The sequence below is a fragment of the Arvicanthis niloticus genome, chromosome 9 (genome assembly GCF_011762505.2).
Source record: "Arvicanthis niloticus isolate mArvNil1 chromosome 9, mArvNil1.pat.X, whole genome shotgun sequence".
NCBI classification, from domain to species: Eukaryota; Metazoa; Chordata; class Mammalia; order Rodentia; family Muridae; genus Arvicanthis; species Arvicanthis niloticus.
The window spans coordinates 26,192,125-26,262,587 of record NC_047666.1 but is presented as its reverse complement, the minus strand read 5'-3'; the positions used below and the strand labels follow the sequence as shown (position 1 = coordinate 26,262,587).

At 44.4% G+C, this 70,463-nt stretch overlaps 3 protein-coding genes across 3 annotated transcripts in view; all 3 read left to right on the top strand.

The window, feature by feature from the left end:
• Window positions 1-26,388, top strand: part of Gmcl1 (germ cell-less 1, spermatogenesis associated) — a 42,966-nt gene extending 16,578 nt beyond the window's left edge. The window contains exons 5-14 of the mRNA XM_034512096.2: window positions 1-104; window positions 659-724; window positions 3,261-3,345; window positions 5,732-5,822; window positions 6,782-6,919; window positions 9,304-9,373; window positions 12,337-12,412; window positions 16,401-16,546; window positions 19,522-19,609; window positions 25,105-26,388. The exon at window positions 1-104 is cut by the window's left edge and continues 9 nt beyond it. Of these exons, the coding sequence (XP_034367987.1) occupies window positions 1-104; window positions 659-724; window positions 3,261-3,345; window positions 5,732-5,822; window positions 6,782-6,919; window positions 9,304-9,373; window positions 12,337-12,412; window positions 16,401-16,546; window positions 19,522-19,609; window positions 25,105-25,233 (993 nt within the window). The 3' untranslated portion in view covers window positions 25,234-26,388. The remainder of the gene's footprint in view (window positions 105-658; window positions 725-3,260; window positions 3,346-5,731; window positions 5,823-6,781; window positions 6,920-9,303; window positions 9,374-12,336; window positions 12,413-16,400; window positions 16,547-19,521; window positions 19,610-25,104) is intronic.
• Window positions 26,389-34,790: 8,402 nt separating this feature from the next.
• Window positions 34,791-45,361, top strand: Snrnp27 (small nuclear ribonucleoprotein U4/U6.U5 subunit 27). Its single transcript, XM_034511227.2, has 6 exons — window positions 34,791-34,942; window positions 36,318-36,438; window positions 37,637-37,749; window positions 38,357-38,436; window positions 43,749-43,813; window positions 44,530-45,361. The coding sequence occupies exons 1-6, from the start codon at window positions 34,909-34,911 to the stop codon at window positions 44,582-44,584; spliced, it is 468 nt and encodes a 155-aa protein (XP_034367118.1). The 5' UTR covers window positions 34,791-34,908; the 3' UTR covers window positions 44,585-45,361.
• A 5,427-nt stretch (window positions 45,362-50,788) lies between these two features.
• On the top strand, window positions 50,789-69,943 carry Mxd1 (MAX dimerization protein 1). The gene is made up of 6 exons (XM_034511880.2): window positions 50,789-51,327; window positions 51,630-51,729; window positions 57,273-57,302; window positions 66,971-67,085; window positions 68,533-68,692; window positions 69,057-69,943. The coding sequence occupies exons 1-6, from the start codon at window positions 51,255-51,257 to the stop codon at window positions 69,263-69,265; spliced, it is 687 nt and encodes a 228-aa protein (XP_034367771.1). The 5' UTR covers window positions 50,789-51,254; the 3' UTR covers window positions 69,266-69,943.
• The last annotated feature ends 520 nt before the right edge of the window (window positions 69,944-70,463 follow it).

Below are 70,463 nucleotides of genomic sequence, written 5' to 3'. Positions count from 1 at the left end.
ATACAGCAGTGCGGTGAGACAATGAAGGAGACCATCTCTGTGAGAACTGTGTGTGGCTATTACACATCGGCAGGGACCTATGGACTAGACTCTGTAAAGAAAAAGTGAGCCACCTTTCCTGTTTGCCACTCCACTTCTGGGAGTTTGGTTGTTTTGGAGTCTTACTAGAATGTGATATAGAGTCACTCAGGGAAAGAATAGAGTAATAGACTTTGTTACTTTAAAGAAAAGCCCTGCTTTTCTTCTGGACTAAGCATTACATTGCTCAGAGTTGCCCTTGCTTTGACTACGGTGGGCCTGAAATGTGCTTATATGATTGTGGCCACCACTTACGGAGTAGGCACCACAGATGGTACACCAATGCAAACATGGGCAGTTTGACTCTTGAGAGTTGCAGAACTCATTTTCAGATTGTATGGAAGGTAATGTCTTACAAAGTATTTAACACAAATATGAAGTTTTCTTAATGAGAAATGATACTACTGATAAGGGAATTTCCTGTAATAACTACTGACAAAAACAATACTAAATTTCAGATCACTAAGGTAAAGACTTTGAGCATGGCCTAGCATGACTAATCCTCTTTTCACTAAGTTATAAGGAAGACCTTAGTGGTTACCAGTTTCAGACACATCAGCTAACCCTGCTTTAACCCCAGGTGCCTGGAGTGGCTGCTGAACAACCTCATGACTCACCAGAGTGTGGAGCTTTTCAAAGAACTCAGGTATTTGGACTCTTAGGTAACTTCACAGCAAACCATCCTAAAGTGACACTTTTTGTTTGCTCAGGTATTCCAGGGTTTTTTTTGTTTGTTTGTTTGTTTTTTTTTTTTTTTTTTTTTTTTTTTTTACATACAAAGAATATTGTGAGAACCAGGCCTGATGTGTACACCTTTAATCCTAGGACTTGAAAGGCAGAAGCAGGTGGGTCTTTGTGAGTTCAAGGTTGGTCTGGTCTACACAGTGAGTTTTAGGACAGCCAGGAGTATCTATTGAGTGTCTCCAAAAAACAGAAGAAAAAGCAAACAGTTTAATGAAAGGCATCCTGACTTATACACAAACTTAGTAAGCTTGGCACTTACCTCTCTGTTGTAAATGATAAAATATACATGTATTATTTTAACAATTGTAATAAAAATGTACTACTCCTCTAAGACTGTAAAGACCTCTAAGTGCCACCTCACTTCTGCAAGCCTACAGCTTCAAAGGGCATCGTTTGAAAACCTTTTCTGTCATAGAACATGATGTTTGGAAACAAATCAAAATGCATTTTAGGAAAAAAATATTTTTAAAAGATTTATTGTAGTGTGTGTTTGCATGCATGCATGCATGTATGTATGTATGTGCACTCCTGTGTCCAGGAGTCCTTAGAGATCAGAAGAGGGTGTAGGATCCACTAGAACTGAAGTTATAGATAGTTGTGAGCTGCCATGTGGGTCCTGGGAAGCAGTCAACACTCTTAATTACTGAGACCCCTTTCCAGACCCTGTTTTAAAGTGTTTATGGGGCAGTAGATGGCTCAGAGGGTAGAGGCACTTAATGCAAAAGGCCTGCTGACCTGAATTCTATTCCAGGATCCACAAGGTAGCAAGAGAGAACCAGTCCCTAAGATTTGTCCTATGACTTCCACACATGCCATGACCCTCCCCTTCCCCCTCCCTCCTTCTTTCTCTCCTTCCCTCCCCCACCTCCCCCTTTTCCTCCCTCTCTCTCTCCCCACCCCCCTCAGACACACTCCTTGATTGAAGTCACACTCACAGTTAGCTTGGCCCTTTGACCTGCATGCATTTATCCTCCACTCTCCTTCCATGCTTCTTATGGATGTCCTGGAGCGTTGATGACGCACAGCTCAGGGCGGCGAATGGTACGGTGTAGTTGTGTCTGCCACTGTCCATAAGACCAAGACATCATGACAGGTCTGGAAAATGCTGGATGGACATGATGTTTTGAAGGCTCTAGGTTATAAATGGCATGTGTGTGGTTTTTTAGTTTTGTTTTGGGGGGTTTTGTTTGTTTTTGAAACAAGGTCTCTCTGAATAGCTCTAGCTGCACTGTAGCTCACTATGTAGACCAGGCTGGCCTTGAAGTCACAGAGATCCACCTATTCTGCCTCTGGAGTGCTGGGACTAAAGGTGTTTTGAAGAAAATGGATTTTTCAAAGGGTCTAGTGTGTCATGGCTTCCAAGAGAGGAGAGAGAAGTATTAGAGATCTCACTGGTCTTTTTCAAAAAGGCTGTCATAGAGAAGTTGTCTTAGAAACCTGAATACTTTTTGGCTTAAAGGAAAGGGAAAGAAAAAGAAACAGATTGAGCAGCCAATGACAACATTTCCATTCTAAATTTAAACTACTGAGCTTCTTTATCTTGCTCTGAAGAGTAGTAAAGATGTTTGGTTTTTGAGACAAGGTCTCACTGTGGTCCTGGCTGCCCTGGGACTTACTGAGTTGATCAGGTTGGCCTAGAACTCACAGAGACCCACACTCATCTCCAGGGTTATAGGCATAAGCTACCATGCCTGACTTAAAATGTACTTTCTGACTAAAAGTTCTTTTAAGCATAGTTGTTACAGGTCATTTTGAGTGGAATGTGGGGGCAAGCTGATGATCTTTGCACTGAGATTGCTGAGACCAGAGGATGGCAAGTTTGAGGACACCCTGGTCTGTATAGAAATTTCCTGCTTCAGGAAAAGAAAAATATTACTTTGAAAATGTGGCTATTTTAGTGATTTTTAAGTGTTTTCTATTTTTACATAAGACTATGGGGAGGAAAAAGAGGGGCTGCTGTTTAGTCACGTCCTGCAGTGTTTTCCCAGTGTCAGTGAATAAATGCAGGCCCTCGCAGAGCCCTCACAACCTGTCAAGGTTAAAAGACTGCAGTTGAGATGCAGTGTTAGCTCAGGAGCTTTGTCTTGTTCAATTAAGACTGTTAGCATTTTTAACTCCATATTTTATTTGACAGAGGTTTAAAGTTTTAGAGCCAGTGAAACAGCTCAACAGGTAAAAGCAATCAATCTCTACATAGTGAAGCTAATTCAAGCCCTAGACCTGTGGTAAAGGGAGAGAACCAAGTCCTGAAAGTTGTCCTCTGACTTCCACATGCACACTGGGGCACGTGTGTGCCTGCGCTCGCACCTACCCCTCCCCTGAGCGAGAGCGCGCACACACACACAAATAACTTTTTTAGAATCTTTTTTAGTTCACCAGAGTCCTTCAGCTGGGTTGAAAACAAGCTTACTCCTGTTTTGTTTTGTTTTGTTTTTCAGTATAAATGTCATGAAACAGCTCATTGGTTCATCTAACTTATTTGTGATGCAAGTGGAGATGGATGTATATACAGCTCTTAAAAAGGTATTGATGTATGAATACAAGAATATTACTTCAGATTGCTTCTGTGCTGAAAAGCTGGAAATACTGCTTCTGGGTGCTCAGTAAGGCACAGAACTACACATGCTGCTTGGCTTATACTGGGCTTGTATCTGAGTAAATACATCATATACTGAATATACCTGACCTACTGAACACCACAGCTCAGCTCCATACTCCTTGAATGTGCTCAAAATGCTTGTTTAGGCTACAGTGGCCACATCACCTAACCCAGGAGACTTACATCATTAAATGTCATGTGACTCCAGTAATTTGTTCAGTTTTGTCCTGAAGTGAAAGCAGGTGGTCCCAGAATTGAACATGCTAAGTCATTCCACCAAGCCATCTCAAGCTTGGTGACACGTACCAAAACCTAAGTCTTTATTTGGATTTAGAGATTCATGCCTATCTTAGTTACTATTTTATTGTTGTGAAGAGATACCATGATCAAGGCAGCTTATAAAAGAAAGCATTGAATTGAGGGCTTGTATGTGGTTTCAGAGTGTTCGTCCATTATCGTCATGGCAGGAAGCTTGATGACTGGTAGGCATGGCACGGGAGTAGTAGCTGAGAGTTTATATCATTATCAGCAAGATGAAGGCAGAGAGACCAAGAGACTGAACCTCTTCTGGACATTTAAAATCTCAAATCTCACCCAAATGTCACCCCCTCAAAAGGACACACCTCCTAATTCGTCTCAACCAGTTCCACCCACTGAGGACCAAGTATTCAAATAAATGAGCCTACTGGGGCTGTTCTCTTTCAGACCACCGCAGTGCTTTTTGTTTTGTTTTCTGGAGGCAGGGCCTCATTCTGCATCTCATGCCTGCACTAATCCTGCCCCAGCCTCCTGTGTGCTGTGGTTACACTGTGAGCACCAAGCCCAGCTTTTTTCATCCTTGTGACAGATTTAGGTCCAGTTTTGTTTCACAGTTGCAAAGACATCAGCTATTACTCTGACTGTTGGTGAGGGTTGGCGCCACTACTCCTGTACTTGAGGCAGAGGCTACTGCTTTTGTCCCACCGTGTGTCATTTGTAGTCTGTTGTCCCTGTGGGAAATGTGTGCACTTCATGCAGTTGTGAAACCTTCTGTCAGAGCATCTTGGTGGTCAAGATGGGACTGGTTTTGACAGTTTTCTTCAAGGAAACAGCATTTGGGCTCTGGGAAAATTGTGTGTGTTTTGGAGGGCCTTGCACTTTGACCTGTAAGCTGCATTGCCAGTCCTTCTGTCTCTCCATGTAGCTGCTCTGATCTTCAAGGTGCTGACCTCTGATAGTGGTCTCTGCCAACATAATAGACACTCAGCCTGCAAGGGACACACTCCATGACACTTTGGTTGCCAATGAAGAAATTAAAATCTAGAGAAATGAGATGACGTGTTCATCTCCTACATGACAGCTAGAACATTGACCTCCACACTTGTCACTGTGTGCATGCTGTCTCAACAGCAGAGTCAGTAATTCCTGTGTTCACTCTTACTTTGCAGTCTTATAGTCTTACATCATATTTAGTATGGTTGCTTTGTTAGTGATTAGAATATGTTAGTACAGAATTATCAGTGTTACATGTTAAAACTCTAGCTGTTTGATTCACTAAGGTGTGTTAGCAACAATTAATATGCACATGGAGTTTTTATGACTCTATTTCTTGACATGATGACTTAAAAGCTTTAATAATGATACTTTCAGGGCTGGAGAGATGGCTCAGTGGTTTAAGAGCTCTTCCAAAGGACCTAGGCTTAATTCCCAGCACCCACATGGCAGCTCACAACTGTCTGTAATTCCAGTTCCAAGGGATCTGACATCTTCATACCAATGCACATAAAACAAAGTTAGATCATTTTTTAAAATAGTTATACTTTCTTCCAGTTGCTTGTAAGGTGGAAATTTTAGCTATTATCTTAGGCTACAGACCGAGCTCAGTGGGTAGAGTGCTTTCCTGACGTGTACAAAGCCTTAGGTTCAGTTCCCAGCACCAGTTAAACCAGTGCTTCTCAACCTCCCTAATGCTGTGACCCTTTCATACAGTAACTTGTGTTGTGGTGACGCCCAATCATAAAGTTATTTTCATTGCTACTTAATTGTTATTTCATTGTTATTTAATTGTAATTTTGCTAGTGTTAAGAATTATAATGTAAATATCTTTAGAGATAGTGGTTTGCTGAAGGAGTCCTGACCCACAGGTTGAGAACCGCTGACTTAAAAACTGAGTATGGTGGCACAGGCCTGTAGTTAGCACCTCACAGGTTGGTCAAGTTTGTCCTCAGCTACATACTAAGTTCAAGGCCAGCCTGGCTACATGAGACCCCATAAATAAAGCAATGAAGTCTTAAAACACTTTTCTTTTTTGTTTTTTGTTTTTTTAACTAGTGGATGTTCCTTCAGCTGGTGCCTTCCTGGAATGGGTCTTTAAAGCAGCTTTTGACTGAAACAGATGTCTGGTTTTCAAAGTGGAAAAAAGGTACATTGAAACTTTTTTATTGAGACTCTTCGCCCCTCCCCGCCCCCCCCCCCCCCCCCCCCACACACACACCTTCTTTTAATGATGTTTCTTACAGTCAGGCCTTGGCCTGATTTTAGAGCTGAAAAACAGCTGAGCAATTTGCTACTTCAGCCTTTTACAGCAGGAAAGTAAGTGCTGGAGAAGGAAATGCTCCTGGCCTGTTAACATATTCTAACCCTCAGAACTATGGTTCTGTTTTGTCACAAGTTCTTGGGAATTATACTTGTTTGTTTGGTCAGACTAACTATCCTCTGGTAAGCTATGCCCCATCTCTCAGCCAGTGACTCTTGATGGGGTCTGCAGTCTTCTGTGCATCACTAACTGGAAAGTAGATGCCAAGGTCACATGTGATATGCACTGCATGGTGTTTAAGGAGCCCTTCCAGGGGCTAGAGACTCCTCAGAAGGAGTTGGGAGTCAAGAGTTGTGTACTGTATTTGCAGAGGATGTAAGTTCAGTTTCCAGCACCTACATCAGGCAGCTCAAACCTACATGTAATGTCTATCACTGATGTAAGTTAGAAGGCTGAGTAGCTGCCCCTGTCCTGGCCATCATGTGAAGACCCTCACATGCCCTTCTGGGTTCCTTGGGAAGGGATTCTAGAGACAGAGTCTCATACAAGTCACTTCCTCAAGTACACCTCTCCTACCATGCTGTCCTGTAAGAGCAACCACAAAAAATAGAAGGACAGCCAAAGTCCCAACCTAAGGACCTAATTAGTACCAAAATTTATTTGAGGGATTTGTCAAAGTTCCTCCTAAGTTTGCTCAAATCTTAGATTTGTTCTAAGACTGTTGAAATCCTTGGAAATGGCTTACTTACATTCTAGCAGACTCTGTGTCTATGACTGTCCATAGAAGCATTTAGTAAAACAGCACATTTGACAAGAATGCTGTTTAATTAAAACTTTCTTAATAGACTTTGAAGGGACGACTTTCCTTGAAACTGAACAGGGAAAACCATTTGCGCCCGTGTTCAGACATTTAAGGCTACAGTACATTATCAGTGATCTGGCTTCTGCAAGGATCATTGAGCAGGATTCTCTGGTACCTTCAGGTAAGAAAACTTGATGTGTTTTGTGATTTAAAGTCATGTTTTTCTGATTGTAGCATTTCATACTTGCATAGGGAAGAACAGTAAAGAAACCAGGAAGTCATCTTTGATCCTGTAAGGTATGTGTCTTTATGTCCAGGAGATGAACATGCAAATAACCTTCCTATGCTCACTCTCACATTTCCCTTATCATATTTCAGTACTAAAGTGCCTGCCGCAATGTTTAAGTGGCTAAGAAGCATTTTGCAAAAGGGTGTTTGTTTTTGTTTTCTGTATGACTCAAACTCGGCCAAGCTGCATGCTAGGACCTGGTAATAAGCTATAGTCAGCCCCAGCTTGAAGCATTGCATCTCCTATTTCTTCTTCCCACATGCCCCATGAGGGCTCTGCAGCTACACTTGGCTCTGGGTATTTTCAAGGTGGTTAACCAGTGCGCTGTTTTGGATAACAGCCTGACAAATGAGTTTTGATGTTTTTTAAAAATTATAGATGCTTTTTCTGTTAGTTTTCCTTAAATTTGCTTAGTTTCTGGTTTTTTTTACTCTGAATTCTTAAACATGTTCGATCAAATACATCTGCTCAATATAATTCAAGTTTCTTGAACAAGTACTAATTGATTTTTATAAATCTGTTGTATTTGTGACAAGTTGCACTTAGTAGTCTATAAGCTCGTTAGTGCATTTGCCTAGCATGTTCAAGACCCTGAGTTTGATGCAAAGTGCAGCAAAAAGCAAGCGAGCCTGTAGTTGTTTTAGTGTGTGGTAAACAGCAGGCACTATTATTAGACATTATGTAAATCAGATGCCAAAGGACATGTGTCCTTCCTGTCAGACTTTGGTTGAAGCTCTCTAAAGATTTTGTTTAATTACGTATAGGATGTGTCTGTGTGCATTTGAGTGCAAGTGCTGCACGTCCATGGGCGTTGGGTTCTCTAGAACTGAGGTCACAGACAGGTGGTTATGAGCTGTCTGATGTGGCCAGGGAACCAAACTTGGGTCCTCTGGAGTAGCAGCAAGTGCTCTTACACAGAGCCAACTCCCCAGCCCCATCTGTAAGGACTGAAAGTTTGGAAGAAACAATCTGTTCTGTACAATCGGTACATGTGGACAAGTTTTGTGTCCCTGGAAGGCAAAATTGTATTAACATCTGAAGTCTAAAGAATTTTATTTAGTATAAAAAAAACTTTTTTTTTTTTAAATTCTGGCCAGATTTCAGGGTTTGTTTTTTTCTTTGTGATTTGAAATGATATGATATGAGAAGACTTGAAACAAATTAATTTCATCTTATAAATATAGACAATTTTCTGTATATTCAAAAATTTTAGCTTAAAAAGCAAAATATAAATTAAAAGTTAAAATTAAATGTCACACTTTTGTGAGGAGGCAGAAAGTGCCACATGGCTCACCTTATAGATACAGATTGGTGTATGCTCTCAGAAGGAAACTGAAGACTAGAGATGTAAGTCCCAGGCAGAGCCCCTGAGTGCCATTCAGAGAGCCCAGGCAGCAGGGCAGGGGCTGTCTTCATTTTAGGCACAGGTGAGGTTCACTATTTCATGAGATTAGATTTATCCTAGGTCCTCTCATCATATGTCTCATTCCACACCTTCCCTTACTCCTCCTCCACTTGCATCCCAGCTTACCACCACGCCTTTCTAACCTTGGCTGGTTTGATTTTTTTTTCTTTTTCTTTCTGGAGTCAGAGTCAACAAAATCTCAAATTCTGTCTCTTCTGTGTATTTATTTAACTGTACTGAAAGATACTCTAAAGAGAACCTAGCTTTTCACCCTGCTGTCCTAGACAAGAAGTCAAGATAGTCCTAGTGCTAGCCTCCCAGGGTCCTTTCCAATATTGCTTGTGGCCTAACCGTCGATCCTTCCTCCATATCATAGGAATAAGTGAAAATTCATTGTTTCCCAGTACAGAACTTTATTAAACACTGCAAACAGCCAGGGTGGCACACTCCTTGGAGGCAAAGGCAGGTCTGTGAGTTCAAGGCCAGCCTGGTCTACAAAATTCTAGGACAGCCTGATCTACAGAGACAGTTCTAGGACAGCTAGGGATATACAGAGAAACCCTGTCTCAAGCAAAAGAAGACAAAACAAAAACTGAAAACACTCTTAGAAGTGATGTTCACAAATGGAAATCACTGTGAGCTGTGAGGAGAGAATGGAAGTGCCAGCATAGGCTTTTTTTTCTCTTTTGGAAAGGAGGTCATCTTCAGTCTGAGAGAAAACTCAAAGGCCTTTACCATGGTAAAGAGCTGAGAATCACATTGTTACAGTGTGTTTATAAAGCAAACAACTTGCTTTGTAAACTGCTGTTTTTAAATATAAATTTCGAAATAACTTTTGTTAACTAGTTATCAATTGACGTTTATGTTCTAGAATGGCTGGCAGCAGTGTATAAACAGCAGTGGCTGGCTATGCTCCGGGCTGAACAAGACAGTGAAGTGGGGTGAGTATGTTACATCATAGTACTGGTTTGATAGTGGGGGTGCTTGAACCTACCGGCCTAGCTTGTGCTAGGCTGACTCCTCTACCAGAGTCTCCAATCCAAGATAAATAAGTAAACCTTGCTAAGAATGTTTCTATTTATGTTTATTATAAATTATATTTACATTGTATTTAGTGGAGCTACTTAGGAATAGTTGTCTAACAAAACAGGAAAGAGGACTGGAGGGAAAAGCTGCAAAATACTGGACAGTTTTAAGAAAGCATGTGAGCATGAACCCTGGGACTCAGGAGACTTACAGACGGGCAGTGTTTTCACCTCATGTGATTGCCGTGACTTTTTTGTTGTTGTTGTTTTGGTTTTTGTTTGTTTGTTTTTGTTTTTTTCGAGACAGGGTTTCTCTGTGTAGCCCTGGCTGTCCTGGAGCTCACTCTGTAGACCAGGCTGGCCTCGAACTCAGAAATCTGCCTGCCTCTGCCTCCCAAATGCTGGGATTAAAGGCGTGCGCCACCACCACCCGGCTTGCCGTGGCTTTTTAATTGATACTTTTTGAAGGTATGATTTTTATATTTATGCATGATAAAGCTCATTTTCATATTGTGGTATGTTGAAATATCATGATTAATACATAGATTATGAAGGTATTTCCATTGCACTTATAGCTGCACAAAAGAAGCTTAAGAAAAAGGCTTGGATGGGTTTGTGTCTTTGTTTTCCCCACTTTCTTTTAACTCATTTTGTTTTTTTTTTTTTTTTTTTTTTGAGACATTGTTTCTCTGTATAGCCCTGGCTGTCCTGGAACTCACTCTGTAGACCAGGCTGGCCTCGAACTCAGAAATCCGCCTACCTCTGCCTCCAAAGTGGGATTAAAGGCGTGCTCCACCACTGCCCAGCTCTTTTAACTCATTTTTATACACTAAGGAATTCTCTGAAAATAATAACCTGGTTGTAAGTTTCTGTTCAAACAGCAAATATATGAAAGTGTCCTAGAAATTCACAAGACTTTTTTTTCTTTTGGTTTCGGTTTAGTTTTTTTGAGATGGGGTCTCTCAGCAAGGTGATGGTAGCTCACACCTTTAATCCCAGCACTTGGGAGGCAGAGGCAGGCAGATTTCTGAGTTCAAGGCCAGCCTGGTCTACAGAGTGAGTTCCAGGACAGCCAGGGCTACACACAGAATTCCTAAGCTCCCCTCCCCACAAAACAGACTGGGTCTCTCTGTCTAGCTCTGGCTAAAGACTGGCCTCAATTTCACAGACAAATAAAGAACTGGAAAATGAGTCCGTTAATTTAGTGGAAATGGGATCTGAAGTGCTGGGAGATCAGGTAGTTGACGCTGTGACACTGAATATTGGCTTTAAGTCTAGGATGTTCTTTGTTGAGGTTTTCTTTTCTTACTTTGTCCTTTCTCACTTAGCTGAGAGGCAGCTTCTATAAGTCTCTTGTTTGCTTGAGGTGGGGAATATGTGTGCCAGCTGGGGCATAGCTGAGGGTCAAATGCTGCCCTGTCTGCAGGATGTCCTAGGCCTTAGCACTACAGTAACAGAGTGAGGAAGGCAAGCCGATTATACCATGTGCCTGCATAGTTGTGTTCTTCCTGCCCAGTATCTGCTTCAGTTGCAGGGCTGCCAAAGTGTAAGGACTTTGTCTTATGACCCTGTAAAGCCTCCTACAAGGGCTTCTCACAAACTGAAGAGGATTATTTTTCTAAAGCAGAAATGCAGTGTGTCACTTCTCCCTGAAGGCAAAGACCGACAGTACCATCTGATAGTGTTGAGTTGTTCTTCCCAGATACAGAAGCTTGATAATGAGATTGTTTGCCTCATTGCAGCTTTCTTTCATATGTCTGCAAAATATCATACTAAAAAGTTAAATAGTCACAGGACACATGCCTGGGAAACCAGGAAAACTTCAGGAGAAACTCATGAGCAAGGCCTCTGGAAGCCTTCATCCCGCCTACCTCAGATGCCTCTAATGCCATCTCATATTCCCCTTAGCTCAGCTGACCAAGTCCTGGAAGATAGACCGTGCTGCATGTATCCCTTCCCCTGCAGAGAACACACTCTACCTAACCCAAACAAGCACCCACTGAGGCACCAGTGACACTTGTCCTATGGTGGCCCAGCCTCCCCTTGAGTGCACTACTATCTTCTCTGTTTTGTACCACACGTCTTCCACAGGTCGCAGCTACTGTGTCTAGCTTCCATTAATCTGAGCCCTCAGATACTAAGGCATAATTTGTTTACATTACTCATTCTATATTGTATCTTCAGTTTTTTATTAGAAATTTTAAAGTAAGGGACCAACTGAAGGAAAATTTTAAAAAACTATATGGATTTTTTTTTTCTATGAAATACTGGTCTTAAATAATTACATGCCATGAAAAACAGTTTGCATTTGAAATAAGTGACATCAAGTGCTTGATGCTGAGCTGTGCTGGTACAAACCTGTGATTCCAGCACCCAAGAAGCTGAAGCAGCAGGGAGTACAAATTAGAGGCTAGCCTGGGCTACACCATGAGACCTTGTATGGAGGAGGTGACACCAAACTATGTCTCATAGAAATAATAGATTTAATAGTTATACTTTTTGAGTATTATGTTTTCTGGGTAGGAAAAATTTCTCAGATTTTTTTCTCTTTTTCTGGTTTGACTGAGCTTCATGAAAGTAATCTAGAAGTCAAATCAGTGAGACATTGACATTTAGGTCTGATTTAATCAGTATATTCTTTTTTTTTTTTTTTCTTTGTTGGTGCTGAGTGTGAATGTAGGGTCTGATGCTTACAAGGTGAGTCCTTAGTCACTGAGCTACACCGAGGGTCTAAGAGATTACTTTACCCCAGTAAGAGAGTGCTGTCTAGCCAGTAGAAAGACTTTCTGTCCTTTTAAACTCAGTTTTGTTTTGTTTTGTTTTTTCAATTACTAGTTGCCTGTTTTCTGTGAAAGCTCATGGCTCTTGTATCATTTTAGGCCTCAAGAAATCAATAAAGAAGAACTTGAGGGAAATAGCATGAGATGCGGTAGAAAGCTTGCCAAAGATGGTGAAGTAAGTCCGGCTCTTGTCTGTGTGGTCTCAGAAGGAAATTCTCTCAAGCTCTTTACTTTCGTGTGTTTGCAATTTTTCCTAGTTCTCAAAAGTCAATAACTATATGTTCTTTTTAAGCATAAAGAGCAGATGTCTGGGGCTCCTGATCACTAGACTGTGCTTACGACCAGGTGTGGATTGAGAAGAGCTTGTTTATCTTCTCTGCAGCTTGGTGTCCTGAACAAGGGTTAGAGCCATGCTGCTCAGTAGTCCCTCAGTCTTTCTTCAGACCTGAGTCTAGAGTCCAGATGAGAGGCTTGAGAGGGTCCTTCTGCAGCACAGAAATGGAGATAGATTGTGTAGGAGGTGTTGCATAGTCTAATAAGTTCTGTTTGACAGTTATCCTAAATCAAAGTCATCTGTCCCCTTGGAATGCTCACCACACCAAAGAACTGCCTTTGTTCCTTACATGGAACAAGTGTGCAGGCGGTAGGGAAAGAAGGACTGTTTACCCTGCTGTCGCAGAGAAGCTGCTTGGTCTTGCCTTCAAAGCTGGCTGTGGTCCATTAAATTGACAGTGCAGCCTACTGTCATCATTTCCACTTTCAAGTTCCAGCCTTGTTTTCACCTGCTTCTATTCGTCCCAAATTTACCTCCACTTTGACTTTCAAAGGTTATTTCATGCCTTCAGGGTTGTAGTAGGACAGAGAAGAGGTTGTCTTCTCCATCTTGCATCTTGTTGCTTCATCCCTCAGTGGACTGCAGCTCCTTCAAAGCAGATGCGTCACCCCTACTAGCTCTCCTGTCACCGTCACACACAGGGCTCAGTCTCTCCTCCTCACTGCTCTTGTTCACAGTCCCAGCAGCTTCAACATCTGCATCTCCTTCAGAAATCTCCATCTCAAATGTCCTGTTTACAATGCCCACTTCTCTTTCTCCTTCTAGCCCTCTCTTCTAGGACTTGAACATGGTTTCTACATCATGAGTTGTACAGTCTTCCCTTCTTTCTTTGCTCTCACTTCTTTTTGTCAGCTCACTAATTTTTTTGTTCCATCTTAAAACTATTCCTTGTGTATATTCAATTGCCTTTCCTTTTCCAGCTTTGAGTGCTGTCAGACTCATCACCCCAGCACAGCAGGTTCCAATTTCCTCTAGACTCTGAGTGAGTATTTCAAGTAGGCTGACATTTTTTTAGCGGTCTACCTTAGTTAGGCTTTCTGGTGTTGTGATAAACACCACGACTAAAAGCAACTTGGAGAGGAAAGAGTTTATTATTGTTGTAGATTATTATTGATTATAGTCCCATCACTGAAGGAAGGCAGGGCAGGAACTCAAGCAGAGCAGGAACCTGGATGCAGAGACCATGGAAGGGTGCTGCTTACTGGCTTACTTCCCAATGCTTTCTCAGCCTTGTCACTTAAAGAACCTAGGACCACCAGCCCAGGGATGGCACCACCCTCAGTGGCCTGTAACTTCCCACATCAGTCATTAACCAAAAAACAAAAAAGAAAAAAAGAAAAATTTCCTACAGGCCAGTTTGATGTGGGCATTTTCTCAATTGAGTTTCCTTCTCAAATGATTGTAATTCGTGTCAAGTTATTGTAAAACTAGCCAGAGAAAGGTCAGAGACAAGCGCTTTCCCGCTGGGTTTTCCTTCAGTATTGTAACATGAACATCACCTGGTCTGTGGTACTTGATGACAGGTCTCCTATCTTTCTGTCTGTGTGAAGTGACTCTGCCTTCTCACTGTGTGAGGGCCACGCTGCTCATGACACTTAGATGGCACCTTGTCTTTCCCTGTGGTGAGCCTGTGCACCCTCCTTCCACCACTCCACCAGCCTTGTGATACAGTGCTGTGCTGAGCTTTCTGTCTTGTCTCTGTTTACCATCATGGTTCCATCTCATTTGGTTTTTTGAGACAGGGTTTCTCTGTAGCCCTGGCTGTCCTGGAACTCACTCTGTAGACTAGGCTGGGCTTAAACTCAATGATCCACCTGCCTCCTAAGTGCTGAGATTAAATTTGTGTTCCATCAGCGCCACTGACTGACATTAATTCTTGTTTCCATTTTAACATTGAAGCTTGCCGTCCCTGTCTCCCTCTCACGCACCACCCACACTGCTGTTCTGTGGCACCTACTCTCAGCCTGCAGCATGGGCCCTTAGAGCTGTCCCTTGGCTGCACACACCCTTGCAGTTCTTGCTCAGTATTTCTTCTGAGACCCCTCCAGTCATTCTCAGCACTCCACTGGAACTGCTGCAGCTATGTCGGTAAAGACCCATGTGCAAGTGGAGCTCTGTTCTTGTTGCTCTTGGCAACCAGAGAAGACCTTTTTCACTTATTCCCTGTTGGAGAGGGATTTTGGGTTTTTTTGTTGTTGTTTGTTTTGTTTTGTTTTTTTCCATTTTGCTCCAGTTGTCATCTTGCTTCATTGGCTGCTCCTTGTAAAGTCTGCTTGATTCTTCTCTTCCTTAGCAATACTGTTGTGACTGGGGTTCAGTTCGCAGTCCCTGTCTACATGCTCACATGTATTCCCTTGACATTACCGCTTGTCTGCAACAAGGACTCTTGACTCCCACTGTGCATCTTTCTCAGATACCTAGAGCTGGAGCATCCGTCAGATACCTAGAGCTGATGCATCCGTCAGATACCTAGAGCTGATGCATCCGTCAGATACCTAGAGCTGATGCATCCATTAGATACCTAGAGTTGATGCATCCGTCAGATACCTAGAGCTGATGCATCCGTCAGATACCTAGAGCTGATGCATCCGTCAGATACCTAGAGCTGATGCATCCATCAGATACCTAGAGCTGGAGCATCCGTCAGTTTCCCTCAGATTCTCTGTCTGGAGCAGAGTCTTTGTTCATCTGTCATATATGCTTCAAACTGCGTTTATGTGGCTACTGAGTTCCTTCCTTACATTCTTGGTGTCCATGAGAAATCCCTCAAGGGTCACTCGTTAATCATGTCTGTATTGATGACACTCAGCCCAGGTCACCATCTGTCCTGCCTGGGCTACTGGAGGACCCCACAGTGCATCATGTTCAAACACAGTATACACACCAGTGTTCAGACTGATCCCAGTTGCACCTTTACTTTTTGCATCGTGTCTCCCACACAACATCCAAAGTAGTCTTTGAAAATATAAGCTAGATCATGTTGCTTCCTTTTCTAGAATCTTCTCTTAGCCTCCCACACTCTCCCTTATCAAGGACTAGAACCTTTAGGTCCCTGACTGCCTCTGGGAACCCATCTCCAGTTCCTGTCCTGGCCTAGCCTTAGAGCCCTTCTCACCATCTCTGATAAGCCAAGCATGTTTTCACCGACAGAGCTTTGGACTTGTTATCTTCCCTCCCCAGAAAGATCCCAGTCTGTTCACTGGCCCAACCTCCTCCCAAAAGCGCCTTGAGCTTCTCTATACAGTGCTCACCAGGCCTGCTAGCTGCAAGTCCTTGCTCTCCACTGTCAACTCTCCTGACCTTCCATCCTCTTCCACACACCCATCCTCTGTCTACCATGTAATTTGTATCTCAAGAGTGTAATACAAATTCTACTCAGGTAGAAGTCTACTGACTGGTATGCCTCCACTTCCTGGAGTTGAGCTTAGTGTATAACAGATGCTCGGTTATCAGTGAATACTAAGTTACTGTTTAATTCAAGGTGTACCTGCCCTTCCCACACTGCCTGCCTTCTCTGGTTAACTAGTATTTGAAGTGGCCTTCATGTGTCTGAAGCATTTTAAAGAACTTCTGAGCCCAGTAACCTGGTTCCCTGGGATGGGACTGCAATGTAAAGGGGCATATAGGATGAAGATTGAGGAATCAGGTCATAGAGGCCATCTCTCTGTTTCCATCAGAGCACTGTGGAAGCAGCAGTGACAGAAGGTGTTTACCCTTGCAGATATTTGAAGTGAAGGAAAGAAGAAAAAAACATACAAACAAAAACTTGAACTTTTAATTTATGACTTGCTGATGTGATGAACTAAAACAAATCTTTTGTATCTCTTAGTACTGCTGGCGGTGGACAGGTTTTAATTTCGGCTTTGACCTCCTTGTGACTTACACCAATCGATACATCATTTTCAAACGCAATACACTGAACCAGCCATGTAGTGGATCTGTCAGCTTACAGCCTCGAAGGAGCATAGCATTTAGGTAGGATGGCACCCCCCACTTCCTACATGCAGAGGGGTAAGAAATGAGGTGAAACCTTGACCACCAGTAAGATAGATGTAGGACTTGGTAAGATGGAGGATATGAGAAAGTACTGGGAGTTGGGAGAACGCCATTGCTTGAAACATGTCTCAGTAAACAAGAGCGGAAGGTCTTCAGTGTCAAGCAGCTAGAGCAAGAATGATGGACAACCTAGTTCTAGGCTTGAACCTGTCACTGTGTTATATTTCTAGCAAATAACCTGTGCAGTGGGAGACGGGTGTTCTTGGAAAGCACCTGTTGGACGTGCTGTGTCCAGCTGTGCCTGAAAGCTAAGTGCACATTCACTTCCTGGATGTGGTGCTCTGGACTGATAGGAGCAAGTAGTTGAGCTGTGCTATTAGGAAAAATCAACTCAGAGGGAGCCAAGCATGGTGGTGATGCCTGTAAACCTAGGAGACAGGCACAGGCAGGAGTCCATGACTTTGGGGCTAGCCTTCTGTACATATGTGAGTTCCATGAGAGCCAGAGCTGCACAATGAGACTTTCTCCAAAACAGAACCTCTAAGGGGTAAGACCTACAATGGTCAACACAGTTAAAAGATGATACAAGGCAAAGGCTTTGCAACATTTGATTTGGTGTGGACTTCTTTGATCTGATGCCAAATGCACAGGCATCAGTAGACTTCATCCAGATTTTAAGTGTGTGTGTCAGAGAACAGCAGCAAGAAGGTAGGTGCAGAACAGGAGAGCATCTGCAAGCAGACCATGGCCCTGAGAGGATTAGCATTCAGAGTACACAGCCAACTGAAATGACAACAGAACTGCCAGGTGTGGAGCAAAGGCTTGTGGTTCCAGTGAAGTTTGAGACTTATTACATAGTTCCTGCTAAAAAGGGTGGGGTAGGAGGAGAGATGGGTAGGTTCCCTTGAGAAGACCCAGGTTCAGTTCAAAGATTCCCTCATTGTGGCTCACAACCACCATAACTCCTGTTCCAGAGGACCCAGCACCGTCTTTTGACATTTGTAGGCACTAGGCATGTACATAGAACACTTACATATAAGCAGGCATGGAAAAAAAAAAAAAAAAAAAACAAACAAACAAAAAAAAAAAAACAGCTGGAGGCTGGAGAGATGGCTCAGTGGTTAAGAACACTGGCACACTGGCTGCTCCTTCAGAGGTCCTGAGTTCAGTTCCCAGCAACCACATGGTGGCTCACAACCATCTGTAACGGGATCTGATGCCCTTTTCTGGTGTGTCTGAAGACAGCGACAGTGTACTCATATACATACATAAAATAAATAAAGAAATCTTTAAAAACCCTAGTACACACAAATTACATTTTTATGATTAAAAACATGCAGATTAAAAGTGGCCAAGGCTGTGCTAGAGTAGCTGTGGAGCATGCACAAGACTCTGAGTTTAGTCCAGCAAAACAAAGCACCAAAGAACCTGCATAAAATTTCTCCAAAGGGCTGAGAAGATGGCTCAGCCAATATAGTGCTTGCCGGGCAAGCATAAGGACCTGAGATCACTCCACAGCAGCCCCCCAAGGAGCTGGACTCAGCAGTCTGCACTGGGGAGCAAGACCTGAGGATCCATGGAGCCTGCTGTTCAGTCTGCTTAGCCAAATGGATAAGCTCCAGAGTCTCGAAAAATAAGGTAGAGAGTGATAGAGGAAAACCCATGTTGGCATCAAGCCTTTGTATATACTCATATGTACATACACCCCTACAAACACCAGATACATGAATTCCCCAAAGAAGATGTATAAATGTCTAGTGAACAAAAAGATGCTTAACATCACTAATCACTAGGAAAAGTAAATAAAAACCACAATAAAATCCTGTGTCTAATCTTTTTCTCCAAAGCAATAACAAGAATGGAAAAGGCTGTAGAACAATCAGGTCTTTGTCCCCTGCTAATAACCTTGTATAAAATGTAGTTACAGTATAAAACAGTTTTCAAAAAAATAATGCTTTATGGCCCTCCAGTTGTGTTTCCAGGTCAAAGAATCAGACTTAAATATTTATTCTCCCAAGCTTGTAGCAGCACTGCTGGAGGTAGCTGGAAGGTAGAAGCAACCTGTGTGACCCTTGACAGATAACTGGATAAACATAGGTAGTAATCCTCACACAGCAAAACACTGGTCATCCTTAAAAAGGAAAGTCCAGCAAAGACCCTGTGAAGTAAGTTAAGTGTGCCACAGAAGGACAGCAATCCTGCCCGCACTCATGCCTAGAACAGAAAAGGGTTTGGGGACAAAAAATAAGCTGGTGGATGCCAGTTCTGGGGGAAGAGAAGTGAAGACTTGCTCCCTAATGGGGATGGTGTCAGCTGGAGAAGGTGGACATGCTCTGAGGATGGGTGTGGTGACACCATTGCGAAGAACTCACGTGGGAAGCATCAGTGCTGAGATGAAAGGTCACTTTGAAGCTCTTATTTGGGTTTGGGCTTTGTTTGTTTTTGAGGCAGGGTTACTTTGTGGCTGTCCTGAAACTCACTCTGTAGACCAGGCTGGCCCGGAACTCAGAGATTTGCCTGCTTCTGCCTCCCCAGTGCTGTGATTAAAGGCATGTGCCAGCACTGCCCGGCTTTGAAATTATATTTATATAAGAATAACACAAATTAGAGATCTGAATGGTGCTGATTTACTTCTTGAAAATACCTTTAAAATCCTTTATAAAGGATTCACCTTTTGTGGGGGCAGATTCCTATAACACCATCGCTCATAAGTTGGAAGCAAGAAGATCATGATTCAAGGCCAGTCTGAGCTACATGAGACCTGTTCCTAAAAACCACTCATTGGGGCTGTATCTGTAGTAGCATGTTTGCCTCGCACTTGCAGAGCCATGAGCCTGGCCTCAGTCCGCAGGAAGGAAGACTTCCAGGGAATAGTGAGGGGAAGAGGGATGAGTGAGGAAGACCTTGTTTGCATTAGTCTTCACTTTTAAAAATTTGTATTTTTTTAATTCCAGATTGCGCTTGGCTTCTTTTGACAGTAGTGGGAAACTCATATGCAGTAGAGCAACTGGCTACCAAATACTGACACTTGAAAAAGACCAGGTACGTGTGTGTGTGTGTGTGTGTGTGTGTGTGTGTGTGTGTGTGCTTGCCACTGCACTACATCTTATGTGTTTGCAGTTTCTGAAGCTCTTACATTAAAATGACAATATTTCGATGTGAAGATTTGTTGAAAATTTTGAAGTGAAGGTGAACAATCCCCTGGTCACCTCTGCAGAGCCTGCTGGTCTGGCACTGTACCTGGTCACCTCTGCAGAGCCTGCTGGTCTGGCACTGTACCTGGTCACCTCTGCAGAGCCTGCTGGTCTGGCACTGTACCTGGTTACCTCTGCAGAGCCTGCTGGTCTGGCACTGTACCTGGTCACCTCTGCAAAGCCTGCTGGTCTGGCACTGTACCTGGTCACCTCTGCGGAGCCTGCTGGTCTGGCACTGTAGATCTGTTGTCCTTGAACCAAAAATGTGAGACCCAAACTATTGTATTAAATTTGAGTATCACATGGGGGAGTTCTATCATAAAACAATATTTTCAATAAATATTACATACAATTTCCTTGAGTCTGTTTGTATGAATGTATGTATAAAATACAAATGTATCCATGTTTAGACTTAAGATATTCTAAAGTCTGGAAAAATACAAAATCTGACACTCTGGTCTCAAGCTTTTCAGATGAAGTTTTTAGATGAGGGCTACTCTACCTCCTGAAACACAGAATTAGTCCACAGAAACAAAAAGATTATCTGGGGGGAGGGGGGGGGTAGGGGAGAGTTGGTGGTAAGGAAATAATTACTTTAAATATCATCTTCACAGAACTATGGGCTTTTTCTATCCTGTACATGTGAGTATCTATTCAGTACTCACAGTAGATACCCTGAAGATGGCTGACAGCCTTGCAGTGCTCCTGAGAAGGGTGTTTTCTGAAAGCACATTAGATCTGTAGATGGTCAACATCCATAGTATTCACCATCTTGTCTCTGAAGTCACTTGTCATATCTCCAAATGCACATATAAAACATGAAATGTGAGCATGAGGAGGTGAGCACTGCTCAGAAGTGAAAAGTAGAGCGCTCGGTGGGGAGGGAGGGGTTCCTTTTAAAAGCCTGTGTCAGCAAAGGACTTACAGCCATCTTCCTCAGATGGAGGAGCCTGTACTGAGGGAATGTGGAGAATCAGTAGCTGTGACCTCACATGCCCTAGGAAACCTCTCAGCATAGGTCCCACAGTGTGAAGGGGACAGCTGAGGGCAGTGCTTGGCTTGTGGGAGAGAGGCCCTGAGCTCTGCTGTAGATCCACAGAAGTGTGCGTGACAGGTAGTGCATGAGAATGTCCATTTCAACAGAAATTGAATGGTGTCCTTCAAATCCCCATCTTCCTGCGTTGAAATTCCCTGTTGACTCTGAGACTACCTGGAACTTCATAACCAACAGCCACAGCTCAAAGCAGCTGGAAAGCTAAAAGACTACCCATTTTATTCATGTAACACTTGAGCCTACTGTATGCTGAGTTGTATTTCTGTGGCACAGGGAATCCACACTAGCCTGTGTTAGTGTAGCCCAGTATGAGAAGCTATGGCATGACCCCTGCATACTGTGGTGCTGAGGGAGAAGCCCTAATCCGGGTTGCAGGATTGAGAATGAGGGGATGACGGACAGCTTAGGAGAAGCCTTCACTCATAAAGCTTGTGCTGAAAACAGGCATGTGAAGCCTCAGGTGAGCAGGAGCTACTGGTCACTGTAGAACTGGAAAGGAAGAATTGGAGAGAGTCCAGTACAGGGAGAGCTGGTGTGATGGAGCAGGTGAAGGCTGAAGGCTTTGGGTTGATCACTTAAGGTATTTGTTTTCCATGTGTTACAGGTGTTTGTACTAGAAAAAAATAAAAATACCATAATTTAGATAATAATAATTCATGTTTACTGGATAAAAATCGTCTCAATGTTTTTTACTATAAGAAATACACACATATCCATACATAGTTTTCTTTTATTTATTTGTATGCTTCTTTGTTTTAGTGCAGACTGGCTCTAACTGCTCATTCTCCTGCCTCAGCCTTCTGAATACTGGTATAACAAGTGTGTACCACTACTCCTGGCAGCATATGCATTTTCTTTTTTTCTTTTTATTTTATTTTTTTACTTTTGTTATGGTTTTTTAAATTAATTTTTATTGGGTATTTTATTTACATTTATTGGGTATTTTATTATATTTCAGATGTTTTCTCCATCCCCCCCCTAGAAAAATCCCTATCTCATCCCCTCTCCTCCTGCTTCTAAGAGGATGTGCCCCCACCCACCCACCCACTCCCACCTCCCCGCCCTCAAATATTCTCCCACACTGGGACATCCAGCCTTCACAGGACCAAGGATGGCTCAGCTGTTAAAGGCTAGGCTCACAACAAAAAATATGAGAGCATATGGATGTTCTACTGGCCAGATTGCAGCCCTCTGCAATGTATCCGCTAGAGTATTGCATGTATTGTAATTATTTACAGATGTGGAAAGTGAATTCAGGGACTAGAGAGGTGACTCGATGGTTAAGGGCACCTGCTGCTCTTGCAGAGGACATGGGTCCAGTTCCCAGGACCCACATTTGGCAACTCACAACTACCTGTAACTCTAGTTCCCAGGGATCAAGTGCATGCAGTCAGGCACACACAAGTTTTCATTTGTTTGATTTCTGGTATAATTGGATTTCTGTTTGCTGTTTGACTTCCTGTGTGACTTGATGACTTACATTGTTTCAGCAACGTTTTTCACATGTTGCCAGCCTTCAGTCTTCAAGATGATCTGTTCCTCTAGTGATTTCTTCGTTTGGAATGATTCTTATTTGAGTTAGGCCTGTATAATAGTCATCTGTATTTTTTCTGCTCTCTTACTGACTTAATTCTTTACATTGGATGATGAGTCTTTATAAAAGGATATGTATGTCTTTGGTTTCATTCTCAAACTGTGCCAGTGTCTCACTATGTAGTCCTGACTGTCTAGAAATTCACCGTATGTGATGTAATGAAAGACTGATGTGTCAGGTGTGGGCTAAATAAGTGAATAGATAACCTGGTGAGATGTTCAGGAGCAAGGATGGCAAGGAAGACCATGAGCAAGAGTATACAGGACACTCAGCTCAGAGGGAAGGGATTAAAGCTGCTTACCTTCTAAAGGCTCCAGTGGGGCTTAGATGGGCTCTAGGCTAAACCCAGCTGTGAGGCAATGGAGACACCGTGCACAGCAGACAGTATAGGCCCTCCTTCTGGAACAGGCCCTGCTATAGAAGACCTGTGTGTGCTGTGGTCATGCAAGGTTTCCATAGCTTCACTTCCATTGTGGACCAGCAGGGGGCACTTCACCATGCAGGTGTTTCAGTGGAGGCATATGGTGTGGAGTTGTTAAAGGTTTGAGGATGCTGAAAGCCTTCCAGTGCGTTAGGGATTAGAGACTGGGGATTATTACAGCTACTCAAAGGTTGGTATGTTTATTTGGTTTCAGTCAATATCCATAACGGCTTCCTCTCTTCACCGGAGTTAGCCCTTTGAACCACCTGAGGCCAGTGCACTTAGACCTCTGTCATCTGGATTTCCTCAGAACCGGTGTGTGTGTGTGTGTGTGTGTGTGTGTGTGTGTGTGTTTTGTCAGTGCACAATTGTGATTTTTTTTATCATCAGTGTGCATGGCTTCAAAGATTGCCATTAAGTTTAGTAAATGTACCTATGTTCAGGTTGCAGGGACAGGTCTTGCCCATGGCAAGGTGGCTCAGATGCATGCTGACATTCCTTTGCAGCACTGTTGTCCCAGCTGCCAGGACGACAGTGTTCCAGTTTTACTCCTGGAGACTATCTTGAATACCACCTTACCTTTTAAGTGGACTTCAGAGAAATCATGGGCTATATTTGAATAAAATTTCTGTACTTGTACCAAAATATTTGTGCTCACAAAGAGTACAAAAGTTGTACTCTTTGCTGGGTGGTGGCGCACTCCTCTAATCCCAGCACTTGGGAGGCAGAGACAGGCAGATCTCTTGAGTTCCTGGCCAGCCTGGTCTACAGAGCAAGTTCCAGGACAGCCAGGGCTACACAGAGAAACCCTGTCTCGAAAAGCAAATAAAAACAAGTTATATCTTTTAAGCCTACTTTGGTCATTCGTGTATTTTAGCTTTAGTTGATCTTTATGGGAATTAGTGCTTCAGACTCTAATTAAACATGCTTACACTGTTCTCTAGAATATATATCATGACTGATGCTTACAGTGTATGTGATGTTCCCAAGGATTAGATGATAGCAATGTTTATTTCACTGTTGCTTCCTTGAAGGAATTCCTATGTTCTCTGTATTCCTGGTGACAAGTCTTCGAGGTCCAGAGACACACAAAGCATGAGTAATGGTTCCTTTGTGGCTCTCTCCACCAGCCTTTGGAGGATGTGGCTGAGCCTGGGATGTTTTTACGTAATATACTATGTGCTGTGTTCTGGGCATGACGGACTTTAGATAAGGGCAGGAGCTGTGCTGGGTGATGACAGAGTGACTCCTGTCTCAGTCTGGTGATATGCTGTACTGGAGTCTTAAAAACTGAAACAGAGCGCAGTTCACTGTGCACAGGGGGCTTAGCATTATGTATGTGCTCTGCCTCTGAGCTGTGTGCCCAGCCTCTATTCGCTGCATGATCATAAAATATGCAGGAACTAGATAAACAGTCTTAGAAGAATGAAAATAGTTGCCCCTGTCTAAGAGCTGGCTTTGTCAGCTTTGGTTCTTAGTGCCATCCTGTGATCCAGGAGCTAAACATTGAGGAAGATACAGGTAACAAAGTCATGGGAACAAACATCTGATGGGCTGGAGTCTATGCGCACAGCTGTGATGAGGGCTGCATCCTCTGCTGCATCCTCTAGTTATTCAACAGCTCAACTTACTAATGTTATAAAATCTTGCTATAGTTGTCATTAAACTCAGTCTTGTTTATGAAATAAAAAAGGAGGAGTGGCAGAGAGCTTTTGGAGCTGCTTGGTGGCAAGAATCTGACATGGGCCAAGGACAAGGAAGTGGGCTTCAAGCAGGAATCTGACATTAGGCTAGAACAAAGAAGTAATTACAGGCAGGAATCTAAATGTTAGGCTAGAATAAAGAAGTAATTTCAGACAGGATTCCAAATTTTAGGCTAGAACAAGGAAGTAGGCTTCAGACATGAAAATGACTTTGGGCTAGGACAGGGAAGTTGGCTCAGATATTTTGGTCATCCTGATAAGCCTTTAGAAACAGTGATGATCACGGGAGGGAGTGTTCCACGGAATTTTGTTTATTGCCTTGCTTGTTCTTTGACTATTTGTGTTTATTGTTTTGCTTGTTCTTTGTCTATTTGCATCTGTTGCTAGTTCCTCAACCTAGAACTGACTTTAATACTTGCATGTAATTAAAATGGTATAAAAGCAAAAAAGGAGGAGGAGGGATAGGATAGGGAGGGGAAATAGGGAAAGGGGATGGCATCTGAAATGTAAATAAATAAAATATCCAGTAAAAGAAAAAGAAAGAAAACTTACGAATGTATCTGTCTTGTAGGAGCAGGTGGTGATGAACTTGGACAGCAGACTGCTGATCTTCCCTCTGTACATCTGCTGTAACTTCTTGTACATATCACCAGAAAAAAGAACTGAGAGTAATCGTCACCCAGAAAACCCAGGACACTGAGGCAGTCATCAGTGGCCAGCTTTATCTTAATGACCTACTGCATTCACGTCCAAGGTGACTAACAGTGACGGCCTTATGAACTGTGGGATGCCGCAGATGTCCTCATCCTCATTACATTTCTATGCACATATGAAAAAGTATTTTAAAACTAAGAAAGCATCTGTCAAACCATGTATGTTAAAAGGATATCAACTCTTGCTTTAATTTAGTAGCAGTAGAAAAGTGCTGTAGGTAAATTTCTCATTTCTTTGCAACAAAATATAGATTTAATTTTGAGCTTGAATTTGATCCTATCTAATGTTAGTGAACTTATTCATCTGTAACTGTGTTCCTGTTTTGTTAAGAGAATGCTAAAGATGTAGTTTGAGTGGCCAATCATAAATGCTCTCTCAATTGGTGCCTTTAAAGCTGTCCTTTCATTTTTTCAGCCACCCGGTTAAGTCTTCTGTTTAGTTGAAATCCTTTCCAATCTCCACTTCTTTTTAACCATTAGATCCTTGTTCATGGTTTGGGAGACTAGGCTTAGGAATTGGTTTTGTTTTTCTTTTTTCTTTTTTTATTCTAAATGTAAGCATTTTCATATTTTTTTAAACTTTAACTTTCCTACAGTTTTAAATGACAACAAGAATCAGCTTTAGGACTTGAAATAAACTTGAATAAGGGAAATCAGTTTGATTCTGAGGATATTCCTTCGCCTTAGTGCGTGGTCTTGTCTGGCATTCTGTGTATTCTTATGTTATGAATTATTTATGTACAGATACATCTTCAAACATTTTCATATTCTCTGATAGTTGGAATTTATGTTCAAATTTGAGTTGGGAATCTTGTTTCCTACTTAAGCTCAGGACTTTATAACCTCTGAACTGAGTGCCTTTGAGTCACATACGCAAATAGATTTCATGGTGAATGTACAGGAGGAGCTGGGAACAAAAAATTCGTGTTAAAATAACTTATTTTTGTCAAGAATAAGATGTATGCTCATCATGATTTGTATGTGTTGGTTCCTTGTGTTTATTGCTATTGAAAATAGCCTTGATCGTTGTCCTCCAGTCAGAGTAAGTGCTTTTGTGGTTAATATATGTTTTTAGTATTTTTTTAAATTGGAATCATTTTTATGTATCTGTTCAAATAATAAATGCTCATTTGGAAAAGGAATATGCTCCTGTTTAAAGTGAACTTAAAAAGATTATTGAAACTAGTTTTTTGGGTTTTTTTTTTTTTTTCAAGATAGGGTTTAAAGATAGTCTTGGCTGTTCTGGAACTCACTCTGTAGACCAGGCTGGCTTTGAACTCACAATGATCCACCTGCCTCTGCCTTCCAAGTGCTGGAATTAAAGGGGTGTGCCACTACCACCTAGCTGAAACTATATTTTTTTTTCTTGAAGTTCAATTTTTTTTTTTTTCACGTAATTGGTCCCTTTGTGTTTGTTTTGTTTTAAAGCAGGATTCTATTAAAGACTAGGAGAAAAAAGAGCCAGGCTGGAAAACTGAATCAGTGGCTTCTGGGGGAGGAGCTAGAAAAGCGAGAGAAACCTTGCTCTGAGTTAGGTCACAAGGCAGGAGGCTCAGCTGTGGAAGGCTGCAGGACAGAGGGTCTTTGTTGGTAGGGCGAGCAGGCTTCAGATTTGGCTGGTAGGAACACAAGAAGATGTAGGAAAGAACAGGCTCTGCTAAGCACTTACTTCCCAGCACACAGCACCGACTCCCACCTGCTTTTAGCTTTGAATGACTTGAATGGTGGCTTTCCTCTCCTGGTAGTGACAGGTTCACAAGGGATCCTGTCTTTCAGAGTTCCACTGCTGTGACTGCCTTCTCCCTCTTAGAATTGTAATGTGGAGATTTCTAAAGCAGTGATTGGGTCAGTGAGAGGCTGCATTGCTGACTGTGCACCTGCTGTGATCATCACTCTCCAGCTGCCATCTGTTTTCTTTCAGAAGCATAAGAGATGTATCTATTAAGAAAAAAAAAAAAAAAAAAGCAGCTAAAGCACATATCTGTAATCCCAGCACTCAACAGTCTGAGGCAAGAGGATCTCAAAATTGTAGACTGCCTGGGCTGCATTACAAGACCCCGTTTTAAAACAACATCATCAACAAAAACCAAAACAACGACAACAACAAAATTATATTCAAATATATATTTTACAAATCTTGGAAATTAAAGCGTAAATATATCAACAACAAAGACGACCTTTCACTTGGGCCACTGGTCAGGTTGAAGTCTGTGTGGTTCTGTTGGTTAGGGTTCTCTCCTGGTCACTGTCAGCTTACAAAGAGTAAGCAGTGTCAAGCGGTGGTTGGAGACCATCTTGTGTGGGGACTTTGTACTTGCCAGCCCTTCTACGTGGCCTCTGCCAAGTTCTGTTTGAGTTGGGTTCTTATTAAATATTAAAGCTAGGAAACTAGCCACCCACAGTAATTTCTTTGGCTCTTTAATTAGTTAAGAAGAGAATGTATTGTAGTTTTTTACTTTGGGTTTTTTTTTTTTTTTTTTTTATAATTATTTATGTATGTGAGTACACTGTAGCTGTCTTCAGACACACCAGAGGAGGGCATCAGATCCCACTGCAGATGGGATCTACACTTGTGAGCCACTGTGTGATTGCTGGGAATTGAACTCAGGACCTCTGGAAGAGCAGTCAACTGCTGAGCCATCCCTCCAGCCCCCATAGTGTAGTTTGATACTGAATTACTAGAGCAGGGCAAGGACACATGCGCATGCACAAACACACGCGCTGCCTGTCCTTTGCCTGGAACCTCGGCAGGATGGTAAGCAAATGGAAGCAACAGTAGCCACCAACTTTCAGGGTTAGGTTTTCTTCACGTGGGCTCTCACTGTGTATGTAGTCCAAGCTGGTCTCAAACTCAAGATTTTTGTGCCTACACCTCCCCAGTGCCTGTGCCTCCCAAGTGCTGAGGTTACACACTGGAAGTGTGGTCTCCTATGCATTCAAGTTGGTAAGTGTCAAGTGTCAGAGGCGCCTGAGCCCTTTGGCCTTTGTGAACCAGTGCAGCATTTGTAGAATGGCGCCCTGTCTTCTCCTTGTGGCTCTCACATCACATGATGCACTCTGGCCCCGTGATGCCAGATCCTCAGTGGGTTTCTATTGTAAGCTACCCAGTCTCTGCTGCTATGCTCACCAGACTGCGGCACCCACCCAGAAACTTGTCCTTATCTCCTGATCCTTTTCTTTAATTAGTCTTTCTATTACCACTAATTGTCCCCAGAAGAACAACAAATCTACTTCTCCCCCACCCCTAAAGCTTTGCAGAGGCTCCACACGTGCCCTAGGTCTCACCACCCTTTGGTGTGCAGAGACCCTCCCCCCACCCCCAGCTCACATTTCCCCTTGTTTTCTGGCTGGTTTCTACTCATCCTTTCCTTCTGGAAGCGCTTCTGCCTGACTCTCCCCTTACTTGTGCCTTCCTGCTGCCCTGTTTCTTGTGGCTACACTTCTGTAATGCTTCTTTGTCTGTATCCCTCTCACACCTACAAGCCTCTCAGACATACACCTTTGATATAATTATATATAGGTATAGATTAGATATATAGATATGCAGTACATGTGAACAGTGTGACTAATTGTGATGTTTCTGATGTTTCCACACCTCCTGCATTGCTGAGAGGCCAGCCACCTTAAACACCTTAAAGCTCAGTGCTAGGGCACCAATGGACCCCTTCACGTGCGCATCTGCACAAAGCAGCCAGTGCAAACCTTACTTCCCAACCATTTCTTTGACTTTTTTTAAAAGGTTGCTGCATATATATGAATGTTTTCCTCCATGTGTATGTGTGCCTGGTGTTGGGTATTGGATCTCCTGTGTGTATGTGTGCCTGGTGTTGGGTATTGGATCTCCTGTGTGTGTATGTGTGCCTGGTGTTGGGTGTTGGATCTCCTGTGTGTATGTGTGCCTGGTGTTGGGTATTGGATCTCCTGTGTGTATGTGTGCCTGGTGTTGGGTATTGGATCTCCTGTGTGTATGTGTGCCTGGTGTTGGGTATTGGATCTCCTGTGTGTATGTGTGCCTGGTGTTGGGTATTGGATCTCCTGTGTGTATGTGTGCCTGGTGTTGGGTATTGGATCTCCTGTGTGTATGTGTGCCTGGTGTTGGGTATTGGATCTCCTGTGTGTATGTGTGCCTGGTGTTGGGTATTGGATCTCCTGTGTGTATGTGTGCCTGGTGTTGGGTATTGGATCTCCTGTGTGTATGTGTGCCTGGTGTTGGGTATTGGATCTCCTGTGTGTATGTGTGCCTGGTGTTGGGTATTGGATCTCCTGTGTGTATGTGTGCCTGGTGTTGGGTATTGGATCTCCTGTGTGTATGTGTGCCTGGTGTTGGGTATTGGGTCTCCTGTGTGTATGTGTGCCTGGTGTTGGGTATTGGATCTCCTGTGTGTATGTGTGCCTGGTGTTGGGTATTGGATCTCCTGTGTGTATGTGTGCCTGGTGTTGGGTATTGGATCTCCTGTGTGTATGTGTGCCTGGTGTTGGGTATTGGATCTCCTGTGTGTATGTGTGCCTGGTGTTGGGTATTGGATCTCCTGTGTGTATGTGTGCCTGGTGTTGGGTATTGGATCTCCTGTGTGTATGTGTGCCTGGTGTTGGGTATTGGATCTCCTGTGTGTATGTGTGCCTGGTGTTGGGTATTGGGTCTCCTGTGTGTATGTGTGCCTGGTGTTGGGTGTTGGGTCTCCTGTGTGTATGTGTGCCTGGTGTTGGGTGTTGGGTCTCCTGGAATGGAATCATGGATGATTGGGAACCATCATATGGGTGATTGCGAGCTGAACCCCAGTCCTCTGAAAGAACACGTGTTCTTAATTGATCAGCCATAGGGCAGCTCTGTTGTCTCTTTAAGCCAATCGTCAAGCCAGGCCAGTGTTCCCTGCTTTAATCACTCATGGACTAGGTACCAGATGACACAGATTATGCCTCCCGGGGCCTGCTGTGATAATTTAAAAACTAGGTGTCTATTGCATGACTTGAAGAAAGGTGATGGATAGTGTCAATTGTCACCTTGATGGGATTTAAAATCACCATGGAAACTAATCCCAGCATATCTCTTTGTGGGGGATTATGTCTATATGAAGTTGGGGTGTGGTGTGAGAGCTACAAAGGAGAAGGTAGGGCGCCACTCTGCAAAAGCTACACTGGTCACAAAGGGCTTAATTGTCTCTCATACATCACACTTACCAACTTTAATGTATAAGGGAATACATTTCCTAAATATACGTAGTACTATTCTGTGACTCAGGGTCTTGGACTGTACAAAAAGGAGGAAGGCTGAATCTACAGCATTCAACATTCTTTGCTTTCTGACTACAGATGTGGCTGTAACCAGCCACCTCAAGGTCCTGTTGCTACACCTTACCTGTCATGTTGGACTCTGCAGTGGAATTATGAGCCAAAATAAAGCCTTCCTTCTGAAAGCTGCTTGTGCTAAGAATTTTGTCACAGCAGGGAACAACAGCAACAAATAACTAATACAGACACAAGCTGAGCAAACAGTTGAGCACAGATACAGATACGGCACTTAAAAAGAGACCAAAGAGTCTACCAGAGTCAAAAGAGACCAAAGAGTCTACCAGAGTCTAGCTTGGTGGACCCTAGTGGTTTACAGGAGTTACCTGCAGGAACATGAAAGAACTCATGAAAGTTCTTCATCTCTGGAGCCCCCTGCACAACTTAGAGCCAACACTCAGAAGACTGAGGAGGACTACCTCCAGTTCAAAGCCAGCTTGTGCTAAGTACTCAGTTCCACATCAGCCTGGGCTACAGAGTGAAGACAGAAAATACCCAGTTAAAAAAAAAATCATAACTCACTGCAATTCAGCATCATAGCTGCTGATGAGATTGGATCTGCTTTCCTGGCAGAGTCAAAACTGCAACACAAAAGGAATGCGAAGGAACCGGATCATACAGACAGCAAGCAGTGGATTATGGGGCAGTAGCCAGGATCCAGAATCCTTACCAGACAGCCAGTGATAGAGCCTTACTTTGGACTTCCCAGCCTACAAAGCTGTAAGAAACAAATCTCTGTTTTTAAGCTCCCTTTCAAGAGCCTGGACAGACTAAGATGGCCTGTGTCATCCCCTGAAGATACATACGTTGCATTCTATGTTTAAATCTGTAACCTGTCCTGAGTTAATGTGCAGTGGGCAAGGTTTAGGTCAATACTCACCAAATGTTTCTCTACATTTTATTAATAGGGTTGTAGTTTTTCTTTTCCCCCATTTTTCTGATGAATTAAACTGAAATTTATTGGTTTGGTTTAGGTTGGTTTGTGTTTTTTAAAATGGAAAAAGACAGATGCCGGCAGCTCACTGATATTCCTATCCGGCTCGGCATTTTACAGGGTTTCCTGGTGTGCTGATGGTATTGGTTTCCTGACACTGTTGCAAAAAGTTACCACAGACATGTTGACCTAAAACAATGGAAATTTATTCCCTTACAGTTCAAGAGGCCAGAAGTCCAGATCCGGTTCCCATGGCTGAGACCAGTGTCAAGCAGGCTTTGCTCCCTCTGCAGCCCCCATGAAGAACCCACTCCCTCTCTGCCTCTGGAGACTCAGACCTGCTACCCACATCAGCCTTCCTCTGCCTTTGTGCAGGTCTTCAAACATCACTTAGGAACCTATGGGTCCTCATCTGTAGCCACCTCATCTGTATATCCTTATTTCCCATAGGCTTAGAAGACGAGGACCTGGCATGTTTGGTGGTCTGTTTACTGACGAAACCATTCTTTTTTCCCTCTCAGAACTCTATCCCTGTGAATTCTGATACTGGGCTCCAGTAGTGGTTTCATACTTGAGAACATACTACTGTAATTTGGCTTCCTTTCAGAATTCCCTCTGTTTAAGCCAACATGTCCCCTGGGGACAATCCTTAGTCTCCTTAGGACAAGCTCCTGGATACCTATAATTCATAAATTCCTTCCCTGTCTTTATTTCTGATCTTTTCCCCAGGTCTTGTGTTCTGTCTGCATTTAGCTAAAACGCCTGCCCCAAATATCTACTTGGATGTTTATAATTCTCTCTCTCTCTCTCTCTCTCTCTCTCTCTCTCTCTCTCTCTCTCTCTGGTGTGTGTGTGTGGGGGGTCTTTTAAAAAAAATGTTAACGTGCTAACAGGTACCCATGTACATATCTGATTCCCAAATTGGTATGTATGTGTTTGAAACAAGATCTTACCATATATCTTGATGCTACGCCTTACCTGTCATGTTGGACTCTGCAGTGGAACTGGGAGCCAAAATAAAGCCTTCCTTCTGAAAGCTGCCTGTGCTAAGCATTTTGTCACAGCAGGGAACAACAACAGCAACAGATAACTAACACAGACATTAGATGAGCTACACATAGTAGCCTCATATTTGATATGTAGACAGGCTGGTCTGGAACTTGCAGAGGTTCACTTGTTACTGCCTCTAGGACGCAGGATGAAAAGAAAGCATTTGCCATCATGCCAGGCTTGTGCTCATTGTACTTAAGCATTTAACTCTCAAAATAGAATTTGGGTTTTCCCGCAAGTTGACGTATAATCAGGCTCTCACAGTGAAATAAATGCACAGAGAAGGAGCCCCACTGGATTAATAAGGTGGCACTTAGAGGCAGGAAAGTGTCCCATGTCACTCCTTGGCACAGGAGCCCTCAAATAAAAGAAGCAGCCTTTCATTGTCTTCTGTGTGTCTTCCATGTGAACACCATTATTTTATGAATGTTGCAAACAAACCCTTACTTTCTCAGTAAGCACTGCCAAAAGGTGTGAGTGTGTGTGTGTGTGTGTGTGTGTGTGTATTCAAACTGGTGAGATGGCTCAGCAGGTACCGGTGCTTGGCACCATGCCTATATGCACCTATGTGTGTATATACAAATTTGTATTCATGTCACAGTGAAATAGCACATAACACAATAGGTAATCTCAACTCTCAGGATTATTCCCAGAAACCTTCCTGGAAGATCAAATTCGTCTGAGTGACCTTTTATCCCTCTATAACACACTGGACGCTATCCACACTGTGAAAACGTCCCGTCATCTGCTTCCATGATGAAACTGGCATGCCTCTTGGCAGAGCCCACGTCATTCCCCGTTTCACCCCAGTGCTGCAGGAGTGCAGTATCCAACATCCAGCAGGCATTCACAAATGTCTGTTAAACTAACTTCATCGTACTTCCCAACCACTTTTGAAAATGTGAAGACTGTTCGAGGTGTTTTCATTACATGAGACCCCAGCCCTGGCAAGGAAAAGGGGGAAGCATATGTCTCTGATCACCCATAGCCCCCATGTTGCCTTACTCTCTTCTCACACCTCTAACACACAGTGTCTGGCTTCCTCAAATTTCCCTCTTGCACTGTGGACAGTGACTTCAACTGTCCATGTGTTTATCCAAGATTATCCCTAAAACTTCATTCTGAGTGACCCCTACTGCTCTTCCACAGCTTGACACACATATTATGCCATGCTCTCAAAAATATGGAAGTCAGGCCTCATGTTGGAAATTCTAGTTTATTTGGGCTCAGGCATAAAAGAGGCTGTACAAAAATGTATGTATTTGTATTTCATTTATTTACTTTTTTTTTTTTTTACATGATAACTAGTGGACCAAGTGTTTTCAAACTAAAACTAGCCTCTTCTGCCTCCTCCCAAGTTTTTGTTCTAAAAGCCAGGCCTTTGACTGCCAACGGCTGGCAATAGCATGGGTTCCGTCAGCAGAGACTGCAGCCTTTCCCATTCACTGTATACATGTTTTACTGCAAAAGGCCCATCCTTTTGAGGGCAAAGGAACCTTTCCTCTTATTTTTTGTGCATCATAAAGCCTTTCATTTAGAAGGTTATGGCAACATCTGGAAGGTTCTTTTCAGGAGTCTGATGGAGCCTTTTACTTACAAAAGTAAAAGGGCTGAGGAGATGGAGAATACAGTGGAAAACAGCATTTGCTGCTCATTTTCTCAGTGCCTACCGTCAGGAGGTTCTAAATGACCAGTTGTATGGAATGCAAGCCTTCTAGGCTCTAGGGACACCCACATACATACAAAAATAAAACAGTCTCAAATCGCCATAGTAGTTTAGGGTACCATCTCGGTGCTGTCATTTGAGAAAACATAAAGCTGACTTAATAAAAATTATGTGCAAGAGTCAAAAATCAGCTTATGCTGATTAGAATCTGTGCGGCCTGACGTTGTGATGCGCCCTTTTAATCCCAACACTTGGGAGGCAGAGGCAGGCGGATCTCTGAGTTGGAGGCCAGCCTGTTCTATAGAGTAAGCTGAGGAAACAGGAAAAAAAAAAAAAAAAAAAAAAAAAAAAAAAAAAACAAAAAACTGTGCTGGGTGGGTGGAGCGATACACAGCTAGGTGAGTTTTCCAGGAGGACAAAAGGGTAAATCCTGGCAAAAAAAAGAAATACTAACTTGAAGAAGCGATATCCGCTACCAGTTCTTGCAGGAACTTCAGGCCCTGGGGCGACATCCGGGGCAGGACTTAAGTAATCGGTTTGGTTTTTTGTTTGTTTTTGTCGTTGTTGTCGTTGTTGTTTTGATTTGTTTTGTTTTTTCCTGGAGCCGCCGGAACCCTTGCAACGTACTCCGCTAGTTTCCAGTAGGCCAGCAAAATCAATTTCCGGCTGCTCCGGAAGTTGTGGGGTGGTTTCCGGGGCGGTCGGAGGAGGAGGAGGAGGACTCCGATGGGTCGAAGTCGTAGTCGCTCCCCGCGAAGGGGTGAGTTCAGAAAATCTCGCGGCTCAGGACGGTGACAGGTGCTACCCACGTCCTCGCCCCGAAGGACGGGGAGAGTGCGGGGCCGGGCCAGGCCGGGGCCTGCTCTCCTCAGCCTCGCCCTGGATTAGCGTTCCACAGTCTCTTCGCTTAGCTTCTGGGGGACTGGATAAATCATAAATCAGCCCGCCTTTCTCTAGTCCAGTTCCTGTAATCATCGTAGGTAGCTTTACCTTGAAGAATTGGTGTGAGAATTAACGTCACCCTCCATAACATTGAGCATGTGATTACCTAGGCTCAAATGCTTACAGAATGTTAGTGCCCTGCCTAAGTCGTTAGTTGGAGGTGTTTAGTTTGAGACTGCATATCTTAATGCCTTCTGTACCCCAGTCCCTGAGAGTACAGGACTGAGGCCATGTAAGGTGGGACTTTGGGACAAACTCGGAGGATTTCTGTGCCCTTAGCCATGTTAAGGGATTAGAATTAGTCTCTAGATGTTTAGAACAAGGCTCACCTTCAACTGGCGTATACTCAGTTTTCTTACTAAGAACCAGGGCCTCAAGCAAATTGAACCTTCGAAGTGCTGTAAATTTTTCAATAGATTGAATTACCTGGGGGGGGGGGGGGGGGAGGGTGTTACCTGTTTTGTAGCATTATGCTTTACTTTGACCAGTTTACTGATTAGTACAAAACATGGTAGATTGAACAAGTGGGGGGGGGGGGGAGGGAGAGAAACACCCACATACATAGCCATACTTTCAAAAAAAAAAAAAAAAGCCACAGAACTTTGTGTTAAGAATATGATTCTGACTGAAAAGCGAATCTAATTCGATATTAAGCTATTGTATAAATGATGGAAATGTGGGTGGTTTTAAATATAGCACATTGTTTGACTTTAAAGTAATTTAAGTGTTGTTATGTGTTGAAATGTTAGTAGGTGTGTGTGTGTTCAAGAGAACTGAACCTAGTGCCTCACAGATGCAAGGAAGAGCTCTGTTCCTGTGCAGTACCCCCAACCCTTTACCCTTTGTTTTCCACCCACACAGAGCCTTACCATATCAGAGGTTGGTCTTAAATGATTGCTTTTTCTGCCTCCACTTCCCCAGTCCTGGTGTTACAGGTGTGTGCCACCCTGCACAAGACTTACTTCTTGTTTGTTTTTTGAGCCAGGGTTTTCACTTAGCTGTGCCTGTTCTGGAGCTCATGGACTGGCCTTGAATCCACAGAGATGGGCCTGTCTCTTCCCTAAGTACCATGCTCAGCTGACTTTTTTTTAAACTGTTCATTGTGACTGCTGGAAGTGGCTTGCATTATACGTCAATAGCAGAGCTCTAGGTGTTCAATTAACCTTTAGCTCTGCTATCTTTGTGTTTGTTAGAACGTAGGCGGTCCCGGTCCACATCTCGGGATCGAGAAAGAAGACGGCGAGAAAGGTCCAGGTCCAGAGAGAGAGACCGCAGAAGGAGCCGCTCAAGATCTCCACACCGAAGACGCTCCAGGTGAGTGTAGACAGCAAATCAAACCAAAAAAAAGGAAAAACCCTGAAGCTTGACTACAAGGATGCAGAGAACAAAAAACCCAGGAGATGCCCCTGACTTTGCCTTTATCACTTAGAAGAGGACTCTAGTTTCATGAAATGCCGAAGTTTAATCACACAATATTCTAAAGCTAGAATTACTCTTGGCAAATGGTTTAATTACACTATATCAGAGCATAGTCTTTTAAAAACGATGTTCATCTTATTTTCTCTGTGTGTGGGTTTAGCCTTCATGCATGTCTGTACCTGGTGCATCAGAAACAAGTTCCAGACTAAGCTGAGCTGTAGGTGCCAGAGCCCATCTCCACTGGAAGGGCAGCCAGTGCTGTGAACCACTGAGCCATTGTCTGGAGTTCTCTGTAAGAGCAACGAGGAATAATGAGTGAAACCCCCTTCGAATGGTATTTGGTAGAGTAAGAAATTTAAGTATGTGCTTAACAACAGTGACCCACAGGGAGGTAGGGACTCTTCAAAGAGAAGGATGTTTGTTAGAAGTGTGTGTGTGTGCATGTGTGTATTCATTTTTTAAATTTCTTATTGCATTTGAAGGTATACATGTGAACGTCAGGGACAACTTGGGAGTCACTTTCCTCCTTTCACTGCATGGGCCCTTGGAATCAGCTCAGGCTGTCCAACACTCTTACCTCTGCAACCATCTCACTGACCTATTACCAACTTTCTTTTAAAATATTCTTAATTTGTGTGTGTGTGTGCATACATGCATATATGCATACCTACATGAGTTTTACATGTACCACATACATGTCTATAGGTGCCTATGGAGGCCAGAGGGTGTCAGATTCCAAGAACTGCAGTTGTTGGTGACTAGGAATCAAACCTGGGTCTTCTGCAAAAGCAGTACTTGCTCTTAGCCACAGATCCATCTCTCTGTCTAGCTCACCTTAGAAACTTTGAAGGTTTATAGGTCTCACAAAACTTTTCTAGATTCAGTCATATTGATAACTTTTGGATAAATTTTTTCTTCCAACCACCAGAGAACCCAAGTAGAACCTTCCTATGTCTGCTCTAAAGGATGGACTGTGGTCTCTGTAGCCTGACTTTGTTCAGTCTTCCCCTGTTAGAAACTCATGGAAGACTATACAGATCAACAGAATTGCTTTGCATGTGTGTTTCTAACATCTTTACTTCATAAACATTAGGTCTCCAAGACGACATAGATCCACATCTCCCTCACCTTCTCGACTGAAAGAAAGAAGAGATGAGGAAAAGAAAGAAACTAAAGAAATAAAGAACAAAGAACGTCAGATTACTGGTAATGTTACTGAATAAGCAGACTTATTTAGATAATTTCAGTCATGTTAAAAGTTTAATTTTGAAGCCAGGCAGTGGTGGCACACACCTTTAATCCCAGCACTTTGGAGCCAGAGGCAGGCAGATCTCTGAGTTCAAGGCCAGCTTGGTCTACAAAGTGAGTTCCAAGACAGTCAGGGCTACAAAGAGAAACCTTGTCTGAAAAAAAAAGTCTAATTTTGAGCATGTGAATATTAACCTTTTATACAGTTCGTTGTGTATGGTCTTGAGATTTTCTTTTAATTATACAGTAGTGAATGTCCAGTGTATGTGTTGGTTCTGGCTTAGGAAAGATATTTTTAAAAAACATGAAAAAATTTTATTTGGGAATATCTTCAAAACTTGATGGTGTCACATCTGATGTTAAAGGTTCTGTGGAGATGGACACTTTAGCACATCAAAGTTGATAGGCATCTTTCTTGTTAGATTTACCTTTTATTTGTTCTTTGCTGGTGAGGTGAAATGTGTACAAGTTTGTTGCTACTTTTCATTTGTACAGATGTGCATCTCTATGCATCCAGATGTATGATAAGAGTTCAAAAACTTGTTTTGTTTTTGTTTTTTTGCAGAGGAAGATCTGGAGGGTAAAACGGAGGAAGAAATAGAAATGATGAAATTAATGGGATTTGCCTCTTTTGACTCCACAAAAGTAAGTAAAACATGGAGCCAGTTACATGTTCTAGGTTGACTTCCCCTTACACCCATCCTGGTTTTCCATATTCTTTTGTTGTCACTAATAACTTCTTCCACAGGCACAACTTATTTTGTTGTACAGTCTTTGAGGGTTGTAAGCACTGCAGAGGAAGCACCAATGCTGCATTCGCCCAGCACAGAGGGTGCCAGGCCTCAGGGGAGTGTAGCGGCGAGTGCTTTTCACTTATGAGGGTACAAGGTGTATGGTGGAGACTTCCTGTGCGGTGACCAGTAACTGCTAGTGACTGCCTGAGGTCTGCTGTGGTGGGGCTTTGGGTCAAACTCAGAATTTCTATGTCCTTATCTATCTATCTTAAGGGGTAGAGCCTATAGATGTTTCAAACAAGGTGGTGGTGGTGGTGTTTTCTCTAACTCTTGCCTTAGTCACCCTAGTGCTGGGATTAAGAAGCAAGAATTTTGGTCCACAATCTTTATTTATTTATTTATTTATTTAGAGACAAGATAGCAGTTAGCCTAGGCTGGCCTCAGACTTGTTACATAGTCAAGGAAGACCTTGAACTTTTGATTTACCTTTGTATCCCAAGTGATGAGATTTACAGACAGGCACCACCGTTTATGTGGTGCTGGAGATTGAACCCGAGGCTTCACAAATACTACGTAAGCGCTCTACCATCAGAGGTAGGTAAATCTCTAAGCAAAAGCAAGGATTTTAAATAGGGCTGACATGAAATTGTTGCAGGAAGACCATGGGACACCGTGTAGGACAGATGAGAGGTATGGTAGATTGAGAACAGGAAGGGCAGCTCAGTTGTGCAAATGAACTATCAAAAAGAATCTACTTCTGCTGGCCCTGGCTCCTGAAGTTGTTGACAGGGGAGGTCCTCTTAGGTCGCTAAGGTTTGCTTTCTAATTCCTGGGACAGTCTGGAGCACTCACCAGTGTCCATTTAGGAGCCAAGACACTGTTGAGAGGGACAGAAGAACCAGCTCTTCTTCCTTTTCTTCAGTGTATAAATAGTGGGCGCTGAGGGGGCAGTTTTGTGTTACCCCTCTCCTGCCCTTGCCCTGCCTGCCGGGCTCCCCCTCCCCACTTTAGTCCCATTTGACTTTCCTGTCACGTGTGTCCTGCTGACTTCTTTCCCCTTCTTCCTAAAGCTCTCTCCCTCTTTTATGATCCCCTTTAGTTTCATTTCCAATCCATTCCCCAGTACATGTACATGCTTACACATACATAAAAATTAAAATTTAAGATTTGCATATGAGAAAACATATTTGTCTCTTGAGTTCCATTCATTTTCTAGTTCCATTCATTTTCTTGTTAATGACTTGATTTAGGGTTGGTTTGTTTGTTTATTTTGGGTTTTTTGGTTTGGATTGGGCTCTTTGTTTGTTCTGTTTTGTTTTTGGTCTTTCAAGGCAGGGTTTCTTTGGGTAGCCTTGGCTGTCCTGGTCCTGGAACTACCTCTGTAGATTCAACTAGGCTCACATTCACAGAGATCCACCTGCCCCTGCCTCCCTCCCGAATGCTGGGATTAAAGGCATGTGCTACCACTGCCTCCTTGATATTGTTTTTTATGGCTGTATAAAATTCCATTGTGCATATTTATCACATTGGCTTTATTCGCCTGTCTGTTAATGGACATCTGGGCTGGCTCTGTTTCCTGGCTGTGGTGAGTAGCATGGCAATAGACATGGATGAGTTAGTATCTGTGGGAGAGCTGGAAAACATGGCCGAGGCAGAAGTGGTATTGCTTTTAGTTGCTTTGGAAGCCTCCATACTGACTTCCGTAGTTCAGTTTACACTCCTGCTAGCAATGAGGCAGGGTTTCCTTTGCCCGTGTCCTTGCCAGTACTCAGTGTTGTTTAACGTTTATGAGTGTCTTGTATATGTACCACATGTGTGCCTGCTGCCTGTGGATGTTAAAGTGCACACTAGATCCCCGGAAGCTGGACTACAGACCGTTGTACTGCTGTGTGTATACGCAGAACCACACCTGGGTCCTCTGGAAGAGGAGTAAGTGCTCCTAACTGCTGAGCCATCTCTCCAGCCTGTCATTTGGCTTTTGATAATAGATATTCTGACTAGGGTAAGATGAAGTAGTTTTAATTTACATTTCTCTGATTAAAGGTACATGTTTATTGGCCATTTGTGGGGTTTTTTTCCCCCTTTGGGGAATTGTCTTCAGTTCATTATCTTATTTTTTTAGTGATTTTCTTTCATTTGGTGTTTAATTGTTACGGTTCTATATATTCTGTTGATGTGAATGCTCCACTTCATGTGTAGCCGGCAAGGATTCTAGTTTCTGAGCTCTGTAGACTGTCTCTTTAGGTTGCTGATAGTCTCCTCCACCACAGAGCTTTCTAATATGTATGCCCACCTGCCAGTGTCGTGGAATTGTTTCCTGTACTACTAAAGGCCCTTTGGGCTTCTGTCCTGTAACTATATCTTGAAGTGTTTTGCTTTCTAAGCTCTTGCTTTTGCAGTGGTTATGTAAACTCCATTTTAGAATTTAGCACTATTAACGTCATGTTGCGGCTTTTTGTCTTTGAATATAACAGGCCCTCTTATCTGTGTCTTCTTGTTAACTGAGACAGTCGTGATCTCTCCTGCTTTAATCTCCCAAGTCCTATGACTCTGGGGGTGTAGCAACACACCCAACTCAAGTCCTCCTTTTATTCAGAGTATTTTATAATATGTATTATAATTATTATTAATATGTATCTAACAAATAACAGTACACACTGTTATGATTTTACTGTTCTTAGAATAGTAGCAAAGGAGTTTGGTTTTCGGTCTTGTCATTGCCTAGTTCCTATTTGTAATTCCTGAGGGTTGTAAAGGTCTCCAAACACTGACTTATTATAGTCAGAAGAGCTTTGCTTGTAAAGGAGACATTAAGTAAGCATTCTTAGATGCTGTAAAATGCAGTGTAGCATAATATGAGAACAACTTGGGTCAAGGCTCTTCTTTAGTCTGGTTTGACTCAATGCATGATGGGTCATTTATGCACCACTGAGCCACAGCCCAGCCCATATGTGGTTATTTTCTAACCACTTCACATACGTGTTAATTTGATTCATGTGCAGTTGGCTTCATGTCTCTGTTAAAGTCTCTCAGCTCATTCATTCTCCTTTTATTAAACATTCATAGTTTCCTTATTTTTACTAATGGATGATTTTTTCCCCCACATGCATGAGAACGGTGTTAGTAATGTGCAGCTCTCCAAAAGCTTCCAAACAATGAGAGTGCACTCAGTGAGAAGATGGGCATGATGTTCCTTTGTAAGGCTAGTCTTTCCAGGTCTTGCAAACTGCCTGTTCTTAGGAGCTTAAGTGATAACACCTCAGGAGTTTGTTCAGGATCACTGCTTTCCTAAAAACTTCAATGAAAACAGGAGTAGAAAAGTAAGTCCAAAGTGGGGCTTAGGAAATGGCTCCGTTCATAAAGTGCTGACTGTGTAAGTATAAGACCTGAGTTTGAATCCCAGCACTTGGGAGGCAGAGGCAGGCGGATTTCTGAGTTTAAGGCCAGCCTGGTCTACAGAGTGAGTTCCAGGACAGCCAGGGCTAAACAGAGAAATCCTGTCTTGAAAAACAAAACAAAACAAAAGGACCTGAGTTTGGATCCCCAGCACAGACAGAAACCAAACCAAACCAAAGATTCTGAAGCACACATCTGTGACGTCAGCAGCGGAGCCAGAACAAGCACAAATGGACAGGGAGATAGATGGCTGGAGCGTGCTGTCAGCCACTCAAGCAGGACTGACGGGCTCCAATGAGAGCTCTCATCTCAAGTAAGGTAGAGAGCCAGTGAGATGGCTCAGTGGTGTGTAAGAGTGAGCGGCATACAGAAGGTAAGTGTAAAAACATTTAAAAGATGGAGAGCAGCTGAGGAAGACACCCAACATAGAGCTCTGGCCTGTGCATAAATGCACACACGTGTTCATGCGCACACATGTTCATGCACACCTGCGTTAACATATGCACATGAGCATGCACACACACTAATTCCATAGACAAGAAGAAAGAAAAGTAGTCACAAATATTTATCTTAGCTCCTGTTTCAAATGTGTGAGCTCAGTTGTACACACTTGAGTGATAAGAATCCCTGGTTCTGTCCTTGCAGATGTTCAGTAATGTGCCACACAGATAGTCACATTCCTAATGAAGGAGGACTGGTCATACCTGTGTGTTTTGTTGCATTGGTTAGTGACATATTAAACTAGTGTTTTTCTAAACTTTTGCAAGTACAGTGGCCTCTGACCTGAGAGTGCAACCTACATCAAAAAGCCAGCTACAGCCTCAAGCCACATTTGGTGACACATGTCTGGAATCCTAGCACTTGGGCAGAGGAAATCAGGAAATTCAGGTGATCGTCAGTTACATACTGAGGCTGGCCTGGGCCGCTAGAGTCCATCTAAAAACTAACATTCAAGCAAAAAAAAAGCAGCAGCCTGCAGTTTTAGAAGAAAGCACAGTATTGCAGGGTAACACATGTGGTGTTTCAAGGAAGGCACAATTGAAAAGACAATGGTGCTGTCAGCAACCAGATCATTGGGATTAAACCATGACCAGGTGACAGCACCCAAATAGCTAAAAGCCGGCTGGGGTAGGGAAGGTAACTCAGACAAGAGGAACAGCATAAGGACAAGTGGCTACATAGAATCTGAACCACAGTGAGAAAGGAGATGTACATTTGGAGAGCTGACAGCACAAGCTCAGACTCGTGCCTGCTCCGAGTTCCACTTCCTGGTTTAAAGAAGAGTTCATCTCTGTGTTAGAGTCAATCTCTGTGCCAGAGATGAGAATTAAACATACATAAAATTGTCCCAGCTTGATTTGAGAACATTATGAGCTGAGGTTAAAGTGTGTGTAAATGAGAACTTGGATCTTGTTTCAAAAGAGTCTTTGAAGGAAGTTAGAATCTGCTTCTGTGCCTTGCACATCACATGAAAACTAAATGCTTGGGCTGGAGAGACTGCTCTTCCAGAGGTCCTGAGTTCAATTCCCAGCAACCACATGGCTCACAACCATCTGTATTGGGATCTGATGCCCTCTTCTGTGTGTCTGAAGACAGCTACAGTGTACACTGAGTTCCTCCTAGCCCCAAATGATTGCTTATTTGCACACTGTATTGCTACTTAGGTATGAACAGTTGTGACACTTGAAAGTTCATGGGCTGTTCTCTGGGGCTGACTATCTCTCCTTCACTGGGCCTTTTCCTGGAATGGCTCTGCCACCCAAGATGCACCTGCTAGATCCCCTCTGTGAGCTGGGTATTTAATATGGCTGTCTTGTTTCTCTCCAGGGGAAGAAGGTAGATGGCTCTGTAAATGCCTATGCTATCAACGTGTCTCAGAAGAGGAAATACAGGTATGCATGTTCCCCAGGCTAATGTGTGCTTGAACTCAGAGAATGTTATTACAGGATTATTGTATTTAGGAAATGTTGACGTTTTCCACAGTTTGCACATGTGTGCTTGCTACCTCACTTGGGTGTCCCCCACATCTCATCTTTTGAGACATATAGACAAAGATAAACATGACAGAGTCCTTGGTCCTCTGCTGCCCAAATGTTGGGATTACAAGCATCTGCCACCAAGATTGCCCCTATGAAATGCACTGTTTTTGTTGTTTGGATTCTAATGTTTTAAAATGCCCTTCCAATTTATATGTTAGCAACTAGCTCTGCCCATTATTGCCTTGAGGTGGGGTCTCTGAACCTGAAGCTCATAATTCTGGCTAGACTGGTCAGTGAGCTCTCTTTTCCCACTGCTGGGGTTATAGGCTATGAAGTCATGCCCAGTCTTTTACATCTGTCATTCTTGGAAGGCTACTCTAACCTACTGAACCATCTCCTTGGCCCTGTATTTGAGAACAGGGTCTCAATATCTCCCAGGCTAGGTTTGAACTCACAATCCTTGCACCTCCACCCCTACAATGCTGGTGATTCTAGGTACATACCATCACACACAGATAAAATATTGCAATTTGAGAAGGTTCTGTTAGTTTGAATTCTTGAAGTATGTTTTTATTATACTTTTGAAATGAGTCCAAAATTCAAAAAATACTATTCTCTTTTTATTATAGGCAGTACATGAATCGAAAAGGCGGATTCAACAGACCTCTGGATTTTATTGCATGAGACTTGAGGTGTTGGATGGAGCATTTTCTCCCCCTCGTCTGGGTCAGAGAGTATTTTATATTTTGTATTTAATACACATCAACACAGGATCTTGATTCTTCCTTCTTATAAAGTAAGAAAGTCTTATTTATGACACCCAGTTTACTTACTTTTCGAGGCAGTGTCCCTGGTGTGGCCACCAGCCCATTTGTCTGTCCTTGTTCCTTTGAAACTGTGTGTGCTTTCTTCTTAGATGCTTGCTAGGTGTTCTTAAAAACTGAAAGTAAATTACATATGTTTCCCCAATAAAACAATGTTTCTACCCATTTTATATCTATTTGACAAATATCTTTAATTACTATATTAAGGAGTCTCCCTAGATACTTTCTTTTTCTACACATAGACTTGTTTTGTTTTGAGACGAGGTCTTGTTATGTAGCCCAGACTAGCTTTGAAATTGGGGCACACCGCCTGCCTCTAGCTCCATGTTGCTGGGATTACCAATATGTCCCCATGCCAGCTTAGATATCTTGATTCTTGGTAGTTTAAAAACTGGAAGAATGGAACATATATAGCTTTGGATTTTTGTATATTCTTTTCACTCCAAAATATATGATGTTCAGTAACAAAAGCCATACGTGTTTGGTATGAAACTGGTTTAGAGAACCAGACAGCAAAAGAAAAACCCAACTCCCCTGTAATCTACAGCAGGAACATTTTGTGTTTGTCTTTTCAGGCTCTTATAGACGTATGTTTCTTATGCTGCCCATTAATAATAAGTAAAATGTTTATACAGTCCTCCCCGACCCTTGCCTTATTTACTACTAACACTGTTTGCTTGTTTGTTTGTTGTTTGTTTGTTTGTTTGTTTCGAGACAGGGTTTCTCTGTGTAGCCCTGGCTGCCTTGAAACTCACTCTGTAGACCAGGCTGCCCTTGAACTCAGATCCACCTGCCTCTGCCTCCCAAGTGCTGGGATTAGAAGCCTGTGCTACTACTTCCCGGCTTTACTATGAACATTTTTATGCTTATACTGTTGTTTAGAGATGTAGCATCCTGTGGCTTTTTAGTTGTACCATAATGGATCAACCTTTTTTGATGCCTTGATATCTAGTGAGAGGTTACATGTCCACTCAGAGACAACCTATAAGTGCATAAACATGTTTTTTATGTGTCAGTTTCAGAGGGACGTTGGCTGTGCCACTGCTCTTAGCAAAGCCTTCATTGGGCAGCGTGGGTAAAGCCCCTCTATTTTATTGCAGCTGGACTGTGGTTTATTATAGCCCCCATTAATGCCAACATTTGGATTATTTCTAATCTTTTGGAATTTTAGACAATTCTATAATTATTTGTGTCTCATGGTTTTGTGTTTTTTTGACTGTATCTTTTATGTCCTTGTTAATTTATTGGTTAGTATATACAGTAATGGGTCTTGTTGGGCATTTCCATAGTCTTTATCATTCTGCTTTGTTTTTTATTCATTCTCTCTACCTCTGCCTCTTCCTGCTGGTCTCTCTCCTCCCTCTGCTTTCACATAATGGATATTCCAGTACCTTCTCTTCTCCCCTCTACCCTCTCCAGATCTCTTCCTCCCCTTTCATACATTCATGACCCCACTTACATGTACGTAAACGTGTACTTAAATTTAAGTCTAGATTTCACATGGAAGAGAAAACATGGAATATTCAGGTAGCTTACTTCACTTAGCATAATGATCTCCACTTCCCTTTGGTTAGATTTTTAAATCTAAGAGGAAATGGAGGGTACAGTGGTTAGGACCTTTTCCTCTAACTGGTTGCTCTCTTCCAGGGGCACACTTTGTGTCAGATCGTCTAAGAATCTGTGTGTTGGCATGCCCAGGGCTTTGTCCTTTGACTCATTACCTCCTGGGGCCTTTAAATGTCTCCCACATGGCCTTAGATATGCATGCCAGGCTGGCTCTCCATAATCTGAAGCCTTGCTTGTGCCTACATCATCAGACACCTCAAATATGAGAGCCCTTGCTTCCCTCCTGCACTCTTTCCTGAGGCTTCCCATTTTAGTAGACAGCTGTTTCATTTACTCCTTCATTCAGTCAAATTTTGGGGTCATCCTCAACCTCTTTTATGCCTTGTATCTGATTGACTGGGAAATCCCTTTGACATTTATTTGGCCATTGCTTACCACCACCACCAAGCTTGCAAGTCCAAACATGTGTTTTTGTCTGTATTGCTGCAGAAGCTCCAGATTAAGTCCCCTCTTTCTACTCTTGTTGCCTCTTTACTCTCCACCCAACAGCAAGTATCACCGCATGTTCTCCTGGTTTCAGTGATACTGTTAGAATAAGTCCATGTTGCTGCAGGCTCCACATGTAAAGCACACAGGTCCTGTGTGATCTGTACTCACACCCTAGCTCACTGCACTTGGGCACATCTAAATAAATCTACTGTGTTCATTGCTGTTCTTTGAAGCCAGGCTAGTTTTTCCACTTTCTTTTTCCTCCTCTGGAATGTTCCCTCTCCTCTAGATGTGCTCATGTTCCTTCTATTAGGATTCATAGCTCATAAAACATACTCTGTTAAACTTGACAGTAGTTTTAGTGTGTTCAGTTAGGCAGGCATTTATCTTCACATCTAGAGTCTTCATCATCCAACCAAAGAAACCTTGGACTCTCAATACTCTCCCAGTCCTCCTCCCACAAGTCCCTAGCACAGGCTGTGTCTCCAGTGTGTGCAGACTGTGTGTGTTTGCTGTAAGTGGAGTCATGTGCTATGTTGTCTGGCTGCTTTCACTCGGTGTCATCCACACTGTGACATGTGTTGGAGTCCCCTTCATTTTCTCAACTCACTAATACTCTGTTCTCAGGTTATACCTTGTTTTTGCTTATACTTCAACAACAGCAGATGGCATTTAAGATGCTTTTGCTTTTGTGAAAAATATTCCATGGATACTAGTATACTTTTATATAAACACATATTTATTTGTTTGTTTGTTTGTTTGTTTGTTGAGACAGGGTCTTTCTCTATAGCCTGGCAGTCCTAGAACTTAACCGCATAGGAGAGCTCCCTGCCTCTGCCTCCCCAGTGCTGGGACTAAAGCTGTGCACCACTACGTCCAGCTACCCTGAACACACGTTTATGCTCAAGTCCCTGGCCTGTCTATGTAAAAGTACTGGGCTGATAGTGACCTGCTGAAGCTTGTCCATCCCCTGCAGTGTAGGAATATATACCTGCTCTCCATGCCCGCCTCTACTTCCCTTCACTGCACCTAGCACAAGCTAGGGCCTCCATGCTTACCAACTGGCTCTTTCATTCTGAGAAGTGGGTGGGGCTTGCCGTGTTTGTTGCTGTCGCCCCAGCCCCATGGAGTGCCGGTGCCTTTTGAATTGGAATGTAGTGCTATCAGCTTTCTCACTGAGCCACTTCTGGTATTTCTCTTTTGGTTTTGGAAAGTATTTTAGTCATTAACTGAGATAAGACTGATTCCCTTTTTAGAAGTTGCTGATTTCTAAGCTGCATTTATGTGTGTGTGACTGCTTTTCTGTATGTGTACCATGTGTATTTGTAGACCAGAAGAGGCATCAGGTCACCTGGAACTGAAGTTACAGGCTGTTGTAAGCCACCTGATGTGGGTGTTGGGAACCAAGCCCAGGTCCTGTGCAAGAGCTAGCATACTCTTAGCCGCTGAGCCTGCTCTCCAGCCCTAATAATCCCCTCTTACATAGAAGTCACAGACCTGTTGCCTGCCCCAGTGCTAAGTGCTGGGGTTACAGTTGTGCTTCACCAGACCCTGCTTTGGTTTTGTCTTTTTTTTTTTTTTTTTTTTTTTTTTTTAACAAATAACATGTAGAGATAATTTTACAACTGGAATTAATACGGAGACTTGCAGAGCTTTCTGTGCCTGTGTAGGTTAAATCTACCTTGAAAGAACTCCACTACTGTCTTCTGTGTCCTGTGCAGTACAATATATGGGTGAATGAATATACATTTGTGTGTGTGTGTGTGTGTGTGTGTGTGTGTGTGTGTGTGTGTGTGTATGTGTGTTTCTCTATTAGAAGTTTTGAAGATTCTAATGTTATAATGAGAGAAGCCATGACATTGAAGTATTTAAAGTGACAGCAGCAAAGCGTTGATTTTAAAGCAGAAAAGTCCAGTTTGGATATTTGCTACATCAAGAAATGACATTAATTCCTCAAAAACATAGAAGACAAAATTCATTCCATAGTGGTTTTATAAACTTGGTTGTGAAGAGGGTTTTAATTCCCACAGCCTTAGGCCTTTCAGGCAATTGAGTGCTGTGGATGATCAAGTTCTGGGGTGCTCCCCAAAGCAGCCCCTTGGGCTCCATGTGAGATGAGCTCAGCATTGGCAATGACCTTCCACCCAGCTGGAGCCATGGGAGGGAGAGAGCCAGACAAGAGACTAGATAACCATGTCATACATTTGTGATTCTCCAATTAACTACTCAGTCCCAGTTGTATCTTGCATGCTGAAAAGCACCTTTCTTGTGCTATCACATGCAGTGTTTGTATTAAACTCTTGCCATAGAGCTGGGTCCCACACATCTTAGAACTCTCGTGTTTGAGAGGCAAGGCCTACTTACCAGTTCATGCTTCGCAGTTACTGATGCCATCTTTGGGTTGTAGTAGAGGATTGAGCTGGAGCGGCACCCTTTGTTTTCTACTTACTGCTTCCCTACCAGTAGATGGCGCCAGATACTCTGTTCCTAAAGTCAAGTCCCAGTTGGTGTAAGCAATTCATTTCTTGCCACCAGGATAGGAAATTGCCTGATTTCTTAGTTTTACTCTCTGGTGTTTATGTAATTGGGTATTTTTGTTTGGAGTTAAATTTAGACTTGTTAGTGCTTAACTTACTTGCTTTATTTATTCTTTCTGGCTTGGGCTTCAAACACTGACCACCCTTTTAAAAAGAAATGTGTGGCTTTTCTGTTAGTGTGACTGTAGGGGTAGAATTATGATCCTGAAATAGGACTGGTTTGAAATAAATTGCTGAGAGCAGGAAGGGAAGACTGAAAAGATGTCACATATTTATAGGAAACTTGGGAGGAAATACAAAGGTGTAAAACCCAAGATGTTAAAAATGGCTGAAACAAAGCATTTTATGAATATTAAGTTGATTACTTTAATAGTTGCATGTGATGCTTTAGTTTTTACCCTTATTTAACAAACAGCATACAATTTTTAAAATATTCCAAGTGGTTCTTTTCCCCATTCTCATTTCCAAGTTTCATGCCCTCATGAATACCTGCCTTCAGTGTGTGTGTCAGCATAGAGCTCTTGATTGGATCCTTGGACATGCCAGGCAACATTGCCTCTCCATTGCACCCAAATCTGTTGTACGTTATGGTGTTTGAATTTTGTTCTGTGGCTGTCTGCAGTTCTGTATACCTGTCGTTTTGTTGTTGTTGGGATTGTTTTGTTTTGTTTTTGTATAGCTGTAAGTCGGAGGATTGCCTGGGCAGTTGTGGGTAAGATTACAGGGGTTCAGGTCTTTCTGCAAGCTAAGGGGAAACAGGAAAGTTATTTGTCTCTGGGCCTCTTTCTTCATGTGAAAATGTAGCTAAGGAAGACAACCCTAGGTGTTGTCCTGAAGGATGGGAATGCTCCTGGTAGATTACCTGACATATGCATACAAAGAGAGCTAAAACTGAATACTGACAACACTAATCCGTTTTATTTTAAAAAAAATACCCTGCTCATTTCGATTTTCGGACTTCTTATCCTTTAGCTTTATTCCTGCCTTTTAAATTGGATATGTTGACATTGTACTATAGGTCTCGAATAAGCTCTCATTTCAAAAATCGCGATGCTCAAGGACCTGCGTTTACAGAGTGAGCTTTCCTGTGGGTGCCAGTGGAGCAGTTTGTGGCCTGGGGGAGAGGCCTGTTCTGCCTGGAGTGTTTTCCTCTGGGATGGAAGGGACGGCCTCGGGTTCAGCCTTACTCTCTATGCACCGGGTCACTCGGTGCGAGTGTGGTATAGGGGAGCCGGATGTTTTCCCCCAATCCCTGGAGTGGGAGCTAGGTGCCACCATCTGCTGAGGACCCCAGCTAGGCCTGAAGTTCTCCCCGGAGACAGTGGGCAACAGGTCGGCGTCCAGTGGGCGGGGGTCCGCCCTGCCCTCCTGCCTTGTAACCAATCAGCAGCCCGGAAGTGGGCCGCTGCTTGGGCAGAGCGGTGACGTCATCGTAGCCGGGAGGTTTCCGAGGATTAGGCCAATGAAGCGCGGGCGCAGCGGCATTCCCTTTACTATACTTGCCCAATACCAGCAGAGCCCAAGGGGGCCCGGCTGTCGGCGTGGAGCCAATGGGAGACAGGCAGAAGCACGAGGCGGAGTTGCGAGTCCTTCAGCCAATGGGGTGTGGGGGGCGGAGCCCGGGCCTTGTCAAGCCCGGCCAACCGGCGGGAGAAGCGAGCTCCTGGGGCGGGGCCGCGGGCAGTTCCCCAATCGCGGAGAGCCGGGGGCGGGCCGGGCCGCGGGCGGCCCAATGAGGCACGCCGCCGCCGCGGGCCTGTCAAGGGACGGGGCCGGGGGCGGGCGGCGGCGAGTCGGGATAAACACTCGGCGGTGGCGGCTGGGCTCCGGGCTCCGTGCTGTCCCATCGCTGCCCCTCCTGGCTGGCCAGCGCGGCGGCTCCTCGGTGTTCCCGGCCGGCGGCCCGCGGGCACGGAGAGGCGGCCCGCCGGGTGCAGGATGGCGACAGCCGTCGGGATGAACATCCAGCTGCTGCTGGAGGCGGCCGACTACCTGGAGCGGCGGGAGAGAGGTGCACGGCGGGCTGCGGGCCGGGCGGGCGGCCGCTGGGGTGGTTGGGGCGCGGGCCGGCCGCGAGCGCCAACCCCCGGGCCCGCGCCCCAAAAGCCGAGCGCGGGGGGCGGCGAGCAGCTGGAACCTTCCACACCTGCTCCGAACCGAGGGCGTCCACGCCAGGAAAGAGCAGGCATTGTTCTCAGAATTCCGCCTGCCTGCGCTCGCCCGGTGTCCCGGACTCCGACAGACAGACGGACGCGGGGACAGGGTGTCAGATGCTCTGGGCCCACTTATTAACGGGACCCCTCGGTTTTTTAGAAGCTGAACATGGGTATGCCTCCATGTTGCCATACAGTAGCAAGGACAGAGATGCCTTCAAACGGAGGAACAAGCCCAAGAAGAACAGCACCAGTAGCAGGTAACTGTTCAGTGTTCCTCTTCTCTGTAACTAAAACGACCAAGCCTGATTGTTAGCTGACTTACAGGATTCTAGCCCTACAGATACATAGAGGGTTCAGTAATGCCCACCCACATGGTGCAGAGCAACCCTTCTTTTTAAGTTGAGGAAACTGAGGAGAAATGTAGGAATGTCTTACATTTCATTGTGACTTTTTAAAGCAAAATTAATTCTACTTTTTACCCTCTGAACAAAGCAAAGCTCTGTGGTAGCTCCAAGCGGGACTAGCGGCAGGGTCACTACTTTTGCCTGCCTTACAAGCGACAGTTTGCACGTTTCCTTTCATTCAAAACGTGGCATGTTATCAGTTGATTTTGCTTGTTATAAAGATTTCATAAACGAAGTATCTGGCCTGACACAGGTGGTAGAAATTTATATTTAACGTGTACATTAAATGCAGTAGTTTGTCTAATAACCCAATTGTGACCTCCTTTCCTGGTGGCTGAGCCGAGTGATTGAGATTAGAACCCACTTCTGTGAGAAGATGCATGTTGCATTAAGATGTCAGCAGTTGCGGCCTTTTCCTGTTAGCCTCACAGATTACCTTATAGTCCCCAAAAGCTGTGAATTTCACCACAGTGTTTAGTTAATGGCTGGGAACTCATAGTCTCTAGTCCACAATAACATTTCATCTCTGTTACTGTCTCTATGTCCCCCTCCTTGCTCTTAAAATACTAGTTGTAGCTGGGCATGATGGTGCACATCTTTAATCTCAACTCTCAGGAGCACCCAGGCAGGTGGATCTCTGTGAGTTAGAGGCCAGCTTGGTCTACCTAGGAAATTTCATATCAGCCAGGGCTACACAGTGAGACCCTGTCTCAGAAAACAAAAACAAAACCACTAATGAGTTGGTAGGAGTCTGTGTATCTAAGGCTATTCAATTATGTCTTTCATGCCTATCAACTAAAATAATTGACATTTTCATCAATTTAGAGTCCTAATCCCTCCCCCTCATGAATAACTTCCCACAAGCACTATCTGTATAGCCTCTGTGGCTTAATACAGACCACTAAACCCCAGGAAGTTTTCACTTATGCCTGAAATTCACCCACCTTATCCTTGGTTCACCCATTCCTAGTCCTTAGTGTTGGGATCACAGAACTGAGCAGCACACTTGGCCACACTCCTGACTAAGGCACCGGAAGGGTGGACCTGACCTGGTAATTACCTGGTGGGTTTTCCTTGTCCTCTCATCTAGCATAGTCTGGTGGTGGTAGTCAGCAGCACTGTACAGGGCACTGGAGCCTGACGTGAGTCAGACAGCAGCATCAGAAAGGGTTCTGCTGCTTTTGTAACAGAAGGACTGCAAAGGCTTGGTGTGTTGTCTGTTATCTCTGTACTAGTGTATCCCACTTATGCTGTTATCATTACCACTCCTGAGCTGGGAGGAATTGTCTGCTTTACCAGGCTTAGGCTCTAATACCTTAACACAAGGTTTTCCTGCTTTGTAGGAAGGTTGCTGTGGGTGCTGAGGAATGAGGACTAGAAAGGCATTGCTGAAGTGACTTGGTCCCAGAAGATTAAGAAATCCTGAGAGCTAAAAATGCTACGCCAAGCACTAGAGTCCTCCTCTTGTGTTTAGCCGACAGCACTCCTAAAAGTGGCTCTGGTACCTGAGTTTTGGGAAAGCTGTAACCTCTCCTCTTAAGAGGCTTGCTTTCCGTTCTTAGAGGCAGGTCTGTGGAAGGTGCTCATGTACTTCCTTCCCTACCAGTGAATGGGTGTGATGCAGCAGTGTTACACGGTCCCTCGAAGCCTAGGATTAAAGTCTGAGCAGGTAGTTTTGTGTAGGTATGATTGCTGCCATGGCTGTTGGCACATCCCTCACCTGAGAAGGAGAGTGCCATCAGAGAGTAGCTGCATGTCAGTTACAATCATCCTTCCGCCCAGGGCCACGAGATCGTAAATGTGAAATGAGAAGGCCAGGGAGACACTCCTAGTTCACAGAACTCTTGAAAAAGTAACATGTTTATATTCAGGTTAAAATATTATGTTCCTTGCTTGTGGAGTCTAAGGGAATACTTTGCTTTGAACAAGTAAAAATAAGATTCACCCATGATATCAAACTTCTTGGGAAGGGAAATGTAATTTGTTTTAAAACTGCTTGGAAAGATAGAATAAAGAAAGAGAAAGAAAGAAAAGTGCCATGAATGTCAGTTGCTTTGGAATCATCCAGATATCGGCTGGATTAGAAAGATAGGCTCTTTCTTTCGGTTTTTTAAGATCACTTAGTTAATATTTAGACTTGAAATTGAGAATTTGTTTTTCTTGGTTTTGTTTGCTGTTGTTTTTAAAGAAAAACAGCTCGGGGCACAAGCTGCGCCCCAGTAAAGCTGCACCCCAGTGGTAGAGTGCCTATGTAACATGTGCGAGGCCCTGGACTCAATCCCCACGCCAAAGAAGGAAAAACAGGCAAAAGTGTTGTGCCTCACCCATGGCTACCCCCAAACTTTTGGGTTCCAACGACCTTCCTGCCTCAGCTTAAGTACGTGGAACTGTGTACACGTGTCTCTGTCTGTGCTATTCTTCAGAAGTATATTTTGTTAACATGAGTAAAACAGGCTGTGCCATTGATGAGAAAGAGGAAGTTGGGGACTTGGTCACTGCACTGTTGTATAAGGAATGCCTGTGATGCCGATCTAACATGAGGAGCCTTTTTGACATGCTGCATTTGACTGAGTTATCGCTTTATTAGGGTTTGCTGCTCTAGGGTAAAATTGACCTTATTGGCCACCCAGAGTCCTCAGGGATTGCATGGACAGTGGTTTGACACAGGAAGGTATCTGTGCGTTCTCCCATGCCTTAACTAAAACCACAGTGCTACCTACCCTTCAGTGGAGCTGGCTGCTTCTTATTAATGACTAACTCAGTTTCAGCAAGCCTCGAAAGCACACTTCACTTACACCTGTTAGATGGTTGTCCCCTTTAAAAGGCACCACATGTTCAACACTTTTAAGTAATCAATAAAACCTGTCATTTCTAAACCTTGAGTTAAAAATTGGAAAGAGTTATGCTTTCTACAGGATTGTAGATAAAGTTTGTCTTGGGGATTCAGCATTTTTAAAATAATAGATAAAAATTGTCAGTTTGTCTTTCTGTAGCTCTTCAAAGAATCCAGAAAGTGTTGGTAAATGCCCTGGTGCTCCTTCTCCCCGCAGCCGTCTGCATCAGGGATGGTGCTCCTCTGTAGTTACTCAGGAAAGTCTTAATTACTTTTATCCATTAGACTTCGAACTTAGAATTCCCAGTTAAAGGTAAAATACCACGTGTTTAAAACCATGTGTTTGATTTGTCCCTGCCTTCCTATGAAGGATGTAAGCCGGAAGACTGATCAAGAGCCTAGGGAACCAATCAAAGACTGGTTTGGAGGTCCTAGAGACAAAGCTTAAAGCCAGCACTGTTTCCCATGTGTCTTTCCTCATGCACAGAGAGCAGTCTCTAGGGCTCATAGAAGAAAGGTTGTCTTTATTACATTTTTGTTTGTATATGTGTGTGGGTGCACATGTGCCACGGCCTGCTTGTGGATATCAGAGGACAACTTTCAGGATTGGTTCTCTCCCTCCACCAGGTGGGTCCTGGGTATCAAACTCAGGTCATCAGGCTTTGTGGCAAGCACCTTTATCTGCTGAGCCTTCTCACCACCCCCTAGAAGAGAAATTTTAATGCTGGGCTAGAAATTTCTTGTTTGAAGACAACCCTCTGCCCCCAACTCAGGCACACACTCTCCCTGATGTGTACTGAGTGAGCTTAGCTGTGGTGCCAATGCTGCCATACATAGCTGAGCACTCTCCATGGCTGCCATGGGCTTACCTCCTGGGTCACAGAAGTCACAACTAGAGCCAGTTAGGTTCCAGAGAATTCAGATCTGGCCCCTTTCCAACACTGGGCTTCTCACATTGATGCCTGGTCATAGAGACGTGGCTCTCGGATGTAGAAGAAATGTGTTGACCTCCATGAGTATGGAAACATGTCCATGAAATCCAAGGCAAGGCCTGGTCCTCAGGGTCAGCCGTGAGTCAACACTAATGGTGGGGTTCAACCCAGCATGCCTTTCATCTGAGCCTCGACAGTCACTTTTATAGCTGTTCCCTCATTGATCCGTGCTTCTTTACTAGATTATTGGCAATTATTTGTATTCCCACTTAACAGGGGTTATCCAAGGACAAGATTATTTCATCTACAATGCCAGAGAGGACAAAGCTGGACTTTTTTCATCTCAACTGCTTTTACCAGACTGCTGCCTTGGTGTTGAATTTGCAAACCCTGCTTTACCTCACTGGTGTGAGGCAGCAGCATCTTTCTGGAGGTTGTGCATGAGGCATTTAATTCAGGGAGCTGAACTGGGGGACGCAGTTTATCTTACCAGTTAAAATAGGAGGTTGTAACCAAACAGCATCATGTGTTAGTATATGCTGCCCCTGGGTAGGATGGGGTTATGATGCCACCCCATGGCTTTACAGACAACCTAGACAAAGCTTCATGGTGATGTGCAACTCCAGTGCATACCACACTGTGCAAGTGTGTTTTGTAAGTGACCCTCTTCCTCTTTACAAAGGGCTGCATGCCTCTTAATAAGTCACTGGAGTTCCTTAAATTATATTTTTTAACATTTATTTTATCTTTTAATGAATATGAGTGTTTTGCATGCATGTATGTCATGTGCATCTTATATATAGCTGGTGCCCACAGAGGTTAGAAGAAAGGGTCAGATACTCTGGAGAACTGGAGTTACAGACAGTTGCGAGCTGCTATGTAGGTAATAGTGATAGAGCCCTGGTTCTCTGAAAGACCAGCAAATGCTCTTAATCACTGAGCCATCTCTCCAGCCCTGGAACTCCATTTTAAACACTTTCAGTTATCTGACTCCCCAAGTACACTCCTTTAGAAAAACCAAGGGAACCCCTATCCCCTATTCCCCAGCCTCATCCCTGCTTATCTACATTCTCCTACCAACTTTGTAGAAGAAAGTTAAAATGGGGGTTAGGGAGATAGCTCTGTAGGTAATGTGCTCACAGTACAGCCATGAGTCCTCAACATTTATGTAAAACTCAGACGTGGGGGCACACATCTCTGACCCAGCACAGTGGCTATGGAAACAGATCTCTGGGGCTCTCTAACCACCAGTCTAGCCAAACAAAGCTTGAGGTTCATTGAGAAGCCTGTATCTCAGAAAATAAGGTGAAAAACACACTCACACATGCACACATATGGATGCACATTCACACAGAAGTTCAGTTAGGTTGGTGTTGAAGTCACTTTTGTTTTTTGAGAAAGAGTCTCATCATGTAAGTCTAGCTGTCCTGGAACTCACTATGTAGACCAATCCCACTTTGAACTCCCAAAAGTTTGCCTGCTTCTGTCTCCTGAGTGCTACTGGGATTAACAGTGACAGCCCAGCTTGAAATCACTGTTTAAGACAAGAATAATTAAAGAAAGAAAAAAAAAGGCAAGAATAATTGATTTTTTTTAAAGACAAAAGTAATCTTTTCTTGCTTCTCTTTCAGATCAACTCACAATGAGATGGAGAAGAACAGGTGAGTGAAGCACCTTGGAGGAGGTGTTCTGGGAGTCTGGGGGACCTTGGAGGAGGTGCTCTGGGAGTCTGGGGGACCTTGGAGGAGGTGCTCTGGGAGTCTGGGGGACCTTGGAGGAGGTGCTCTGGGAGTCTGGGGGGACCTTGGAGGAGGTGTTCTGGGAGTCTGGGGGACCTTGGAGGAGGTGCTCTGGGAGTCTGGGGGGACCTTGGAGGAGATGCTCTGGGAATTTCACCCACATTTCTCATCCTCCCAACCCCGTTCCCAATGGAGAGCCCTGAGTTGGGAGTTCACTCAAACCCTCTAACCAGTGGTGCCCATGCATCACCTAGCAGATGAAGCACTTGCTTCCCCTCCCCCCACCCACTCCTAGGGAATACCTTCCGATGACAGATAATGAGGTATGCACACTTGGGTTCTCTCTGCAGCACTGCCTTAGTGACATGTATATGAATATGTGCAGTGTGTGCACATGCATGCACACCTGCAGTCACTGCATGAATGAAGAGTCTCAGTTCAGGCAGCTGTGCATGTGGAGCATAGAGAGGATGCTGAGCGGAGGTCCAGGTGCTGTCTGTGGCTGGAGGGGTCTGCCACCTGTGCCTCGCACGGGCCCCCTCCTGGACTGAAGCCTTTACTTTCCAGATCAGCTTGTCTGCTCTGCAGGAGCACTGCCTGGTAGTTCTCAGCTCTGCTGCTGCACTCGAGACTCACCAGCAAAACTTTAGTAATTTTTAAAAATGACCAACACTGTGCCAGGTTCCTACACTTTAGTCACAACTGTCCTTCTCCAGGGAGGATTTAGAGCTAAAGTCCCAGCTTCAGTAAAGACACTTTTTTTGTATGTTGGTTGGTTGGTTTCAGTTTTGGTTTTTTGAAACAAGGTTTCTCTGTGTAGCTCTGGCTGCCCTAGAACTTACTCTGTAGACCAGGCTGGCCTTGAACTTACATAGATCTGCCTGCTTCTGCCTCCAGAGGGATTAAAGGCATATGCAGCTACAGACAGGCAGCAAAGACTTCTTTAAAGGGAAAAAAAAAAAAAAAAAAGAAGCCAAAAAGCAAACATAAGTACAGGCCTCTATGATGCTGCAATTCTTTGAGGAGCTTTAAAACAAACAGTGCCCCAGCCCTCGTGTAGCAACTCAGACTTACTAGCTTTGGGTTGAGGCTCTGCACTAGAATTCTTCAAAAGCTCCCTAGGTGACTCTTTCGTGTAGCTGGATTGAGACCATGGAACAGCTTCATTCTGTCCCCTGAGCATCCATGCACTTGAAATGCAGGCCACCCACCCAAGTGGGAAGGGTCCTGTAGAAACAGGAAGGTCTACTGTGATGGTGGCCCTGCTTCCGCCAAACCCTCTTAAAGGACCCTGACTCTGAAGGTCCGGTCGGAATTGGGTTTTAAGTTTCACCCAAGAATAGACAGACCAGGCCCTTACCAGGCCGGCAGGAACTGGGAAGAAAATCAAGCCAACATCTCTGTTCCCTTGCAGGATTTCCAGTGCGTGTGACGTTCTATGGGCCTTCTCTCCTATTCAATGCCCCGTGACTGTGGCTGGCTGTTAAAATCAGAGCTACCTTTATGGTTTCTGGGGTTCACACATCAGTAACTAGGAATTCAGAATGTTCTTTGGGTAGAAGATGGTGGTTGTGGCCTCCCTTCTTCATTTTTAGAGTCTCTCTTGTGTCTACCTCAAGTTCTTCTCTCAGACCTTTCATGTAGGCATTTATTTGTATTATCCAGTTTCAGCCCTTTAGGCCAGGGCTTCGTGGTGGAGTGCATGCCTGGCATGTGCCACAGCCTTGGGTTCCATCCCAGCACTGCAAAGGAAAAACAGATTGCATCCTTCGAGCAAAGACTCCCAGGGCTTCTGTTATTTTATGCCTTTTTCCTCTGTGAGAGTGCTACAGTGTGTGTGTGGTGGGGGGGGGGGTGCCTGTGTGTCTGTGTGTGCATACAGGAGTACATGGGTGGTGGTGGTTGTTTTAAATAGTTCAGAGATGTTTAGTTTTTGCTTACTATGGTCCAAGACCTGAGCCCTGTGTTGGATACTAGACAAATTTACACTTGGGTGTGAAACTAGCCAGACCTGTGCCATAGAAGTGACAAATCTGTCTAACGAGAAGGACTCAGAAACTCCTTGTTAGTCCATAAAAGGCTGCTGCTGTGGCACGCAAAGGGCCATGGGATGGGGTTCCAGCAAGTGACCTGGAGTCATCACTGGCAGTGTAGACCACTGGCTGCTCCCATCTGCCCTTCATCTTGCTTGAAACGGGGAATTGTTTCTATGTTCCTGCTTCCTGTTCCTTTTGGAATTGGGTGTTGCAGAGTCCTAACAAGTCTTTGCCTGGTTTAGAGTCTGTGGTCTGAAAGGGAAGGAAGTAAGGCCTCAATCGCTTAATTTAGCCAGACCTTGCTTACTGCAGTTCAGGGGAAGAGGATGCATTTTTTTGGCCCTTCCCTGTCTCCCTTGTTGGCCTGCTTAGTTTAGGAAATTCTTGAGTTGGGGTTCAGTAGCTACTCTTGTAGCTACCTGGCTTTTGTAGCTGACTCTTAAGAAGAAAACCACACCACTGGCCCCTACTACACTTGAGCCTCTTCCTCCCCACCCCACCCCCCTTTTTTGAGACAGAGTTACACACATCCCAGGCTGGCTTCACACTTCCTGTATAGCCCAGGATGACCTTGAATTTCTGATCCTCCTGCTGGGGCGCTGAGATTACAGGAGTACACTGCCACGCCCAGTTTATGCCATGCTGGGCTCAAACCCAGCAATCACCCAACTTGAGTTAAACGTTCCTCACTCCATGTAGCCACTTATAAAAAGATTGTGAGGGCTCTTAAAATAAAAGCAACCCAAAAAGAAACTCTAAGGTGTGATTTCCCCGCTTTTTGCAGAGTTGAATATGCTTGGGTTTCTGTGGAACCTTAGACATTGAGAACAAGCCTTAACTCCAAGTTGGGGCGCAACAGGTAAATGCCTGGTGTCTACTAGAAGAAAGCAAGATGTGTAGAATGGAGACAGTGTTTGCTGAGCACCTACAGCTCCACAGGATCAAGGACATGCATAAACAGCACATGTCATGTGACTGTCCAGGCTATCATTTGCCTTCAGGAAACCAGTGTTCTCACGATGGCTGTTGCCTTGTGTGTACTTAACTCCTGCTCACACCCAAGGCTTTTGTTGTTGTCTTGTTTTATAGATTTCTTTGTTTTATTGTATATGTATGGGAATTTTACCTGCATGTGTGTATGTGCACCACATGTGTGCCCGGTTCCTGCAGAGTTCAGAAGAGGGTATCAGATCCCTGGAACTGGAATCAGATGGTTCTGCTGAGGTACGGCATAAATGCTGGAACTGAACTGAGTCCTCTTAGAAGAGCAGCCGGTACTCCACCACTGAGCCTTCTTTCCAGTCCTCGTGGCCACAGTTTTTAAAGACCATTTTTCTTTTCTTTTTTGAGACAGAGCTTCACTACTGTATAGTTCAGGTTGTGCTAAAATTATATCGCCCAGACTGGCCTTGAAGTTGGGTGTCTTCCTACTTCAGCCTCTGTATATTGGGACTGTGGTTACCTGTCACAGAGCCGAGTTCTGAAATATTTTTAATCAGTTCTCCAATTCCTCATCTCCCAAATTCTTAAGATTTCACAAATTGTAACTGCAATTCCAATAAAATTACCTTTAAGAGTATATGCTAAGCCAGGCAGTGATGGAGCACACCTTTAATCCCGGCATTTAGGAAGCAGAGACAGGTGGATCTCTGAGTTTGAAGCTAGCCTGGTCTACATAGTGAGTTCTAGGGCATATTGAACATATGCTAAGCTGCTAGAGCTTTCTATCCAGGACTTGGTGTGTTTCTTAATTTACTTAGATCTCTTTTCTGTCTCTAAGCAAGGCAAAGCTTTGTAGCATTTCCCATAAAGCTCACGCATTTCTTGCAAACTGTGTGCAGGGTTTGTACAGTTTTGGATGCTGCTGGTTCCTGTAGTTTACAGGTTGATGACCTTTGGAACACAGGAGTCCTTTCTGTTTCTTGTTGTGTGCCATGTGTTATTCTGCTGTCTCTTGTCTGGGAACTACTTTGGTGTAAGAGCATTTCAGGAAGCCCTGTGGTCATGGAGATGCTGACCCACCATCCATGGTGAATGGATCAGGAGTCAGTTCCACAGCAGACACCCATGTTTTCTGGGATGGTGCAGGTGTGGGATTTGCTAGATTGATTATCTTCTAACCTCGTGACTACAGATTTGTGTATGTGCTCTGTGGAAATTCGCAGCCTTGGTCTGTGCTATATTTTCATTTGTCCAAAGGATTTCAGTGGTGTCTGGCCTGGCATGCGAAATTTTTCAGTAGTTTCCCTAGAGAATTTTCTGATGATTGTAGGTCCCTAGAACTGTTTTCCTGGGTTTCTGACTTGTCAAATGGCCAGACTTTTTCTATCAAAGGGTCAGGCATAGAGTGTATGCAACCTGGGCATGGTGTGCACTGAGCCTGGGTGTGGTGTGCACTGGGCCAGGGTGTGGTGTGCACTGGGCTTGGGTGTGGTGTACATCAGGCCTGAGTGTGGTATGCACTGGGCCAGGGTGTTTTGTACACAGAACCCAGGTGTGCTGTGCACTGGACCTAGGTGTGGTTTGCACTGGGCCTGAGTGAGTGTGGTATACACAGGGCCTAGGTGTGGAATGCGCAAGGCCTGAGTATGGTGTGCACTGGGCCACTCTCACTGCTTCTATATACCCTTAACCTCATTCAGAGAAGCCATCCATCCACCATAGGCATTGGTGTGCAGATGTAGGCTCTGCTGACAGTGTGCTGAAGTCCGGGGCTACTAGAACCATCTTCCACACTTAACCTATGGAGTGTATGCCATCTGCCTTTAGAGTCTAGAGGAAGAGACCTATGTTGTTTGCTTACCAACTTCCAGCCCCTCTGCCTGGGGCTCTGAGGGCACCTCTTGACTTCATTGCCAGAATTAGTAATCACAGAGTGAGATAAACCTAGCAGGTACTCATTAGAATATATTTTATAATAAAATCAAACCCTGGAAAGGAAACACTAAGATGGCACAACTATATATTTGTTACTTTGGTAAGCATCCGTGTCTTCTACGTAGAGCTGAGGCACAGTTGTTTCTGTGCCACTGGATATACGTACCATCTTTGTTTCTGCAAAGATTTGTCCACATGGGGATGAGGATTCTTCCAGGGCTTCAGTGAAATTGGGGATACATTGCTACATCATTTGATCGAAACACCGCTGTGGAAGAAAAGGAGGAACTACAACTTCCCCTAAAGCATGGCTTCCAGTCCTCGCTGGACATCTGTTTAATTCACAGGCTTTGTTCTCAACAGAAAATCAGTTGAGACCTTTACTCACTCTCAAGAAGGCTTTGATTCCTTGGTAAGACTTGGTTCTTCCGACCTCCAACTGTACAGCTTATGTATACCTAGTGATCCGAAGGGGTCTGTGCTATAATAAGCCTGTGCATATACCATGGTAGAAATCACAGGCACCTTCTATTGAAAAAAACAGTGCCAAGTAAGGTCAAGCGCATCATGCTTTATTGAAAGAGGGCCTGGGCTCCCACAGGTGCCACAGCCTTAAGTGCTCCGTCAGCCTGTATGCTCTCTGGGGTCCACTGCTTGAGGGGAAACAGAAAACTTAGTGTCTTTTTATTTTTAGTAGTGAACTAGGCACATAGAAAGTTTAGTGTATGTGTGACCCAGTTAGAGAGGAAAGCAGATTATCAGGCTGCATGCAGGGAGCTCTGGAGAGCCTGTGGGTGAGGAAGAGGGCAAAGGGACCCCACTCAGGAACGTTGGGTGGGGACTGATTTTAAATGTCTCTGAGGCAAGGACTCGATCCTCTGCAGCATCACCCAGCATCCAGGAGGAAAGACGCCCTATAGTTAGTTCCCTAAGAAGCTCTCAGCACAATAAAGGATGGAAGAGTTAAGCATTTGCACATGGTGTCCACCCTTTGACCAGCAAGTGTTCAGCATGTTAGAGGCCATATTTAAAGGTTAGGCCTACAAAAGCTAGAGGTATTAACAAGCACCCAGGAGCTTGACAGCGTCTAAGTCCAGAAGCTCAGGGTGGGCGCTGGAGTCTGAAGCTCCTGCCTTCGGTGTTAGTATTCACACCGAAGCTGTTCCTAGGTAGAGAGATCACAGCATGTGAGGCACTGCCAGCCCTGGGCTCATTTCTCTCTCACTTGGCAATTTGGTTTAGAAAAGTTGAGCAGAACCAACAGCACTGCAGCACGTGAGCATGTTTTACATGTGGACCTTCAGTCTATCTGGGTCTGAGTCTGTTGAGTTTGTTTGGATGGTGGCCTTTCCACTCCCAGGCTAGGTCCTGCACACTCACCCCGGATCTGCAGCTCTGTCTTTTGTCTGCTGAATTCAGCTCTTGTCTGAGCATCTGTTCTGCTCTCTTGGCGTGTGCTGCAATCCAGTGCTGTCTTTAATCACCACAGCTTCCTAGGTTCAGTGTCTGCCGCGAGCTTCTCCTCCTTTTCCAAAATGCTGGCCGTCTCACACGTGATCTTGTAGATGAAGTTTAGGCAAATTTTCCAACATTAAAAGAAAACTGTTGGGATTTTGCTTTTGTGGACTTGTATTAAATTTGAAACATGCTGGCATTCTTACTTTGAGGGGTCATCGCCAGGAATGTGCAGATTTTTTCCATTCACTCAGATTTTCCTGTCCTTCTGCAGTATCTGATAGTTTTCTTCCCATCAGCCCCTCCCAAGTTGTTTTAATTTCACTCCTAACTATGGTTCCGTCTCTCCTGCTTTGGGAGGAGATGTGAGCTCTCCATGTGTATGTGGCGTCTCTCCTGCTTTGGGAGGAGGTGTGAGCTCTCTGCGTGTGTGTGTGTGTGTCTGAACAGCAAGGTCTGAGTCCACCTTTTGCTTTGTGAAGGCCTTGGGGGACAGGGGGAGTGCTTCAGAATGCCAGAGCCTGTAGCCTGGAAAGTGAGGCACATGCTTCCCTCCTGACCTGGATCCTGCTGCCACACGAGACACATGACCTCAGAGGGACCTCGTTACCCTCACTAGCTTATAAATGCTTTGTTCATATTTTCCTTCCACATAAGCGATATCCGTATTTCCACAGAAGGCTTAGCTTGTTTACTGGATGTTTCAAGGACAGAAGCTGTCCATTCTCTCTGAGGGTTTTATTAGTCACCCCTGCCTGGTGAGGACCGGGGCTTGCTGATGCTTGAGAAGAAGACTGAAGCAGTGTGTGTCTGTATCTGCTAGCCTTGTGTAAGGATACAGTGTATCAGACCTTCTCCTCTCTGTCCCACATTCTGCAGATAAGGAAACTGAGGCCATGGAGTTAGGAAGCTTGTTCAAAGTCACATGGCAATTAAGTGCTAGAGCAACCTCCACCCTGCCCCTCTCCATTAATGTTGAGTTATTTAGCAATTGAGTGGTAAAAATAATAATAATAAAAAAAAATAGGGCCTGCGTGCTTGCTGACGGAGAGGGGTGGGGTTGGTAATTGTGGACTGCCGATACAGACCACTCATGACTGCCAGCATCGTGACTGCACGGTGGAAGCGTGGCTTCTCCAGCTGCTATGGGCCCAAGCCTTTTGTCCATCTGTACCAATTACAGGACTCCTCTGGAAGAGGAGCCTGCAGTTGTCCAAGCTCATTACCTAGGTTCAAGGCAGTGTGGCACTGCTAGACACAGGCTGAAGGGGCAACAGAAGCCAAAGGCCACTGTTGGGAGATGGTGACAGGTATGACCACCTCACAGGAGGACAGTATGACAGACTTGTCCCCTTAGACTTTTCCAATAGTGAGCAGGCTGATACGCATCTCTATATAATTAATTAATTTGTAAACTTTAGAGTGAGAGGTTAGTCAGTGCAAGTGTGGAATCACTAGTTGTATTTTTCATATTTTTTTCCTTTTCAGATTTTTTAAATATGTGCCTATGTGTGGGTATATGCATTTAAGTGCAGTTGCCCGTGGAGACTGGAGGCATCAGATTCTACTGGTTGTGAGTTGCCCAACATGGGTGCTGAGAACCAAATGCAGGTCCTCTGGAGAGCAGCCTCAGCCCTCATGGTGTCTCTTTAGTATTAATTTTCTAGGGTATGACTTGGCCAGTTTCACTGTAGCATTTTCACACATGTGTACTGTATCTTGCTTCTGCTCTTGCAGTGTTTTGACGGCATGATTGGTACACATAGCTTCTGCTCCTCCTGACCCCAGTGCTTTTGAGTCTTTGTCGTGGGCTTTTCCACGCGGCAGGGCTTGACAGCCAGCATCCAGGCCTTTCCAGTTCCCTGAGCTCAGAGGCCCTCGGTGCTGAATGAGGCCCAAGCCACATTTCCCAGTGCTGCCCCAGGAGTCCCTGCACTGCTCCCCCCTCGACTGAAGCACTCTGTGTCGCTGGCTGTGTGAGGATTGCCCAAGGCCAGGCTCTATGTAGATGATTCGATGAGGTGGACTCTGTTTTTGAGAAGCTTCAAGTCCACTGGGACAGCGGTGCAGTCATTTGTGCACATAGTGAGTTAGCTGCAGCACGGCTTCCCAAAGAGTTTGAGTGAAGGATGAGAGACAGACATCAAGTCCTGTGGGGAAGCCCAGAAATGAGGCTTCCCTATGGCTTAGGATGGCTTTAAAGAGGTGGTAGCCCTGCACAGGAGCCCTCAGAGATGCCTGTCTCTCATATTCCTGGGCTCTTCAATCCTAGGGTGAAGTATGAACATCCTAAGTTGGGGTTCTTATGCTTCTGGCTTCTGGTCATACTGTGACACGGGATCTGTATGTGGTTGTGGCCTTCCTCATCAGCCTTTGTCCAGCACACTTAGGATGAAAGAGGAGTCCTCCCAGCCACACTTTTGTTAGCATTCCCTGTGATAAACTTGTCCCATATGTGAAAAATTTGTATTTGTTAGAATAACAGTAGGTTTGTACAGTCAAAAGAAAACCTCAAACTTAAAACCAAAAGTTTTTCAGTAAAAATGCCCCTTCCTGCCTTCCTTATGCGCCAGCTTGCCTGCCTTCTCTCCCAGCTACTACCACTGGTTTTTGATGAATTGTTGAAGACTCATGTCCACAGAAGCACATGGATGTGGGTTCTTGCTTTCCTGCCATGTCTGTGCAGACAGTGTTCTCAGCTCAGATCGCTGCTGTAGAGCGCAGTCTTCTCCTGTGTGACTGTACCTTAACTTATTTGGCCAGTTCCCAGCAGTGGTTGTTTGGATTGTGTCCATCTTTGCTATAAAATACATACATACATACATACATACATACATACATACATACATACATACCTCAGTGAATAACTCCAAGCTGTAAATTCTATGCACAGCAATGATATAGATTTGATGACTTAGAAAGAGAAATGCAGGTTGAGGACTTTCCTCAAGGCATGTCATCTTCTGATTCAGGAGTACCTGACTTTAAAAAGTACCTAATAGAGCAGATTTTATTTATACCTGCACCCTAGAATTACAAATGGAATCAACTTAGAAGCCCAAGTTCTGCTGTACCGGGGCTCCAGGTGTTGTGTTCTAGAGTGCAGGAGCCTGACCTCCCACGCTGTCATCACTGGCTCCAGCCTTTGCTGGGCCGGGCAGTCCTACGCTTCAGAGCCTGTCTGTGGGAGTCTCAAGTGCTGCTGTGCTCCTGTTTTCCCAGGCGTGCTCACCTCCGTCTGTGCCTAGAGAAGCTAAAGGGATTGGTGCCGCTGGGCCCTGAGTCAAGCCGACACACCACCCTGAGTTTGCTGACAAAAGCCAAATTGCACATAAAGGTAGGTACCTTGACCTGCTGCCCCACCCTTTCTGGCCTGGCAAGGGTGTCTGAGCTTTATGAGGGACAGATAGATGAAAGTGTCTCCAAGATGGTCTTTGGGCTCCTCCATCTGCCTCCCAAAACCCGGTTAAAGGGTCCAGTCAGAAATTCAGGCTGATGCTTCTAGCCACTGGTATCCTCACCATGACCAGGACCTAAGCATTTCACAGCCTGACCTGCCTCTGTTTGCACCCACCACTGTGACTGAAGGAGAGCCCAGTCTTCTACATGCTGCATAACACAGGCACACACGTCTGCTGTACCCCGGGAAGCAAACCCATTGTTGCTGAGTTATTCTTAGTGCTCCGAGAACTTGGAACAATCTGTCACCAGGTCTCTCTTGCCCCTGCAGCTACATGGCAGGGTACACTGCCCACTGCAGCCCTTTCCATCACTGTCTTGATGTGTTCTAGAGGCAGGGCCATTATACCTGCCATTCCTTCCATGGTACCTTGCCCCCACTTCTTTATGGCTAGCCTTTCCTCATGCTGCAGATTTCTGCACAAGGGTCCTAGTGCCAGAAGGCTCTGCTGCCCTTTCCTGTCATGGGACCCCTGATTCACTGACTGATACGGTGGCTGGGTGTTTCCAGAATTGTAATGTAGCTCCATGGGGGAACCAGGTCTTTGTACATACATGAGTCCCAAGTACCTCCTGATGTCTCTCTGTGCTGACTCTTGTGTGTACGCTACTGAGCCAGAGCCAGCATCGCCATTCAGCTATAGCTTAGTTAGACAATACCAGTTTATTAACGGTTAGCAGCCTGCATACAGACAGCCTGGGAGAGCCTTGGAAGCAAAACAGCTACAATTAAACACTCTCATTAATTATCTGCTGAATACGAGGAGCTGGGAACAGATTTGTAAGAAGAAGTTATCTGTGGAATCATGCATCCAGATGTTTCTGGACAGTTCCGAGTCAGGACTTTAAAACAGATCTGATCTCCTGCTAACAACAGAAGTTAATTGGGGGTTTTGTGACATGACAACTCACTTTGTAATCGGGACTTTGCTGGGATAAACCTTTTTTTAAATAAAAGTGTTTTGTAGCCCATGAGTTCTGTGGCTTTCCAATTCTGAGAGGTGTTCCGATGGCTGCTGTGATCATGAAGACCAGGCCAGGAATCTGGGGTATTTTTACCAAGTCTAAGGTGTAGGAGATTGAAACTGTCGAATTCTTCCTGCATCTCCATGACAGGCCAGCCCCATCGCTCATGACTGCTGGTGTTAGACAGAGCCCACAGTAACTGGCCAGCCAGCTCCTGCTCTAGGAGAGACGCTTGACAAGGGACATGCCACCTGCCTCCCAGGGACGCACAGCACATTTTCCTGCTGTCAGGGCAGGGACAGGCTCTTTGCTTGTGTAGAACACCCATTGGCTCCAACAACCACCCATTTGACTTACAGAAACTTGAAGATTGTGACAGAAAAGCTGTCCACCAAATAGACCAGCTTCAGCGGGAGCAGCGGCACCTGAAGCGGCGGCTAGAGAAGCTGGGTGCTGAGAGGACTCGGATGGACAGCGTGGGCTCTGTAGTGTCCTCAGAGCGCTCCGACTCTGACAGGGGTGAGTCACACCTACCAGAGGGGCTTCAGGCAGCAGAGCCAACCCCAGAGCAGATAAGATAAGGTTCATATGGGGCTGTCAAGATGGCTCGGTAAGTGAAAGTACTGCAACTAAGCCCGAGTTAGAACCCTGGGAATAACGGTGCAAGTGAAAACCAGCTCCTAAAAGTTGTTCTCTAATCTCCACCTGTCCACACACATACTAAATAAAAATGCACTAAAATGTGTAAAATGACAGGGCTTAGGCCTTCAGAGCTGAGCGGCAGGACTGGTGTAGCCTCTTGTCTACAGGAGTTAGGTAGCAGTGCCTAAGGGAGGGATGAGGGAACTCTGAGGTACACTGAGGGCTGTGTCTCATCCTGCAGAAGAGCTGGACGTGGACGTGGACGTGGACGTAGACGTGGACGTGGAGAGCACAGACTACCTCAATGGGGACCTGGGCTGGAGCAGCAGCGTGAGTGACTCGGATGAGCGAGGCAGCATGCAGAGCCTGGGCAGTGATGAGGGCTACTCCAGTGCCAGTGTCAAAAGAGCCAAGCTCCAGGATGGGCACAAGGCAGGCCTCGGGCTATAGGAGAGGGCACACCCATCCTCTCCACCTCACCTGGTTAGGTAGTGTACCAGACCTGTCCAGACGCCCTTGCACGCAAACCTCATGTACCACCTTGCCCACTATCAGCTCTGTCCGCTTTGCAGAAAGCACATAGGGTTGTGGTCGTGAGTGCGGTCAGTAGCTTCTCTGTCCATACATGTCGACGCTGAGAGACTGTACATTCCAGTCAATTCAGAGCACCCAAGAATCCTTACCCCAAGCAAGTTTCACCTTCCAGCAGCCTCTGTGCACTGTCCTGCAGCTGATGAGATCTTCCTTAGTTTTCTGGCTCACGATGGTACCTGCCCAGGAGAGAAGTTCAAGCTTTGTCTGGCACATAGGAAACCGCAGCAAACAAACTTCTCAAAGGGAACTCAGTCTCAGAAACCCCAAAGGAAGCTTTGAAAGCAAAACCGAAGAGCACTGAGAAGCCCGGAGCACCGTCAGCAAGCCCTGCTGTGGTCCTGCCATGGTGCTGTGGTGGCCCTGCTTAAAAGCAGGCACTCGGCAGCTCAGGAGAACAGTGTGCCCCCTGCATGCTGTTCTGGGGGCTTGGTGTGTGCTGTGTCTCAAGACACCCCCGTGCCCCGAGTTTGTTGATGCTACTTGTCTCTGGAACATTGTCCTACCTCAGAGATAGATGAGATCTCCATTGTTCGCATAACGAAAGTGACTGCTTCTTTGTCCCCTCAGTCCCCTCCACCTGCGTCCTTGTCGGGTTCCCAGCAATAACTGAGTTTTGGCAGTGGCTGAGCTGGTAGCCACTGTCTGTGAGAGAAAGAAGCCACACTTCTTCTCCGTGGCAAGTGAACAGGAAGGTTCCACGTGTCACCAGAACCCTCCTGCTAAGTTATTTTTGAACACATCTGAAAGTTTCCTTCTGGAGACTTCCAGGTCTGTGGCTTAAAAGGATGATTCTTTTCCCCCTTGTGGCATTTTTATTTAAGGTAAACCAGAGCACATGTGTATGTACATAAGACACACAACACCTATAAATACTATTTATTCATTTTATATAAACTAATGTAATGCAATATAAATTCTTATGACTGCTTTTATAGATGTTCTAGAAACTTTGTACGTAGCTGTCTACAAAATTAATTCATTCCCCTGAATATTTTTGCATTCATATTTTGAGGTCTGGATGTTTTCAGTCTCTGGTGAGTCTTTTTCACTGAGT

Coding starts and splice junctions, on each gene's coding strand:
- Snrnp27 (XM_034511227.2), top strand. CDS start 34,909: ATGGGTCGAAGTCGTAGTCGCTCCCCGCGAAGGG. Junction 37,750..38,356: donor CAAAGAACGTCAGATTACTG/GTAATGTTACTG, acceptor GTTTTTTTGCAG/AGGAAGATCTGGAGGGTAAA. Junction 43,814..44,529: donor TCTCAGAAGAGGAAATACAG/GTATGCATGTTC, acceptor TTTTTATTATAG/GCAGTACATGAATCGAAAAG.
- Mxd1 (XM_034511880.2), top strand. CDS start 51,255: ATGGCGACAGCCGTCGGGATGAACATCCAGCTGCTGCTGGAGGCGGCC. Junction 57,303..66,970: donor AATGAGATGGAGAAGAACAG/GTGAGTGAAGCA, acceptor CTGTTTTCCCAG/GCGTGCTCACCTCCGTCTGT. Junction 68,693..69,056: donor GCGCTCCGACTCTGACAGGG/GTGAGTCACACC, acceptor CTCATCCTGCAG/AAGAGCTGGACGTGGACGTG.